This window comes from Panicum virgatum, chromosome 7N (genome assembly GCF_016808335.1).
Source record: "Panicum virgatum strain AP13 chromosome 7N, P.virgatum_v5, whole genome shotgun sequence".
Lineage (NCBI taxonomy): Eukaryota > Viridiplantae > Streptophyta > Magnoliopsida > Poales > Poaceae > Panicum > Panicum virgatum.
The window spans coordinates 24,170,864-24,231,811 of record NC_053151.1 but is presented as its reverse complement, the minus strand read 5'-3'; the positions used below and the strand labels follow the sequence as shown (position 1 = coordinate 24,231,811).

The 60,948-nt window shown below is 44.1% G+C and overlaps 3 protein-coding genes and 1 long non-coding RNA gene across 8 annotated transcripts; 2 read left to right on the top strand and 2 right to left on the bottom strand.

The window, feature by feature from the left end:
- The first annotated feature begins 617 nt into the window (after positions 1 to 617).
- Positions 618 to 4,471, top strand: LOC120682731. The gene is made up of 5 exons (XM_039964730.1): positions 618 to 1,002; positions 1,545 to 1,724; positions 2,157 to 2,240; positions 2,982 to 3,111; positions 3,713 to 4,471. Exons 1-5 carry the CDS (start codon positions 710 to 712, stop codon positions 4,079 to 4,081), a joined length of 1,056 nt encoding a protein of 351 aa, XP_039820664.1. The 5' UTR covers positions 618 to 709; the 3' UTR covers positions 4,082 to 4,471.
- Positions 4,472 to 4,802: 331 nt separating this feature from the next.
- Positions 4,803 to 7,749, bottom strand: LOC120684052. 2 transcript variants are annotated; one of them, XR_005679051.1, is made up of 3 exons: positions 7,279 to 7,749; positions 5,277 to 6,124; positions 4,803 to 5,194 (listed from the first exon to the last, which is right to left on the bottom strand). It is a non-coding gene; the product is annotated as an uncharacterized LOC120684052 (long non-coding RNA). The 2 variants fall into 2 exon arrangements; XR_005679050.1 differs by lacking the exon at positions 7,279 to 7,749 and having other exon boundaries at positions 5,277 to 7,052.
- An 11,762-nt stretch (positions 7,750 to 19,511) lies between these two features.
- Positions 19,512 to 21,543, top strand: LOC120682792 (60S ribosomal protein L37a-1). Of its 2 annotated transcripts, XM_039964805.1 has the most exons (5): positions 19,512 to 19,641; positions 20,606 to 20,645; positions 20,728 to 20,816; positions 21,096 to 21,178; positions 21,263 to 21,543. In XM_039964805.1, the coding sequence occupies exons 1-5, from the start codon at positions 19,639 to 19,641 to the stop codon at positions 21,324 to 21,326; spliced, it is 279 nt and encodes a 92-aa protein (XP_039820739.1). In that variant the 5' UTR covers positions 19,512 to 19,638; the 3' UTR covers positions 21,327 to 21,543. The 2 variants fall into 2 exon arrangements, with proteins under 2 accessions (XP_039820739.1, XP_039820738.1); XM_039964804.1 differs by lacking the exon at positions 19,512 to 19,641 and having other exon boundaries at positions 20,579 to 20,645.
- Positions 21,544 to 22,283: 740 nt separating this feature from the next.
- On the bottom strand, positions 22,284 to 27,976 carry LOC120682533. Of its 3 annotated transcripts, XM_039964491.1 has the most exons (9): positions 27,398 to 27,976; positions 27,089 to 27,133; positions 26,725 to 26,839; positions 24,884 to 24,950; positions 24,745 to 24,796; positions 24,112 to 24,209; positions 23,205 to 23,236; positions 23,098 to 23,162; positions 22,284 to 22,595 (listed from the first exon to the last, which is right to left on the bottom strand). In XM_039964491.1, exons 1-9 carry the CDS (start codon positions 27,725 to 27,727, stop codon positions 22,449 to 22,451), a joined length of 951 nt encoding a protein of 316 aa, XP_039820425.1. In that variant the 5' UTR covers positions 27,728 to 27,976; the 3' UTR covers positions 22,284 to 22,448. The 3 variants fall into 3 exon arrangements, with proteins under 3 accessions (XP_039820425.1, XP_039820422.1, XP_039820423.1); XM_039964488.1 differs by having other exon boundaries at positions 23,098 to 23,236; positions 27,398 to 27,966; XM_039964489.1 differs by having other exon boundaries at positions 23,098 to 23,236; positions 24,745 to 24,793; positions 27,398 to 27,963.
- Positions 27,977 to 60,948: the final 32,972 nt, after the last annotated feature.

Here is a 60,948-nt window from a genome sequence, read left to right as displayed (position 1 = left end):
TGTCATTTTCTCAAATATTCTTTACCCCTTTTATCACTAGTGGTATCCGAGAGCTTAACTCTAGCTAGATTCTGGCGGTGCACCACTGTCCTCTATGGCAGATTCAAGAAATATATGTGACGGCACTCACCCGATGTATATCGCTATGTTGTCGCCCTCAAAACGAAATCTGTACTGTGTTGTCATACTATGTTGTCATGTTGCGGCAAGTGAGTTTTGTAACCAAGTCTTTGTTAATTGCAGTTACACTGATTGTTAAACACCATGATTAGACACACGATGTATGTATATGAAGAAGAACAAAATCAATATATTGTCTCTTGCACATGATTTATTTATTTAAGATGAGTAGTTTAGTCTTTGAATTCTATAATTCGCTTTGGATTGTGCTCGTCATTCGTTAAATCCTGATTATGCAGAGACGAGTATTGAAAATTTAATATCGTTTTGAATAAAATGAACATATTTTCAAAAAGTCGCCGCGTAGAAAATAGCACAAACCGAGTAGAGGGAAAATAGTAATGACATATTTTTAATTAGATGAATAGAGCAGAACTTTGAGCTTGCCAATTAACCGTTACGAGGGCTCTCCTCCCTCCAGTCTACACTTGCTATTGGGCGCCCCCTTCCTCCCTCCCTCCCAATCTTCTTCCATCTCCCCCAAATCCCGCCGCCGCCGCCGCCGCCGACGCCAAGCGCTTCCCTGACGATGGCGACCCCGGCGCGGCGCGGGCGCGGCCGGCCGCCGAAGAACCCCGTTGCCGCGGCGGCGGCGGCGGCGGGGGCCGTTGCGGAGACGCCGGCGGTGGCGGAGGCGGGAGTGGGGGAGTACGAGCGGGAGCGGGAGGCGAGGATCCGGGAGAACATGGAGCGGATGCAGAAGCTGGGGATCATCGACCTCGCGCAGACCCTCAACCAGTGCGCCGGCTCGCTGGCCCCGGCGCGGCGCGGGCGCGTCCGGCACAAGCCCGCGTTGCCGGCGCCCTCGAGGAGGTCGCTCAGGTAGGGCCGATGTCTGTTCCGACTGGTTTCTTTCTTGCTGATGCTGCGGGTTTCTTGAGCCAGCGGGCAGTTCGGGTTGTGGGGGCCTACAATGTGCGGGATCGAGGCTGCAAGATCTACTCATCCGCTCGGAACAGCTACCTCGTGCGCGTGCGTCTGTGGCTCTCAGGCTCTGTCTAGTCTTTTTCCAGATCGGTTCCAAACTTCCAATGCTAGCTCATTTCTTGTCCATGCCATGTTTACATGTCGAATGCGTGGGTTCATCTTGTGCTCGTCGTTTACATGTCGAATGCGTGGGTGCGACGCTCGAATAATCTTCAATTGTAGAATGAATAATCTCCGTGGGGCTAACTGCTATTGCCTTTCCATGACTATGTTCAGGGGTTATTGTTCTCTTCCTGTTAACCAATCCTCGCATGCCAGCAATTTTAAAGATTCACTGTCGATGCCCATTCGTTTTGGCCATGAACCCGTACCTGGCCTGTATTGTGATAATCCACAACAATAATTGTAGTTTTCTTGGATCCCTTGTTTTCTTTCAGGTTGAAGTGCCTGGAACCGGTTAGCTATTGTGAGCTTCGTCCGAAAGAAATATACACTGAAGAGCATGAGAAGCTTCTGGGAACATGCAACACTCATTGGACTCTCTTTGTCGATGGCTGTGACAAAGACGGCAAGCGCATCTATGATCTAGTGAGGGGCCAAGATTGTCATCAGTGCCGGTAAGTTCTACTTGATTTACTACTCTGGAATGCTGTATTTTTTAGATGTAATGTTGAAATTTTTTGCCTGAAGTGTAAAACAGCCGTCAGATATTTATTGGAGTATAGAGAAGATAACAACTAAAATCTTATGCCTTTTGAACCCATTAATCATGCCAAGTGTCAAACATCAGCAATTCCGCTCCTGTTTGTGATACAGAGTCGGCATATTTTGATATGGGGGGATTAAGGACATCTTAAATATAACTGTGGAACTTCTATTCCAAGTAAAAACATTTGCTTGTTTCTTTCATTGGCCTAGTTATATACAATTTTGTTTGGAGTTTTTCATCATCCATCATGTGGAAGTTATTATTAGTCATGACTCATGTTGCATTACCGTTTATCATTTTTTGCATAGTATAATAAGTCAATAACTCTTCCATGTTGCAGAAGGAAAACTCTTGGTCATCATACAAGCTGCTGTAAATGCCAGATTGTCCAAGGGCAGTTCTGTGGAGATTGTTTGTACACGAGGTGAGCTTTTTATGTGAAGAAATTTCCCAATTGAATGTTGGCTGGTTTTGTTGCTAAGGGAAAAAATAAAAGAAATTATCAGCTGTGGACATGTGTTGTTTTGTGCCATCTTTTGTTACCCCCCCCCAATACATGTCTACTTTACTAGACTTGAGACATATTTCCTTCTTTCTTTGTCATTGTTATTGTGGATATTTAAGGATGTCACTGTTTAGTATAATTTATGATTGCAAGAATTCACATTTATCTAATGCAATTCCACATGTGCACTTTAACACAAGTGTTTATTTGAGTTCTGAAAGTTAAACAGTATTTTATTTACAGAAACAACAGAAAATTTCCAATTTACAGTTGTGACAAGATGAAATAATTCTTATTTGATCTTTTGAAAGCCTCTGAAATGTGTGGAGGACTGGGATTTTGATAATAAATTCTATGACTTAAAATTGCCTACCTATTGAGAAAGTTTGATGTATAGATCCAGGGATTTTGTTCGAAAAGTTTTGTTGAAGCTGTGTGAAATTTGGTATTTGATCATGAGTGGCAATATGTTTGGCAGTTGTTTTTTTAGTTTTTAAATATATATAACTTACTAAGAATTATAACTTCCTACTTTTTGGTTGAAATGTTGAAATGGATTACATGCATCTAAGTTAACCTCTGCTTTGTTTTCTTCCCACTGCAGTTCTGTACTCAACATTTAATTATCATTTTTGGAATGATATCTCATAATCAATTCAGGTATGGTGAGAATGTGATGGAAGCTAAGAGCAATCCTAATTGGATATGTCCAGTCTGCCGTGGCATTTGTAACTGCAGTAAATGCAGAACCAGAAAAGGATGGTTCCCTACTGGTCGTATCTATAGGAAGGTATACATGCTAAAATCATACTCCCTCCTTCCTCGTTTATAAGGCATGGTGGAACATGACACGGTCTTCTAAACGATACTTTGACCATTTATTTGTCATATATTATATCACTTATGATTATAAATTTATAATCATTGTAAACTATATTTGATGACGAATCCAATCATATAAAATTTACATTATAAAAATAAAAAATTAATAGTTAAATTATTGGTCAAAGATATAAATGTTTGAATCTTGATATGCGTGTGTGCCTTATAAACGGGGAAGGAAGGAGTACTGTTTACTATTGGAAAGCACAAAACTGCTATTTGAAACAGACATTAATTGAAATTAATTTATTTATTGCAGTTAACTTATACTAATATCAATTTGTTCCTAAATGGCAGTTTTCGGTTTATGTAGCTATTGTTTGGTTTTATCTCTAGCCTACCCAACTTGCTTGAACTGAATTCTAAAGGCTTTGCTGTTGTTAGCATATTGTGTTAGGCAAAATAGGAAGAGAGCTAAATAGTAGACTGAATCTCACGCAGTTAGTATGTGTATGACAATTTTTTATTGATCCGCCACTGAGCAAGCAGGTGTGTGCTCCTTCATGCAGGTTATCAGCCTTGGGTACAAATCTGTGGCGCATTATCTAATCACAACACAGCGAGGATCAGCAAACTCAGAGGATTCAAGCTCAGCTGATTCCTCGAGTAAGCTGCCTTCGGCCAAATCAGAAACCTCATGCATCTCGGAACATGATTCTACAGTTGCCAAGGAGGGTCTGGATGATGGAGAAACGAGGAGCAAAGCCAAGACGAACAAAGTAACATGCTGCGCAGCCAAAAACTATGATGGCTACAAGGATGACTGCAGGAGCGAGTCCGTGGTGACACCTGATTCTCAGGATGATCAGGCCAGCATGGATCCTGGGTGTGTCACTCTATCTGAGCCAACTCCAAGGAAAAGGAAGTATGTCGAATGAAACACTGACTGTGTTGCGAGCAGGCTGTGGTCACAGACCAACAAGCCATGAGCAGTTCATGGTCTGAGCATGAGCTTCTATTGCTTCCCAGTTCCTTTTGCGATGAAGGATGCCGGTTCATGGTGCATTTTGCGATCGGCTGTCGATCTATAGTGATAGATGATTGTGGTGATAGATGTTAGCATAGTGCCAGCAGGTGAATGCTTTACTAATTCTAAGTAGCCTATCAGCTTAATGGTCCATGGCTTCATTTTGTGGCACGGTGTGTGTAAATTTTTGTTGCTATGCTTGTCACTTAGGAGTATCAGGTGGAAACTATGACTCTTGAACTGTGTCCGTGCAGGAAAGTTGCGTGCCTAGTGCTCTTAAATTCTTTGGCTTTCTAGTGTACATTTACTGATTACGCTCATCCCATGCCCCATTTCCACATTTCTATTATATATTCACAAATCACCATGCCCCAAACGTAATTAGCACTATTTCAGTATTTCTCATGGCTTCGGGCGCCCCATCCGTAACAACAGCGGAGGCGGGTAGTCTTAGAGTTTCTGAGGTACACTGGTCATATTCAAAACCAATAATGTTATACTAGTTGAATGCCCGTGCGTTGCTACGGGAGCGGAAAAAATCAAGCGCTTAACGATATAAATTGTCAACAAATAATTGTAGTAGTAATCAATTAGTTTACTCACACAAAGGTCTATGATACGCACACAACACGAAAATAGAGATAAGTAATCAATTAGTTTACTCACAAACAAGAAGGGTAGTAGTAATCTGTAGTGCAATGCAGGAAGGAGTAAGACTGAATTACCTGAAGAGTGAGTGGGCTGGTTCACAAAGCAATGCATACAATGATTGTTTTTAAACTTCATAAGTAATGTCACCAACATGGCAGTCTAAAGTAAGAATGTTGCCCTGGGATCCTACCAAGAAGCTCCTGCAACAAGACCTGAACGATCAACACGGCAATGCACCTGCGTCTTCGGTGAAGAATTCTTGTAGGCACCACCGATGGTGAGAAAGTATATGTAGAGCCACACGATAGGGACAGTGAAGAACACCAAACCTTCCAAAGACATCCTTCCCGAAATGCAGAACTTGAGGCAAATACTATTGAAAAAATTCAAATTATTAGTACATGACATCCTCCACAAATAGACATATTGGTGCAGGAACTAATATATTTATGCACCTGAGAAAATACAACCAACAGGAGGAGTTCTGGAAGGCCAGCTTCGACACATTTAGCTACCTACATGCAGAATATGTCATCAATCCTGATGTTAAAACATGGAGACAAAGAGAAATAGATAGAGCAAACAAACGTCTGGAAAGCCAAGCTCATAAATTCCAAATCCAACAAGTGATACCAAAGGAACAGATGATAACGGACTTAATAATCTGTACAAAGGAGAAAATATGATGAAATTCAATTTAACATACTACAAAAAGAAATGATACATAGTAATCCAAAAATACTGCCAGGGAAAATAATACACCAACTTGAGAACAATGCGCCAGAGCCCACTGAAACCAAGTATGATCTGAATTGTCGATGCAATGATGGGAGCACCCTGCGTTCCCCTCATTGTCCACAAGAATTTCTTCACGTGAGCAATAAAAGCTTGTCACTGAAACTTATGTCCAAAGATGGAATATTTATACCCGATTAAACTAATCGCAATTAGATTAATTAATCTGGATCCATTTTTAACACTTCAACCCAACTGAAAGGTCAGTACCATAACTGAAATCGGAATGTAAGATGCGTTTGAAGCTAAGAGATCATTAGTGCCATTTGCAAACGTATAAAGCTAAAGTTGCTCATTAAAATACTTGACCTCATGTTTTTCATAAAACAATATATTAACCAACGGGCAAGTTAGTTCCAATCAAACATGATGGAGACACATTTTCGGAGAATTGATTTCTAATGGTGCAGTGGTAGAAGCAGAGAAGCAAGGGCATCACATACCTTTTAGCAGACCGCTCGGCGCTCGCAAGCATGGCCAGGGATCTCTTATCCTCAAAGTCCTCAGCCTGGTCGTGCAAGCAATACATGGATTTCAAATATAAGAGATGCAAGCAATATTCTCAGAACCAGACTGATAGTGTGGTTTGCCTAGCAGTGTTGAGTATTCCTAGAACTGACTGAGGCATTCAGTGTTGAGTATATATTGTCGAGGCAATTACATTTTCATGTAACATCTAAGCAGCTGTATAGCATAGTCTAAATTCGTAAGCCTTAAGTTGTATCTATATGATTATTATTGCAGCTTTATCTCTTTACAATGAAGGTATTGCCGCCACTCAATCATATCTGAGCTTAATCTTGTAGCCACCATTCATTACCATGGGCCTCTGAGTAATGTTATGTTCTGCAGATTCAGGTACATCTTTACCTGAAGGTGCCAATCCTATTGATATAGGTGCGCTGATGAAGTGCTACCTTACCAGCATCGCTGAACTGCTCACTACATTTGCGCTTTATGATGAGCTTAGAGATGTGAGGGTTAGCATTCCTGACTTGGGAACATATTGAAGAAGCTTCCGAATGTTAACTACATGATGCTAGAATTTGTTACAGCGTTGCTACTTCGAGAAAGTCGGAAATCATCACTTAACAAGTTAGATCTGATCCCTAATTTTGGTTGTTGCCACTATTATAAATGGACTAAAAGTAATTAATCTAAACTGAATATACAATTCAAATCAATTAACATGGTCACTGCTTCATTTTTTTCAAGAACAGAACAATCAGATTCAGCACATGCCTAGAGCCACTGAATGTGGAATTGTATGTATCTAACATTGTAATTGTTTTGTATTTTTCTCTTTAGCTTTGGAATTGTCACTAATGCTAGGAAATCACACTTCACACTGCTTGGCTGACTGTTTGGGTTTCTGAAAGACTTTATGTATGCATTTAATTTGCTTCATTGGGAAGCACGATCTTGAAAAAGCACTGGCGACAAAGTTTGGATAGCGTGTAGTTTGTAGTCACCGTGTTCGGCTCCATCCTTCAGCTCCAGCCCTACAGTATTTCTCTCTCATATCGCTCTAGCACTATTCTCCAGCCACCAGCTAGGTAACCGTATTTTTCTCTCGTACTATTACAGCTCCAGCCTCCAGCTCCAGCCTGCCGAACGCAGTGAGTATTATATCTGATAAATGCAACATCACCCGCAGTTTACCTGTCGGCGTCGATATAGTACCCTCATGTCGGGGAGTTCCCCGTACAATGGAGTCATTAGTATGCAACCAATCACCATTCTCATCAAGATCAAGTCCAGCTGGTTGTCCACTCATGTCACACATGTTCTGAGACCTATAAAATAATGATCAACCTAATGGACTGGGAGTAAAAAAAGAATTCTGCAAATTATAGCAATGAAGTTAACTGCTAACTTATTAAGTTACTGATTCTTGTAGTGTCTCCATGTTATAGGTGGGATAAAAATATGAGCCTCTTGGAACATGCTGTAGATAAATGCATACATAGAATGCTGTAACATATGTTGCATATGTGGAACTGAATTTGTATGCACTTTAACATTCAGCCAAAGTATTACTGAACTGAGCATAAAAATTAATGAAGCATTCCAACAGTGTGTGTCATCAGGTGTGTTACGTGGATTCTGGAATTGCTACTTCAGAAAAAATGGAGCAAGTCAAGAATATTAACAGTATACTGGTCTGAGGGACCGAAACCGGCGACTAGAGGGGGGGTGAATGGGAGCCGATCAAAATTTCTTTCGAAATCAATCCGCCGGCCTATATCCCAAAATCACCACAAGCCCTCAAGAGTTCTAGGTGAAGTTTGGAATAGCTATGGAAGAGCTAAACCAACACAAAACACCCCTAGAACGAGCGAGAGAAAAACACGGAAGCAAGCGAGAAAATCTGCAGACTGGCAGACTCGGACCGGTCAGACCGCTCTCTCCGACCGGTCAGACCGGTCGGGCTAGAGTTCAAAAACCCAGACCGGTCAGACCGGTTTCAGAGACCGGTCAGACCGGTTTCACCCAGACAGATCGCAAACAAAGCTTCAAACGGCAAATCTCGAGCAAACGACGTCCAAATCCAACGAAACTTGGAGGATAGCTTCACATCTACCCCGTGAACATATCCCCAAAAGATCTTTCCCAAAAGATTAACAGATCATGAGAAATCAAGGGAAGATCAAAGAGAATTGGGGTTTTCTCAAGAACCCAAAAACTCCAATTCGTGAGAACTCTCGATTCCAGTAGATTTAGCACTTGGCTAGAAGGATTAGAATCGTCACAAAGAGTCCATCAAACCACGAATTCAAGGGTTTGTCTCCTCCGAACACAAAACACACCAAAAGAGGAGAATCGAAACCCAAAACACAAGAGAGGAAAGGGGGACGAAAAGCTTAGCACACACGGGTGAATCTCAAATCAATTTCATCCATAAATCACGGAGGAATTCACCTATACAAAGGCTAGAGCTGACCACACCATCATCCACCCTCTAGATTGAAAAGATTAGCTATAATCTAACCCTCTTTTGCATTGGAGTCCTTGGCCCTAACCTAGAGCAGGGGCAGGGAGAAGGAAAAACGAAGAGAAAACAAAAGACTCAAGAAACTCAACCAGCCACGGGCTGGTGGGGGTATTTATACCCAGCTGTTGTGGCCAGACCGGTCGGGTCTGCAGCAGCCCGCTGCACAGCCTCTATCGACGGCGGAACTTCTTTCTTCGACTCGAAGTCTTTGCTACGATGCCGCCACGTCGACGAAGTTCCGGTCCGCGGTTTTGGAGGGTCCGCGAAACCCGGGTAGGTGGCCGGTTTTGAGAAAACCGCCAAAACTTCACGCGCGGGAAGATTCCCGCCTCCACGCTGTGGCCCTAGACGCCGTTCCCGCCTCGGCCTTCTGACGGCCCTAGACGCCGCCCGACGCCCGTCACCTCCTAGCCCGCAGCGAGGCCCTAGACGCCGTCGACGCCCGTCGCCTCCGTCAGTCCCGAGACCGACGCCCGTGCCTCCACGACTTGGCGTCTTCAACCGCCGTCCGCCTCCTTGGTTTTGTGGCGTAAACCAAGAAACTCGCCTTCCGTCGCCGCTTGCGCCCTCGATCCAGGAGTGGACGCCACAGCTGCCGCCCGGCCCGAGCTCCTCCGCGGCAACTCTCCGTCGACACTCGACGCCCGTGTACCTGCAATCCAAAGACCAAGCGCACGATCACACCGCACGGTTGATAATTCACTCATCACAGGCAGGATAGAGTACTCTCGTTCCTCATGGTCAGGTCATAAATTCTTTCTTTGAGATGTTAATAGTAAAATATACACCAAATAATTTGAATCATTAGTCCTTTGATTCATTACTCTGATGAATCATTACCCATACTTGGACTTTCTTCTCTGAAATTTATTTATGGTGGCTAGATTCATTGCTGAAACTGAAAACAGTGATAAGCATTATGACCCAATTTATTGGTCACTACTTTTAATATGATAATGGCAATCTGGAAGAAAAGCACCAAGCATGACAGATGCAAAGATTACAGTAGCAGCTTTGAATGAGACTTCCAACCTTACAGCTATAGAAATAAGTGCAAACCTAACAGTTCAGTATCATCCACTTGTTTCAGTTGATAAGTGCAAATGAAAAGGCACGCCTAACAGTTCGATTTTTTTTTGTATTTTGGCCATCTATAAAAAATAGAACTTCAAAGTGAACTTGCATAGCATCATGGCATGAAATCAGGAACTTTTTGCTTTATGTGAATGCCACAGTCATTAGCTCAATTAGAACCTCAGTAAGTACAAGGGGGATTATTTTAGAAACATGTTGGTACCTCCTAATCACTGAGATACTACAGAATTTTTTTGGAGAACTCCACACCAGTGTAAACAAATCCTGAATGCACAATAAGCTGCATTATGAAAAATATGTTAAGAACTTGCAACGATGGTTAGACAAGGCACAAAACCAGATAACATCACAATATGTCTGAAAGCTTGCTAAAGTCAAACAAGCATCGATTCATCTAGCAACTGCAAATTACTTTGCTCTGATCCATGGGTGTATGGCAGCCCAGTGTTGTGGAAGAACAATAAGCTATCACACTTTGTAACGTCAATAGGAGGTTCATAGGAAGAAATTAGCAAACTAACATTCTAGCAGAAGTGAATCCGTAAGTTCAGAGAAAAAATTAGCATGAAAAATGGTGGGAGACAAACAATGATTTCAGTTACATGTCTTCACAGGTGCAGGTGGGATATTTGACTCACCGGCGGTGGCAGCGGAGGGGGTCGGTCCCGTGTCCGCGCCTCCAAGCAGGTTGACGTCCTGGAGGGCAGAGTCCGTTCCTCGCCACATTCTACATAAACAACTCAGTAAGCTCAGGCTACAGGTTACAGGTTTATGGTGCCCCTAAATCAAGTGGGCTGCAGATGCAGATAATGACAGTGCCAGATGCAAGAGAGTCTCAAAGCTGCAGATAATAACCCCTTTAAGATAATGAAGAGACAAAGGCATAAGTAGCCAATGACTTGGTCCCAAAGCTCCAAAATGTGAAATCATTATGGAGATGTCATGATCGTGATAAGCAAAGCTAACTGCTAATGCAGATGCAGGTGAGACAATGATAAACAATTCAATTGCAGGAAGAGTGGAATTTGGCATTTCTCTTTGAGGCAAAACTGACTACTTCTTTTAACATCCTGATCTAGTCAATCCATAACAATCCTTGTCGCATATTTAGTCCTGTTGTGTTTAAATATTTGTTTAAGCAGCAAATCCATTTTTTTGTACGCAGCAATCCAGTGGTCAGTTTCCGGCTATAATTGTGTCAAAATTCATTTATAATTGCCTAAGCACAAACATATAATTGCCTTTCTTGTTTTTACATAAGCATACCAGACATGGCCTTTTTTAGCTGCATGAATCTATTTCTTTCCAAGTAGATCAGAGTTATTTTTTTGTCTTCTACTTAGCACTAAATCCTGCTAGTAGTTGCTGTTAGTAGTTTTTTATACATAGCTCCAACAAAGTGGATCACGGTTCCTCTATGCTAGATTGGATTTGTGTGTTGTAGTCTCCTAGAATAACAAGCAAGCCTCATCTTAAGTAGCAATCCATTTGTATGCAACAATTCAGTGGTCAGCTTTCAGCTATAATTGCGTCAAAATTCATTTATAATTGACGAAGCACAAACAATATAATTGCCTTGTTTTTACATAAGCAGACCAGATATGGGTTCATACATACATGCATGTTGTCATTTCTTTTTTTAAGCACTCTATTTATGCTTTTTTAAAGCCTCTTTTTTGTCTTCCACTTTTAGCACTAAATCCTGCTTGGGGTGGGGGGGGGGGGGGAGGTAATGACAGCATCAGTTAATATTTGTTCATAATGTGCAGGTTTTCTGGTAACTTGTCACAATGGCAAGAGGACAGAAGCGGCAACATGGGCGACCACAATCATCAAACATGGAGGTGTGCTATCTCTCTCTATATAACCCATCTTTTTATATGTTATAATATAGGCAATAACATGGTTTCATATTGGCAAGTTTCTACATTCCATTAGGCATATTTTAAGGTAACGTTAGGCAAAGTAACCAGCTATAAGTGTGGACGACTTCTTTTTTTTCACTGATCTGTTTGTTTATTTATCATGTGCGGCCCCTCATTTTTTGTGTTACAGTATGCCAAACATCAGTATATATCAGCCACACAGTTAACCTTATTGAATTTGTCCATTGATGCGCCTGGCATGGTTTAAAGTTGAACTTCTGCTAGGAAACTATCATCGACAGTTTACACACTCCGTAATTATTTCAGCAGCTCATCAAACTTATTAGCAAATGATACTGAGTTTCTTTGTCTTGTTTTGTCCTTACATTTGCTTATTTGGAATTTTTCAGGATCATCAATAAGGTAGTGTAGTCGATTAAGCACAACAATTCAGGGGTCTTGCCGATTTGGTAAGTGGAGTTTTCTTGTTTGAAATTGTGAAAGAAGTATCATATATTAGATATTATTAGGATTGGGATCACATATTAGACCAGATCACTCCTTGCTGATTGTTCGTGTTCATATATATCATTTCTAGCATTTTAAGTTGAAACTAAGCAGTTTATTGATTATTCAATACCAATTTAGTGATCAGGTGTAGGCAATAATATTGTATTTATTCGGCAATATCACAGTTTATTTATTAACCATTTGGTTTACTGGAATTCATTTGTAGGTTGCTTATGTTAATCAACAAGCAGGTTGTGCATTTTAGGCTAGCATTGTTTTGTATGGAAAATATCATCACTAAAGAAATGTAGCAAATATTTGTAGAAAACACTAACTCTGCATAATGTACACTTGAACCTAATCATAGTAGTGCATAGTGTGTGTTGATCTTGGTGAAATTATTTTGGTGCTGGTAACAACCCCATTGTTTTGCTATGTCTTTGTCTTAGAGCTATGCTGGTGTAACTAGCCCAATTTTCCAAATCAATATAGTTCATTAGGCAATGATATGGTTCTGATTATACAATTTTATAGTTATGACTAGGAAAGACAATATACTTTGGTACCCAAAATTATGGTTTCCTGCTAGGCAATAATATGGGAAGGAATTGGAAATATTATGATTCTGGATTATAGAGATCAATATACTTCATTAGACAATAAATTATTTGGAATGGACATCCGAAATGCTTAACTCGTAAGCATTTTAGTTGAGTTCGTTATGTCTGTTTTTCAATATGATATGGGCAATTTATATCTGCACTGAAATATGACTTCAAAATATAGATAAATGGATCTTACTTTGTTGGTATGTATTGTAAATGTGGATACACCATTTAGGAAATGTAAGCTTTTCAAGATTGCCAAATTATACCTTTTGTGTTCATAGCACTTTTTGTGGTCTGATGATCTGGTTTTTTTTTCCTACTAATTTAGTTCCTGCTTAGAGCTTGGTTTTTGGAGTAGGCTGATACAAATCAATGATGAAACCAAACAATTTATGCTCTTTTGAGTTAAATACCTTTTTTGTGTCAGAGAGGTACTCAGTTTTGGCAAAACAAAATTGTATTTTTTAAGTTAGGTAATGACTTTATTACGGCCGGCCGTACATTTACGGTATTGTACGACATCATAAATTGACTCTCCACCACCGCGAGAACAGTGGCACATGCAAGTAATTTCAACACTAAAAAAGTTGTAGTTTTAAACCATCCATTAAATTTAAATTTTGATTGCACAATTATATCTCGAAATCTTTCGAAGAGACCTTCAAAACAAGACCCACTTGAATGTATTTCGACAATATTTTTCAGAAAAAATAAATTGCTTTATGTATAATGAAAAAATGCCAAAATTAGTTAGTTAAAATGCTCAACCGATCTGCTAAAATTGCCTATTATTATTATGTAATCACACATTCACCTACCTAACAAAGTTGTTTACCCTTATCCACTAATGACACTAAACAATCTATCTCCATAATATGAACACCAATATCCACTTAATTGAACGCAGGCATGCAAAGCAACATTATGTAAACCCATAAGCAATTTTTGCAAAAATCAGAAGCAAATTAGAATACGCGAAAAAGTACTTTATCTCAAAAAATTATATCATTAAAATGTAGTGGTGTGAGATCTTATTTTGAAGCTTTTATTGAACCAAACACAACTGTGCAATCGGATTTTAATTTCGATACTCTGTTTTGAAACTATGATTTTTTTTTATTTTGAAATCATGCACATGGAAGTGCTTTTTCTTTATCTGGTTGCCCCTCACGTGCATGCACACACCACTGATGGGCGGCCGTACGATGGCTCTAATTTACGTCCAGCCGTATGTTAGCCGTGTCCACTTTTCTTAATTAAGAAAATTATCCAATCTTAACATTTACACACGAATGTCTACAATTATAAAGAAAAAAATCTGGCCACATCACCGTACGATTGCTCTAATTTACATCCTTGGTTCGAGTCACGACTTGTGTTTTAGAATTTTGAAATGTCCGGCAAGTATGCTGTGTGCTATAGTTGGTGGGTTGTCCACTAGCGCTAGAACTCGGATCATTTATAAAAAATCAGCCAATCCCTTAGAATTAATTACATGTATATTTCTAAAATAGATGTCTTTTCCTAAATTTGCTTTACAGACCACAACGCTTGCATGTGTGGAAAAAATACTTTAATGCAAAACTAAACTTGTCCTTCGATGTTTCTTATGCATACGTATTTACATCCTCTCTGTAGGATAGGTTGGATTCTTTGAGTGCTTGGTACTTAGCACCCTGTCCTTGTTGTTGGTGATATAGAGGAGCTAGGAGGGGTGAATTTGGCGGTGCTGGGCGAAAGCCTCGGCTAACATCTGTTGGAGCCGATGACGGCGACACCCTCTTGTGCTGTAATCTTTGTTGGAAGTGCCGTCGAAGGTGCCACCTCCTCACCCTATGGATTTTCTCAGGAGGAAACTCTGCCTAGATAATCTAGACGGGTGATGACGGCGTGAAGCGTCGTATTCTCCCAGGTGGTATCGCCTTGGAGTTTGCACATCATACCGGTAGGGATTGGCTCAAGAGGAATGTTTTGGCACTAATGGGCAAGCATATGGATTGAAAAAGGCAAGCAACAGACCATTCGGACATCAAGCTTCTAGGCCACGTGAAAACATTGCGAGATTGAAGCGAGAACGAAGAAGAAGATTAAAACTTAGTTTTCTAGGTTTCTTTCTTTGTTTTATTGCTTTTTTTCTTGCATTTGTGAAATTTCTCATTTGAGGTATGGAGTTTAAGAACTCTTGTAACTCTTTCGGTGCAAGTGAATGATCAAGGCCGGAACTCTTTCCATAATCTAAAAAAACATAGCTGAAGAAGCTTTTGAGTAGATCATCGCATCTGCGTGGTGCATTGGATCACCGATGTGTAGTGTTGTTGAGTGATCTTCTTGGGCATTGGATCACTGAAGAGGCTTACAGTAGGTGGATTATATATAGCATCATGAGTGTTTTGGTCTCGTGGTAGACCGATGGTTACAAATCTTTCTCTCTAACTGACCGAATTTCAGAGTTTGTGGCTCGTTAGACTGATATAGACTGATAGACAGATAGAACAACCATCACCGGTACTGTATTATTTAATTCTGTGATCACATAACACTAGAACAGTAGTGTCCGTTTTAATTTGTTCTTCCTCTTGGCATAGGGAGAATCTGCCTGATGAAGAGGAATCCAGCTGGAGCGGCCAGCTAGCTAGAATCGAAGCACGCGAAGCAGTAGCAGCTCCCCCGGAAAAATGAACCCTGGCAGTGTCCACCATGGTGCCATTGCATCATGCAAGCCGCCACACAGATCATCTCTACGCACGGCCCTGTGTACAGTCTGCTCTCGCGGCAGTCACTCTTGGGAGACACCCTGTTGCCGCCGCCGTCGTCATCGCCACTGCCGCTGTCCACGAGCTCCTGGCCTTCGCTTCCACCCAGCTGCTGGCCTTTGACGACGACATCTGTCCTTGAAACATGGTCCGATTTGAATCATCAACAAATTGGCTGAAGGGGAGAGAAACAAGATTGTAACTCGAGAACAAAAAGATTTGAAAGGGTTTGAATTTTGGTGTGTTTTCTACCCATAATCTATAAGCAGGTTCAAGGCTAGTCGTTTCTTGTGATGTTTACGGACTACGGAGGGAGCTGCTTTTGTATATGCATGGATGACCCGACTGTCCATTTGTCATGCACTAACCTGCAAAGACGAGCGAAAACACCAGAAGGATCGCAAGGATGACGGTCTGTAGAGACATTTTCGATATGATGTTATGAAGAGAGAAGCACTTGGGGATATGGCAAGGGACGAGGCGCAGCACCTTAATTTATAGGCGCTTGTTGGACAAGGCTGTAGGCTACAAGATCCCCGGTTCTTAAGTGGCAGTTACTAATATATAGGAACTGGATACCACAAGCCCACAACTCCCTTGATCACTTATGATACTGCTATATCTGTGTCCATTTAAGACGATTGTGCTTGCATTGATACAACTGCGTCCAGTATTTTCCATTCAGAAAACCAAGAGCGATCCTCAAGCAAGGAGAGCAAGGGAAAAATAAATTATATAAACAAAGAACAAACAATGGCGGCACACAGGCACAGATTTGATAAATTCTTTTACCCAGATAAAACATTGGCGTTTTATCTTTCTCAATAAAGCGTCAGTCCGATCTGGATCAAACTACAGCCCTTGTAGAACTTGGCCATGGACTCACCGCATCCTCTGACTCCATAACCCTTTGGGTCTTGCTAGTTCGCCACCCCTCAACACCGCCTCAATCACCTACATAGGCTTTCGGCACGATGGTTTTTTTTTTCATGGTGTTTATTATGAAACGCCTAGGAATATTCTTGCTTTATCTAAAAACAACATAGAGTGTGTGTTTTTTGCGAGGAACAACCTAGAGTACGTGTTGATCAATAAAGAGATAGTACTCTGGAATAGAAACAATTTTATAGTCATGGAAGTGGGGTAATCCCTGAGAAGTTAATGCTTGTTCGGTAAATTTCAATTGTGTGGATTTAAATAAGAAACTATATGTAGAAGTAAAACTATTTACCTTCTTTCCGAACATACATCATGGTCAAGCTGCTATATGTCATTCTTGGGGTGCCCTAAACCCTAAATACAGCACTAGAACCAAAATCCAATCAAGTTTAAAAGGCTTTCTATTTTGGTCGGCACCACTACTTGTCAAGTATTGGTCACCAATAGGAAAATATTTTTACTTCAGTTCTAAGATGTTGGACCACTCAAAAAGTTGACAAAATATATATAGAAACAAGATGAGTTAAGAAGAAAGTGTTGTTTCAATAAATCTCCACAAAAAAGTTGAAGTCGTTAAATATTGTGTTCACAAATATGTAAAAAAAAATTCAGTCAACAAGAAAATAATATTCAATATTCAAGAAAATAGATGTGGAAAGGAACATCCAAAAAAATGTGGAACGTGTAGTAGCCAGAAATTAAATAAAGTGAGGAAATTGTCATTATTATTATCGCTGGTGTTTATGATGAATTCATTAGTCTTAAAATCCATCGGTCTAGTCTATATATCTATATCTACATAGACTTTTTAAAAGCTATATCTATATATGTTGGAGGTGATTGCGCGTACGTGCAACCATATGCATTTTTCATAAGAGAAATTTATATATCTATATCCATATCTATCTACCTATCTATATCTATGACTATCTATCTATGCCACATTTATCTATCAATATCAGCATGTAAGGGTAATCCCAACCCATGGTGTCTACAAATTAAATGATGTCGCCTATGCTACCACATAATAAGCAATACACCTTATAAGAAACTACACTCTACAACCTATAATTTTTTTTAATGTGGGTCTGTAATGAATGTATTCACTCCACTCCATGTACCCTATTTGTTCTCCATCTATCATGAATACACTACATTCTCCCAATGCAAACTTAAAGTGTCTAGTGTATTGGATATGGTGTTGAAACCGTGTCTTGCCCGGTTTCTTCTCCTCTCCTCTCTTTCATTTATTATAGTGCCACATAAGCTAGGGTTGGCAATTCTCTAAGGTTGTCCGCACTCGCCATACTCTATTTCATCCTCTAAAAAAATATTCTATCATGGTCATCGAGATTCTCTCCACTATATCATTTTCTTTGCACCCGTCATACTCTATACCAACTACCAGCCGTGGAACCCACGCGTTAGATTTTTTCTCTTTTTACCCCCCCTCGTGCCCTCCCTCCTTCCCCATTCTCTCTCTCTCTCTCTCCACAGAGCCTCCTCTGCCTCGGCGCCTCCTCGCCACTGCACCTCCTCCGCGCCTCTCTCCGCTGGTGCGCCTCCTTCGGCCTCCGCGCCTCCCTCCCACTCCCTCGCCGGCGCCCCTCCCTCCTTGGGCCCACAATGCATCCTCCCTCCTCCACCACAAGCTCCGCCGCACCGAGCTCGAGCGGTCCGCCCTCCACTGATGCGCCTCCTTTGGCCTCCCCTCCGCTGGTGCGCCTCATCAGGCCTCTCTCTCTCTCTCTCTCTCTCTCTCTCTCTCTCTCTCCCTCCTCCATCGAGCAGGGGCGCGCCGCCGTGCTGCCTCCTATAGAGGGATGGCAGGGGCTACAGTCGTAGAGGGAGCCACATATAGGAGGTAGACAACCACAAGATCTTAACTAGGTTGTGTTTTGTTTAGGAGTCGGATGGGATGGAGTGGCTCCATCCTAAATTGTGTAGTGTTTGGTTGCTAAACTTGTGGGATGGAGCCATCCGAAACAAGAGAATATTCCAAAAGATTCGGAACGAGCTCGTCCCAAAAAAAAGGCTGAACGAGCTTGTCCCAACTCACGGCGTCTTGCGTGCATCACGCACACGCAGCGAGCGGGCAGAGGGCTGGCCACCGAGGCTAGGGGCAGTGGGTCTCGGCGACAGCGGCATGGTGGACTTGGGGTGATGGCTGAGAGAGATGACGACGTGGTGGACTGGGGCGATGGGTAGGAGAGACGGCGGCACAGGGGGCTAGGGCGGTGGGTCCGAACGATGGTGGCGGCGTAGTGGAACCAGGTCCGAGGGCGACAGCAACATGGCGGACCTGCGTGAAGAGTGACGGCAGCGTGGCAGGCTGAGACAAAGGGCTTGGGTGATAGTGGCACGGTGGCGCGGCGGACCGAGGCCGCCTTCGCCAGCAAAGATGCACAATGAGATGGCAGATCCTCGAGTAAAAACTCAGGGAGGAAGATGACCTGATAATGGGACCCACAAAAGGAGAATGACATACTGGAAAATTCTATCATCCCATCCCTCAACCAAACAAGAAACAGAATTGTTCGGTCCCTCCAACTAAATAGCTCTACAAGAACCATTCCATTTAAAAAAAATGTGGATGAAGTCATTCCATTCTACTCTCAAACCAAACGCTACCCTGGTCGTCAACCAGCATAGAAATCCCTAAATTCCTGTGTAATATGCTGTTTTGTCATCGTTTCAACTGTTTTCCTACCTTTTTTTTCTTTGCCTTGCTCGAAGCCTTGTTTGGTTTGCCTGTTATAGGCTATTCAGACTAGGAGAGAATCTCTCCTGCATGGCAGGCTAAATGAAATCTATTTGCAAAACATTTTCACGGATGGGTGTAATTTTTCGCGACGAATCTAATAACAGTAATTAATCGACGATTAACTACAGTGATGCTATAGTAACCATTCTCAAATCACACAGTCAAAGACCTCGTTAGAATCTTCAGTGTTCCTAGCATAGCACGGGAGTTCTTTCTATAAGCACGACTGGGTATGAATGGATCGGAACTCGGAAGAGAGTCAGGAGTGGATGGCCCAAACGCAGCCCAATTAAATTTGATTGACCAAAGCCTAACTCCATTTTTGGCCCGGCCCATGAACAAGCAAGTAACAGCAGAGGGGCCCGATCCACACTTCCGCGAAACCCTAGCACCGCTATATAAGTTCCCTATCGTGCTTCCTCCGCGCACCCTCCCGCAACCGCTCCGCGCCGCCGCTACAGCCGCGCGCCTCGCTTCCTCTCCCGTCGCCGAGATGGTACGCCGCTTTTCCTCTTGCTCACACTCTCCCTGCGCCAAAGAATTGTACCTCCTGTGGATTTTGTTTGCGCTCGGATGATGCGTAGCTATGGGAGCTTGTCGTGATGTGTTGTCGCGCGAGATCCTAGTGTTAAACTTGGCAGTTCAGCTCCAATTCGGTATGCGCTCGGCGAGACTCCATAGTTTGGTTTGCGGTATAGGAGTTTAGCTTGATTTTCGCGACCAGCAATCGTCTTGTTTTTCGATTCCAATAGGAACTTGCCGGTCTTAGTGCATCCAGATAGGCCTGGAGTCCTTCGGAGTATATGAAATGTTTGTGATTAGCGTGGCATAATCTCGAAGTCTGCAGTTTTCATCCTGAGTGCTCGTGCAAGATGCAGCTGATTGTAAAAATGCATTAGTCTAAAACTCTAAATGCATTCTACATGTCTCATTCAATGCTCAGATGAAAATTAGATCTTATTTTAGACTATCAAATGACTGTTAATTTATGTTGTCCTCGTGTCAAGCTTGAGCCACTGTACTGCACCTGCAACATGAAAGTAGCATCCAGTTCTATGTTTAGCTGATGCATTCCATGTGTTCATTTGAGTTATTATCCTTTTACTATTCTGTTAGTCCATGTGACCTGAAAAAGCAGCTTGTGTTTTCTGCTTATTTCTGAAACTAGTTTGAACTTTAGAGACAAGGGCAATTTTTTCTCTTGAGCGGAATGTTAAAAATAATCACTAGCTTGATTTTATCATATTTTAGCATTTAAGGATTTAATCAGTAGAACCTGGAATAATGTTTTGTTCTTGTTGCGTATTTGAGTGTGTGCTATCTGTTGTATTGGTAATACCCTTCCTATATGCTAGTCTTGAAGCTGCATTAGTACTTGGCCGTTATATATTTACCAGTTACATTGCATTGAACAATTTTAGTAAGCATCTTAGTGATTTGTTCTTATAATGCCTATGCAGACGAAGCGCACCAAGAAGGCCGGAATTGTTGGCAAATATGGTACCTGGTTAAAAAATATGGCTTATTTCTCAATTAGTTTATCTTGGATATGAAGTTAATCTTGCAAATTACAATGTTGTAGGAACTCGGTATGGTGCTAGTTTGCGTAAGCAAATCAAGAAGATGGAGGTATCTCAGCACTCCAAGTACTTCTGTGAGTTCTGTGGGAAGGTAGGTCTTGTATTAGTTGATCTGATCATGCATTTGAGTTTGCTGTTTTTGATCTGTGTTTACTGCATGCTGTCTTTATGTACTCTTCACCACTGTTTGACTGTTATGAACTATAGACTGATTCTGCGTACTTGAAAGCATGCAGTAGGTCTTCTGAAAATATATTCCTTTGTTTGTTTTGTCATATTTGAATGAAGGTTGGGCTGTTTTTTTTTTTTTAAGACATGGATGTGAATAGAATGATATTTTTCCCTAATACCACCTGTATTGTCTTTCCAGTTTGCTGTGAAGAGGAAAGCAGTTGGAATTTGGGGGTGCAAGGACTGTGGGAAGGTCAAGGCTGGTGGTGCTTATACCATGAAGTAATTCTTTGCTCTCTTGCTTGTTGACATCCAAAACCATGCATTGATAAAGTATACCTATAATTCTGTTAATGTGTTTTGCAGCACTGCTAGTGCCGTCACTGTCAGGAGCACAATCCGTCGCTTGAGGGAGCAGACTGAAGCGTAATTGTAGTTCTTCTCATCCAGAATCCTGGGGTTCTCTATTTGAACTATAGGCTGTTTGGCCGAGAACATGCTCCAGTATTTTTGGTTTATGCTTTAGGATTATCTAAAAGTGGGGTGCTAAGATTTGTACTTGGTTGCCATTAATTATGACTTTGACAAGTGATATGATGTCAAATTTTCGTTCTGGTTTTATACATCAGCAGCGATTTTTGATGCCATTTGCCTCTGCTCTGCGTGTTGAAATGATACTGGTGCTTCGTGTTCCATCGTAATCACAGAGAACTAATTTGAATGCCGGGCTGGTTCTTTTGCTTATATCCTGTTACAGCCTTACAGGTAACACGTCTACGCATCTGTAACAGGCTGCGCGTAAAGCACCAGGGCTGAATTCTGAATGTTGCTGGATCTTCTGCTCAAAGCTGAGAAGTCTACGCATCTGTAACAGGCTGCGCGTAAAGCACCAGGGCTGAATCCTGAATGTTGCTGTGTCTTCTGCTCAAAGCTGAGAAGTGATCTGTTTAGGCCAGTGCATAATTGCAACTCTGGCCTAGCTCTAGGCCAGTCGTAGACTCGGGTAGTCCTCAGGCAGTCAGGCGCCCGTTGGCAGTCTGGCGGATCTATCGATAAATTCTATCAATAGGCCAGAGCGCATCATGGTGAGGGGGTGGTGGTGGTGCGTTTGAGCGGCATGCGGACGATCACGCTGCAAGCTAGACAAAGCGTGGGCGTTTGCCTTCAAGCAAACCCGTTACTATAAACATAGCGTGGCATAAAAATGTTTGTAAAGTTTAGTTCCAAACTGTTACAACATGGTGGGAGCCTGACTTCGTGGTTTAGATTTGCATATTATTCAGAGCATAACAGAATTTGGCTCACGCAAGAGTGACAGCATCATACGCCCTAGGATTTTGAGCTGGGTTCGTCACGGGCAAAGTCGATCTTGGAGAACGCTTAGGCATCAGGATTTAGAAGAACTAGATAACAATGAAATGATAAAGTTTACTTTATTCCAATTGAACAAGCGATTTCCGAGCACTAACTAGAAACTACCTACCAACATATGTCCGACCAAAAAAAGACTAAGAATCGCTACAAAATGTAGAACCTGGCTGTTGGACTGAAATCATGGTTTCAGTTTTTCTAACCACGTCAAGATTATTTCAGCTCCTTTCTCCCATGAACAATCTAACATCATATCGTGAGCTACACCTTCCACACATACTGGTTGCACTCCATAAAATCTTGATGTTTCTGAGAGCCCTTCAGAATCCTAATTTAAGGAAACAAAGCAGTTAATGAAAGAAGGAACCAAGTTCCTTCACATGTAATCAAGTCACTGATAACTGTATGAGGAATAGGTGTATGATCTTGTGCATTTTAAGTTGGAGCAAGTCAGTAGAAGGGTTAATTACATGGTAAAAGTTGTTGCTATAGTACTTTAAAGTTCTGTCTTATCGAATTTGCAACGTGGATTCTCTGTACCACAACTCTTTAAACAGCGCTCGTTCAAACAGTACTACTGTTATTTTTCTATAGCAAGCATAACTGTGGAAAAATGTAAATGATCAATATCACAGACCACAATAATATGTATGGTTGTTGATATTGCAAAGTCCTAGGCATTTGTCAGTGTAACACTGAACTTAAGCAGCAGTTATGTGCATAAAATAGGATTAAAAAAAGATCTGTCAAAATGCAATAGAAATCAAGATTTCGGAAGCAAGATATTGCATCATACTATGCGCTTGAGAGGTGGAGGGAGGTTCACTCACAACAGTAAAATCATTGATTGCACCCACGACAAGAACTTCTGTTGTATTATTTGGTACAGAAGGTACAGGCAGTGCTGCATTTAGCTTCCTTAAGTCAAACAGTGGTAATTTTGAGCTCTCCTTCATTAGTGCTTGGTACCTTCAAGATATTGAGGCAGAGGTTATGTTGTGACTGAAAAACAAACAGTAACAATGCAGTCTATAAATGTGTCATGACTTGTCCATGTCCAATTCCTCAAAATGACGACCTCATATGAAAAGCTTTGATTTGGGGAAGCTTAGATGAAAGAGAATGATAGAAGGTTAAGCACAAGCTAATTCCAACCAGAATGAAGAGAATAAATTATGAGAATATGTATAAAAATATAATTACAAGGACTACTACAGGATTGTTTGGTTCCAGAGACTAAACTTTAGACCATGTCACATGAAAAAGAATCTTAGTATTTAGAAGTATATAAATAAGGTCTAATTACAAAACTAATTGCGAGACAAATCTAATGAGGTATATTAATCCATAATTAGCAGATGATTATTGTAGCACCACTGTAGCAAATCATAGATTAATTAGGCTCATTAGATTTGTCTCTCAGATTAGCACCCATCTGTCAAAAAGTTTTATAAATAGATTTTATTTAATACTCCTAAATGGTAAGATTCCTTTTGATGTAATAGGGGCTAAAAAACGTCCGTAGAACCAAACAGCCCCTACTACTATTGCAACTATCACTACTACTACAATTACCATTATTACTATGACCGCCACTCTGAAATAGCATGAGATATCAACAAAAACAGCTACAGGTTACAAAGTTGGCTCATCCCTATGAGATAGTGGGTCAAAGAAGCATCTATAGCGGAGGCATTGTGGAATAAATCACTATCTCATAGATTCAGAAACAGAAGGTACCATTGCCGCTAAGGCACCGTAGGTGTCAAGTTCATGATGCTGAACACTATAACATTCAAAAGATAATATTTGAATGCAAAAGGAACTGTCATACATCTCATTACCTTAACATAAGTTCATCATCCATTTGTGGTGAGAAAAATGTTTCCTTACAGAGGGACAATGAATTTGCATATGCTTTTGCAGCCAAGCTGAGAGTCACCTGATAGGAAAATTATAGAAATTTTGATGGTCACCAATTACATAACTAGGTTGATATAAAAAAAAATTAATAGAAACCTCTGAAGATACATAGGAAGAGAAATGTGGTAATTTCTAGTATGGTACATGTGCATTATTGTACGCAATTCATTTTATGATGATCTTGATGATGTCAGTAGCTATCAGTTGTCTATGAACACAACAATGATTAACAAGGACACACAAAATAGTGAGGCAATAAGGAAAAAACATCACCAAATATAGCTGGATAATTCAGAAAAATTAAATAATAATTTAAAAATAAATGGAGAAATCTAAGGAATATGATTTTCTTCTACAATTGTAAACAAATGAGCATATCTCATTTGTAATGGAGATTGACGGTGTATTTAGATCTAAAACACAGATATATGTTTGAACATTTTATTGATACTAGACAAAAAATTGCAAAACTAGGTTAGCTCAACAGATTCCAACAGATCCAATTGAATAGTGATGACCCCAAAAGAAAAGTTTAATAATGCAGATCCATTTACCTTGACCGCAGCAACTGGTTTAGTCAAAAGGTAATGCCATACCAACCCACTGCTGATAAATGATACAAAGGAGTTGCAGAATGATAAGTAAAATAACGATCGTAAATATGCAATAGTCAATAGATGACTTGAGAACTACCTATTTCCTGAGGGAGGCACAGAACATACAAGGACAGCACCAGCAAGCTTTGGATGAGATTCTGAACCTAGAATCAAGAAAGTTACATCAGACATACTTTGAAATAAGACTAAGGGATCATCATTACACACTTTGGTTGCAAACATTCTGAATCTAAGTGATATGTCAATTCTACACTTCTATCTAACTAAATCAACAAACAATTTGAAACAGGGCAATTAATCAATACGTATTATGTTTTGTAGTTACCTAGCCTAGCACTTGAAGAGATATCAAGACAAGAAATGATATCAAGATATCGTGAAAGAGGCATGGTTTTTAAGGCGGTAAGGCGAGTTGCGACGACCCACCTCCTTCAGGACGCCTAGGCGACTAGGCGCGCGGCAAGGTGACGCCATACACATATCCTAATTGACAATGTAGCAGCAAAAAAACAAACCTAATACTAACTAATCAAACACAAATTTACACAAAGCTGCCATGATATGATATATAATAGAGCAGAGCAGAGAAGCTATTGTCACACAACAGTGTGTTCGCATCCTACCTCAGGCAGCACAGAAGAGCAAGAGCAGAGCATATCCAAAGTCCAAGCATGCCTAAGAGAGCAGAGCAGAGGACGGGAGAGGAAGAGGTACCAGTGTGCTACGAGCAGGCCAGCAGATGGGAAGGCTACGAGCAGAGGAAGGCCAGCGTGAATAGGGCAGGAGCCGCTAGATTGGAGCAAGGGACGGACGCAGCTGGATGAGCAGAGCGCCGCCGCCGAGGATTCCAGGTGCCGGCGGCCTACGCCCTCTCTTTCCATCTCTGTTTCCTCTCTCGATCTGAATCGGGCCCTGGACGTCCTGCGCCCTCTCTCTATTTCTCTCTCTGTTTCCTCTCTCGATCTGAATCGGCCCCTGACGACATGCGCCCTCTCTCTTTCCCTCTCTGTTTCCTCTCTCGTTCTGAATCGGTCCCTGGAGACGACCTGCACGCGCGGCGGGAAGTCTTGGCGCGCGGATTCCTCCCGCGCGCAGCCACCGCCAATTCCCACGCACACGCAGCCCTCCCACGCGCCCGTTTTCAGCCACGCATCTCGCTGCGCAGCACCCACCTTGACGAAAATCGACGACTTGCCCGCCTAGGCGACGACTCCAGACGCCATACGAGGGAGCTTCCTGGCGCCCCGGACGCCACGTTTTTTTTTTCCGCCTGGACGACTAGGCGACGCCTAGGCGAGGACTAGGCGACGCCTTAAAAACCTTGGAAAGAGGACTAAAAAGGATTTCTAGAAATGCTCAGGGAAGTATCTGATTTTATCCTGTTTAACTTCTCTCTGTTATCTAGGGAGAATTGACAGATGCAAAATTAGTGTAGAATTGTAGATGTGTTACGGTTTTTTTATAAAATTGCATAACCTCTGAGTAATAAGTTTTCATACCTAATTGGTATCTAGAGTCTATGTAGCGGATAAAAAATCAATATTTAGGAGTACCTGTCAATAACTATGATTCCTGTTCAACTTACAACAAATGACCATGTAGGCAAAACAACTGAGGCACATAATAAAAAAAAAGTGAAAATAAGCAAACAGAGACTTGAGATCCTCTAGGAAATCAACTATCTATTTAACTGATTTATAATGTCAAGATAAAATTTGCTAGATATGCTAAAGTGGCTCCAATTAGCTTGCTGTTTTTGCTCCAAATGTAAGTACGCAAGAAAACCATTAGACAAAAGATTTGGATGTAGCATTAGCATGTATATGTAGCTGAAACTTTTGATCCTCTGAATGATGCAAAATCAGTTAAGATGGAACAGAAACATGTTGAATCTGGGAAATCTTTTAAGGAGCATACCTTGCAAGCATGATATGTATTGCTGCACAATCAAGCCTCCAAATGAATGTCCAATTAGTACAGGTGGAGAGGGGATCTCTTTCTGGATGAAATCAGCAATATCGCAAGTATGTGTCTACTGCAAGTCAATCATATGTTGTCTTAACTCTAGTGAGACAATGAAATGGGCAGCTCTACGGCACAAAGTAAAGTATTATAGTGAAATTTCGGCTTAAACATATTAATTTCTCGTATGATGGCGCTTTGTTAATAATATATGTTTTATATCTCCCAGTGTGTTACTTCAAATGATAGATTTACAATGTTTAATAAACAAACACATAGGCACTAGATTGAATTCTCCACTGCTGCTTAGACAAATTACCTCGAGTGTGCCAGCCACTGCCTCCTGTGGAACACTACTTTCGCCCTGCAAAGGTCCAGAACTAAGTTACCGAAGCTGTTAATGGTGAATGCTCTACAAACAGATACTAGCAATGGGGCAAGCAACAACCATCTGGTCAGTTGGAGTGTACTGAATCATATATCTAGCTAAGATAAAATGCAACACATAATGGCCCATCCACACGCTGGAATTTGTAGCCATTATTGCATTGTACTGAATCGTCATCAGCGTTCAGCGACAGTGACGCCACCTACTGAAGCATTTCGACAGACACAGCGCGCGACTTGCCTGCGCGCGGAGGCTGAGGGCGTAGCAGGGGAACCCGGCCCGCGAGAAGAAGGGCAGCCAGTGCTCGGCCCAGCACCAGGCCGCGTGGAAGCTCCCGTGCACGAACACCAGCGGCGGGCGGCGCTCCCCCGGCGCCGGCCGGGGCTGCGCGATGACCTCGAGGTCGAGGCCGCACGGCAGGCGGTGGAAGCGGCGGGACTGGCCCTCCTGCAGCGCGTAGGCGCACGCGGCGCGGAGGAAGGGCTTCGCCGCCCTCCTCCTCATCCTCGCCGCCCGCGCCGGCGGCGAGGACAGGAGGAAAGGAGGAGCGGCGAGGGTGGCGGTGGCCATGGGTGGCCGTTGGAGATGGGGATGGATGCGAAAGCGAGCGTGACCAGCGTGGATATTCCAGTCAGTCTAGCGATAAGATCACGGGCGGGGGGGTCAACCGGTTTCCGGCGGCGAGGATGAGGAGGAAAGGAGGAGCGGCGAGGGTGGCGGTGGCCATGGGTGGCCGTTGGAGATGGGGATGGATGCGAAAGCGAGCGTGACCAGCGTGGATATTCCAGTCAGTCTAGCGATAAGATCACGGGCGGGGGGGTCAACCGGTTTCTCAAAAAAAAAAAAAAACGCCGTCGCTGCGTGCTTTGCATCTCAACGGGGTGTCTATTTATCGCTAAATCCGCACGGTTGTAGCCGTCCCCTACAATAGTCTTCTCCACCACGCACCGCCTCCTCGTCCTGTGACCCGGCCGGCGGCTCTGGCCCCGTTTGGATGACACTAGCACAACTAGCATAAAAAAGAAATTTTACCAGCATAAAGTATTAAATGAAGTTTATTTGCAAATTTTTTTTACGGATGAGTGTAATTTTTCGCGACGAATCTAATAACGGTAATTAACCGATGATTGGTTACAGTGATGCTACAATAACCAACCTCTAATCGTGCGGTCAAACGCCTCATTAGATTCGTCTCGCGAAGTAGCGTAGGGGTTGTGGAGTTAGTTTTGCAAACTGCATTTATTTAGTACATCTAATTATTGGTCAAATTTTGTGCTACTCGTGCTACTGGAGTAACCAAACAGACCTCTCCCCACTGCGGCACCCACCCACCATTTATCGCCGCACCGTCCCGCCCTCCCAACACACCCATTTTGTGCCTGGCGGCGGTCATTGCCCACCAGGGTTCTAGCCCTGCTCAGCCGGCTACGCTCTCACGTCTTCTCACCTCCGCCACCGACCGAACCGCCATGACCGTCGGGCCGCCGCCGCCGCCGATCCATCCTCTACATTCGGTGGTCATAGAGCCACCCCCAGCAATTTCAGGACAATAAGGTCCGCCGCCGCCGTCCACCACCATGGCCACCGGCAACCTCGCCGGGGCCGCTCCCCACACCAACCACCTCTCATCGGCCACCCCCTCCCACTCCTCTAGCTCACCCGCAGAGCTCCACCCACCTCCCTTTCTCCTCCTTCGGTTCCGGCGCCGGCGACCCCCTTCTGCGACGCGATGGATCCCAGTAGCGTGTGCAATAAATAGCTTTTGCGGTCCAAACTGACCCTGTTCTGCTCCAGCAGCCTCCAGCCAGCCAGCAGTGTTTTTCTCTCACACCACTTCAGCAGCAGCCACCAGCCACCAGCCAGCCAACAGTGTTTTTCTCTCACACCACTCCAGCAGCAGCCTCCAGCACCAGCACAGCGAACAGGGCCACTGTCTTGAGTCGAGGTACCTCCGTGAGGTGTTTGGGGGAAATCTTGATCTATACTAATAACTTAGCTTATCCAACTTAGCAAAAATAATGACACAATTAAAACCACTCACAGCTATAGCGGGGGTTCTCATATAGCTTCGAGAGAATTTTTTTTATTTTTTATATTATTTTTTTTCGATTTGTCAAAAATATATGTCGAAATTTATTTTTTTGCAAAAATATCATCCTGCCGCCAGTTTATCCGGCGGAACATTGTTACCGCCGGATGAACCGGCGGTAAGTTAGATGGGCCGTGGGCGAAAGGCTACCTTCCGCCGGATGAACTGGCGAAAGGCGCTACCGCCGAGCTACAGCCGGCTATAGCCGTGCTGTAGTCGTGCTGTAGCTGCACTGTAGTGTACAGTAACTTATCGCCGTTTCAAACGGTGAAAGGTCGTCCCGCCATTTTTTAAAGCTAAATCGAACTTATAAAAGTTTCCAAACGCATTTTTTGCCAGCTCTAATTATTTTTTTGCCAGCTTATGAAAATACTTTTTGAAAACTACTAAAAATTAGATTTAACTCTAGGAGAATGTGAAAATATATTTTCATGAGATATTTTAGTAAGCTCCAATTACGATTTCGATGTCCGAACATCTTAACAGGCGGATTGTCAAATTCTATGGGACGGATGGTCCGTCGGTGTAACTAAAAATTGTCTAGAAACTGGTGACCGATTGTGCAGGTAGTTGACCGAATTTATTGTATTTTTCAGAGTACTAGTATGATAATTTCTTATTGCCGGATGATATACGGTTTTATTACAAACGAAAAACAACCTCCAGAACATAAGGAGTACATATATAAAGGACGCAATAAAAAGCAATACAAAGAAAATCAGAAGAGACTTCCGAAACAAACACGCAACATATTGATCGGAAAGGAACATAACTTATTCGGATAGCAGGCTTGATCCGAATTAAACGGACCAGTACAACATCCCTCATTCACGGCCAGCATCGTTTCCACGTCCCGCTTGTTCTGCTTTTTCGCGCTCGCACTTGCGTACATCATCATCCACCTTCTTCAACCATGCCATATATTGCTGATCACGACGAGTGATCCACGTGTCAATTCACTCATGGAAATGACAATAATGAGTATGCGTGTTATCGACATCGCTCTTTCATAAACAAGAAATGAAACAAATTAATTAGAAAAAATAGAAACAAATACTTGACAAACATGTTCAAGAAAAAATATCTATACCTGTGCTTTTTGGACTTTCTCGATATTCTTACAAGACCAATACCTCTGGCCAAAAGTCTCGTAGTCACGAGATATGTTGGGAACACAACGCATCTGGCAATAGCAATAGGGTGGCTCTACACCTTTCGGCCACACCTTACAATCTGTAATACATCTATTTGGATCCTTAGGAGTGCCTCCTAACGACGCCTCCATTTCCCGACGCAAAGCTGCCCTAGATGATGAGCCCATAACGGTTTGTTCGGGCTAACCGAAAATATGTGCAAGTTAAATTGCCTGAACTCTCGACGACCACATCATCGGCTTTTATAGACGCCGGAGTGCCTGCATCGTCCTTTGAAACAGCGACAGAGTCACGTCCTCCTGAATATTATTGTGTTGAAGCACGGCGGATTCAATAATTTAAGATGGTGAGTGACATTTCACGTCAACAGTTTCGCGTCCACATTATTCTGTTCAAGCACGCCAGAGTCTATCATTTAGATTCTTTGGACCGTTCACGACAGGGTGAAAAATATCAGTGCGCTCCACACTGCTGCCCTCGCACTTTAAGCACAGACATGACCACTCACTGCTGCACTCGCACGCCAGACAAAGCATGACCATAGTCTTAGAATGCAGGACTGTCTCCACTAAATAGTCACGAGATGATAAGACTATTTCCGTGTCGTTTGAAACAGCGCAGGACAGACAGGGCCAGCAATTAGTGTCCTTTCAACGTCATGTTATATCACTTCACTTCATAGTCGAATCCAATGCACAATTCAATGAGGCCGACCGAACCACGTGAACCTCCACTGGCTTACCATAGTCACAGTTACAGAAAGGAATAGGTGCAGGTACCACGTGAGCCTCCACTACCTTAACATACCATATTTCTTTTGTATTATAAACTGTGTAGGCGTAATTTGAACTATGAATGTACTGCAATTAGTACGGCAAATTAGGCACGAGCCATAAATTCCTAGATTTCATTAAGATAACAATTACAAAGCAACGGGTCATTGCGTCTGTACTACTACGGCAAATAACGCATGAGACCTTTGCTCTGAATATGGAACTTAAAGAACGAACTGCAGTGGCACGTGCAATACGGTAACCGTGTTTTCATCTAAACCTAACGTGCCTTAGGGAATTTAAATTGCTAGGATTACATGGTCGTGCTTTACTGAGTGCACCGGGGATATTTCCCCTTCCTAATAGCTTTGAGCCCTGCTTTCTTTGCACGGCGGACCCTCTCTCGCTTCTTCTCCCTGTCAGCTTCAAGTTCCTCCGCCTCCTGACATTCCACTTCTGCAATCCTCTTCCGGATATCCTCCTGGTCTTTTTTGCGCTTCTCCTCCATCTGTTCCTCATGCAGCATTCGTTGCCACCTTTCTGCAGCCCACCTTGCTTTGCGCTCAACATGATCCTTTGCCTCCTGAGATTGCTCGGTGTCTAACCACTGCATGAAATCACATAGAGGCGGTGGAGTATTTCCCCAAATCATATTAGTACTCAGTAACTGGTCGAGAATTGCGATGCTCTGGTAGTATATTTTAGTACCTTAGCTCGTTCCTTGCCGTGACGCTTGGGTGGATCATACTCATAGTTGTCACACATGAAGAACTTCATCCCGAAGTCGTCCCCCAAAACTGTGGACTTCATGAGCTTGCACAACGAACCGCAAAAGCACATAGGCACCTAGACTCCTTGGGGTATAGTTGCTATCAGCTTACTCCATGGAATATAGGTGGATCCTGAGGACGACATTTTGTTGAGCTGTGTAGTGATTCTGGTGTGTAGTTCTATGGTTTCATGGTCTGCCTGGTGGGCTTATTTATGGAGCTCCTTGCAAGGTCCATGGGCTATGTCCATGGACGTCCAGAAAATAATGCAGCGAGTTATCATGACACTGGTGGCCGTGCGAGTTCCACACTGCAGTGCACACTATACCTGCAGCGTGCTACTCGTCCTAATGGGGCCGCAATGTCCTATCTCATGTGTCGTAGCCTTTCACGGACTTAATAGGTGTACTGGCAGTGCACTGTCCTATACATATCATTGCACCGGTCTATTCGTGATGAATGCACTGCACAGTTGAAAGTTGTGACCTTTGGCCTGGACGTGTCCCATCAGTCGGAAATGGTTGGGTTGAAACATTGAATGAATAAGTCGTACACTAAAAGATTCCCCGACATTCAAACAATATTACTCATATAAAAACAATAGAGACACGTACATAAATCTACCATGAGCTCTGTGCTATGCCGCATGTCTACCTCTACGATACTTCAAGCGGTATAAACACACCACAGCACCTCTACGAATATAATAAAAGTTACATCTAATAGTGCGGCCACCTAGCATATTGTTTGGCGCCTTCGCCATAGTAACCTCCTATTTTTTCTGGCAGTGGCGGTGGCGAATCCCCCTCCTTCTTGTGACAAGGACAGTTGTAGTATGGATCACTGCAGATTGTCGCCTGTGCAACGGTAACATTGTTGTTGTCATCATCTTCTGTGCCATTGTCACTGATATTCATTTCTAGATCGAAGATAAGATTCTGCAGGTACTCAATATATTCCTGATGTGGATGAATAGGAGCTGGATCGACCCATCTAATGAACCCGCACCCGTCCGAATCTACAGAAGACTGAAACATGTACCTGGGGTAAAGAATAGGAACGAAGTGCGATACATGTAACAAATGAAGATTATTTAGACGTACCCATGCCCGCGGACATTTGAAGAAACGACGGCCTCCATCCTCTCCCTCGGTCATCATCTGTACTACACAGTCCTCACCATGCATACATTTTGGCCAATCCTCTTTGCGGTTATTGTATCCTCTCAGAGGTTTTGTGGTATTGAAGTCACTTTTGCTCTGTACTGGAAACTCATACACTGGTTCTGGATAAATTTCGGGACCAACAGAACCCTCCCACACAATCGATGGTCCCTTTCGTACCCCCTTTCCTCTCCCAGCACCGAAACCCTTTCTACTTGACGACCCCCCAGACATTACTACTCAAACGAGGCGGTCCTACAGAAGCGAATATCAAAGCATCCGCCACTGGGATATATATAGGCGGTCATGACACCGCTGCCTCGGCTTAACGGGTAACCACCATAGTGCTAGTGCACACAGCATACTAGTCCTAGTGCCAGTGCACCGACACATCCCATCGCGCAAAATACTGCACTGTCCTACTCGTGCTAATGGCACGTCACCGACAGCCCGCATCGCCGAAAGCATTGCACTTGCCTAGTCGTGATAATGGCACGTCACCGACACATCCCATCGCCCAACGCACCGATTATAGGGTTTTCGTAATACAAACATGTCACATGGCATCTACATAGCATGCATATCATAGTCTGCACCGACGTACATAACATAGTCTGACATAATAAAGTAAATCACAAGCTACAACCTGTACACTAGATGCGTCCGCGCTTGCCCCCTCTCCTGGGCCGCCCTAGTGTGGTGCTGCGAGTACGTCAGTGGCTCCGGCGGGATAGTCTCGCGAGTGGACCGACGACCCTGCTCAGGAACAGGCGTCTACTCCCCCTGAGTGTAGTCCTGCGTCGCGAGTGGAGTGCCCCCTAGCTGTGAAGGGCCGACAACCTCCTGCGTCGGTGCAGCAGAGAAGAACGTATTCACCCACTCCGTCTGTGCGAGGTCATCCATGTCTTGAACCTCCACATCGTCGTCTGTCCCTCCAACCTGCCAGTACTCTGATTCACAAGCCTCCATCCATCAATGTTCAATTAAGTATGTACTTGTTATCGCAAATTAACAACTCGTCTTAGACGTACCTAAATCGTGTATTGGACGACGATGGGAGGAAGATCTGGCGCCGTACGGATCTATTGGCGGAAACGACGACGAGCCGCGCACTGCATGAATAAGGAGTACAAGTTGATGAATAAAGTTTTACATGCTGCGGTATTGTAAGGACACGAGGATAGAGTATGGTTTACCTACCGAGTACAAATGTGCTGGCCGAGGCACATACGTGGGCGGAGCTGCAGAAGCCGACGGTGTCGCCATCGTGACGGGTGGCCATGGCGGTGCACCTGACTGTGCCGCGGGTGCAGACCGTCGTGATGATGGACCGGCCCTAGGCACCGGCCCCGAAGTGTGAGGTGGGAGTAAGGTGTCGTCCTCACGACAAGTCACGGCTCGCCGAAACCGCCCGCACATGTCGACGATCTTCTGCAGCATGCTCTGGTGCTGCGTGGGCGCCATGTCATGGTAGTGGCCCATGCTCGACGAAGCCTCGGACTCAATCGCTTGTATGACATCGTACTGCACCGAGAAAGTAATAACATCATATGCAATCAGTTTTGTAGAATACAAAATCAATTAGAGAAACGTACCGCTATGACGAAGTTCTAGTCTCGAACTACGGGGTACATCTCGGTCACCGCTGCGGCCTCGATCGGAGCCTCTGGTGGAACGTGCACGACACGTGTGCGCGTCCTCGGCAGGTACCACCGTAGGTAGTCCGCGAACGCCTCGTCGATGTGCGGCCGATCCTTGAAAATGACGTCGTCGAGGGCCGCGGCCCAGGAGTCGACGTAAGGACGGACCTTGTCGGCCCACAGCGACCCTGGTGGCTGCCCCTGACATGTCCACCTACAATACAAAGATTGAGCGAATCAACGTTACATGGTACCTTGTAAAAATAAGAAGAATTGTTAACAGAACTATATATTACATACCTGTGGACATAGGGCTCCACTGAGTGCACAATCGGGACCGGGGTCCGCTGGTAGACACCGAACTATCTCATGACCCGGTTGACGTGGTACTCCTCAACGTGGATGTCGTAAAGGATCGGCTTCCTCGTCATTCAGTACTCATGGTCTCGCATGCATAAGGAAGAAAGACCGCTCGGTGCCCGGGCGTAAATGTCGGCTGCAGTGTATGGAGTCCACCTCACGTCCGCGTCCACAAGAGCGTCGAACTGTCCCACGAAGTCAGGGTATGACTTCCTCGTCTGCACACCGACCCAAAAAGGCTGCATAACAAAAAAAAATTAACCGCTAAATCGTAGAGTTCTGAAGACATGTGACAATAAGTAAAACAAACGATATAACATACCCTCCTGAGACACCACAACGAACCCATCGTCGGTCTGTCGACGTCATTGTGGTCTGGGGACAGCTGAGCACACGGCTCGAAGTCCATCTCTGGCCTACCGACGGGGAAGCGCTCGTATGACCACAGCTGTAACAGTAGAGGACACCCAACAAAGATGGGCTCCTCTGCTGAGACCTTCGTCACGCCCGTACAAAGCCCCTATAAGTCGCAGCCAAACGGCAGAAGCCCAGCTGAACTGTGGGACCTCGTGAAGTGAAGCATCAGCTATCGATCTCGCCAAAGGAATGAGCTGTTTGGGGCACGAGTCACCCTGAGAGCTGCAGAACATGACCCAGCCGAACAGCCACAGTAAGTAGGCCTCCAAGTGCCTGGCAACCGTAGCTTCGTCTGCGTCAGCCCTCATGTAGTCCGCCTGCAAAATGGCACAAGTCGTCAATGCAAATACGTATGAACATAAGTACAGAAGGATTCAACATTTAGGTACTCACACTGAACTGTAGGAGCCACCTCTTTGTCGCTCCGTGGTTCGAAGAGAAGGGCCGGTACGGCAACGCTCGATCGTTGCACTGAACCGCAGCGAACCGAGCCAAAAGGTCGTCGCGCCACGAGAGTGCCACGTCCTCTGCACCTACAGCTCGTCCAGCACATGGCAACCCCAGAAGCATCGCCACGTCCTGAAGAGTAGGGGTCATCTCATCGACCGGGAGGTGAAACGTGTGCGTCTCCGGACGCCAACGGTCGAGAAGTGCCGCGAGGAGGGACATGTCGAACTGAAAGCGTGGAGCCCTATCCCTAGGTTGACGTGCAGGGTCTACCATATCTCCCTCCACAAGTCACGCAATCGGGAGAAGACCCGAAGCGCGTAGCCTGCAGCGCGAAAATGAAATATCAAGTTAGAACAAACGGTTATCGAAACAATGAAAATTTGTGACAAATATAACCCGTACCTAGGAACCCAGCGACGATGTATCGGCATTGTCGACATGGGCACACGTACCCGAAGCGTCCCCAAACTTATCCCACGGACCGCAGACATGTACGACCGGTGACGCTTGTCGACGAGAGCATCCAGCAACTCAGGGTGGCTCCTTCCTCATGCGCCATACCTTCATAATAGGATTTATTAGATAAAATTTCAGAACATAAGTAATAATATTAAATATAATAATATTAAATAAAACAATAAATATTAAATGAAATACTAAATGTGCGGAACGTAATAACCTAATAAATGATGCACAACAAATTACATAACATATAACTTCAAATTTCAATTACATCAACAAAGTTGAACATAAGATTGCGCCACACATTAAACAAATATTTGTAGGCCAAGACGAAATCAGTTCATCACGTAGTAGTTCTTAACATTACATAATTTAACATAGGACATGATTCGACAGCAAATGACACACATGACAATCGTCATCCATCACACAAGGCTATCGTTGTTCACACGACGACCCGTTGGCTGCGTTGCCGGATTTGGGGCAGCTTGTGATGGGCCCGCTCCATCTGTGCCGCCACCATAAGTCAATGCCGTGTAATCCTTGTACGTATGACCCGTCTCATGGCACTTTGAGCAGAGGCGCACGTCTCGACCAGCCCCACCCCTTGAAATATTTCTGGATCTGGGTCTGGAATGTAACTTGCATTGCGTCCAAGATCAGTTATGAAGTCTCCCAGGATACAGAACCCATAAATCTCGTGCCTCCAAGTCATCCAAATGGTTTCCTTCATGAAGTAATTTGAGACATACATACGAGGCTATAGTCCCCCAGCTTCAAAACATGCAGCAATGACATATGTGCACGGCAGGTGTACCAGCTTTGGCTTATGACATAAGCAAATACAAGCATCGGTACGGAGAACACACTCCTGCACATGCTTCTCACGCCGGCCCCCCATGCGGGCTTTGTCTCTACACATCACCTCGTACCGACATTCCATACTGCCAATTGGAGTGACACGGTGTAAATGGGCCTTTTTAAAAGCCGCCTCCATGTACTCGGTAATCTTGTATCCGTAAACCTTCCGATTATCAGCCATATCCTTCTGTGACACAGCGTACCGGTCTCTAAAGTACTCGCAAGTGCGATACAAGAAGAACTCGACGATTCCAACAAGTTGCAGCGATCTAACACCACGCAGCACCCAATTGTACACCTCGGCTAGGTTCATAGTCATTATACTGTACCTAGCGCCTCCTTCATCAAATAGTAAAGCTCATTTCTCCTTGGGCTCATGCTCAATCCACTCCAAGAATGTCTTAATTGCCCTTCTCCTTTTGCGCCTGACATTCGGACCGTCCAAGCCCACGTCTTCAAGTGAGACCTTGTCGTCCTCCTCTGTATTTACAGGTCTCTTCGAAAGCTCCGTTGTTTGCTTCTTTGTCAGCTCATCCAACTTTTTCCACAGCAAGTTGAATTTTCTTTTCTGATTCTGGCTGCATAACCGCTTGAACAGCTTCATAAGGGTTTTGTTCTTGAATTGGCTATGAAAGTTTGCCCTCATATGCCTCATGCACCACCTACTCTTTAGGTCCGGCCATAGTACTGGCCTACGACGCTCAGTACTACAATTCTGTATGTCATCGATTGCTTGTAAGATACCTTTGTGCCGGTCATGAATCAAACACACGTTCTCTACACCTTTCACAATCATCTGCTTCACCCTCTGCAGAAACCAATTCCAACTATCCCTTAATTCTTTCTCCACGAAGACAATCGCCAAATGCAACAATTGCCTGTTACCATCAGCTGCAATAGCTGTCAGGATTATACCTTTATACATTCCTGTCAAAAATGTCCCATCTATGCAAATGACATGCCGGCAGTGTAGAAACGCCTCAATGCAAGCCCCCAAGGCCAAGAACGACCGTTGCAGTACCTGCTTTCCAGGCTTCTGGGCACATGGATACGTTTTCAAGTCATAGTAGCTTCCAGGATTTCTAAGAAATATGGTCTGCAGCGGTGCCGGCATATTATGATACAAAGCTTCATACGTCTCCCACCTCATCTCCAGTGCTTTCTGCTTCGCTTTGTAAGCTTTGTGGTAGCTAATTTTATATTTAAACTCCTCCTCAACAGCACAAATAATTGATTTCGGTTCATAACTAGGATTGGGATCAAAGGGTACATGTAGTTAGCTATGAAACCGGCACTGAGGCTGCGGTGTTGTGGTTCTAATTGCTCAAGCAGGCATGTGTGCTCCACAACTTTTCTGACCTCCCAGAAATCCTGCCACTTTCCCTTAGAAGCGTACACCCTGAAAGAGAATTCGCTTCGCACACAACGCACGTCATATGCTCTCGGACTGCTCTTGACCACTTTGAACTGTCTTTGCCAAGATAGGGTGGACCACCATTTCATGGTTTCCTTCATATTGTTACTGTTGGCATAGACCGAACCGATGCATACCTCATTTTTCTTGTACTCCCAAGGGACCGCTTCACCTTCATTTACACTTAATTTTGAAAAATCATACCCGGACCAGTTCTGTGGCACATGATCATCATCATCATCATCATCATCCGAGGAGTCATCATCCATTGTATGGTTCTGTTGTTCACCCTCTCTCTGAAACTCTTCAACTTACTCGGGAATGTGTTCCCCCTTATCAGCCTCACCAGTTGCTTGACGAGGTTCGTGTGAAGCATTTGTACCATCTTCAACAATCTCGAGTTCAGCACCTTCTTCATGAGGTTCATGCATCGTCTCCGGATCTTCCGATACTATATTTCTCTGGCCTCTATGTTCTCCACCCGCTTCAGTACTAAATCTAACCTTCTCGAAAGCTTGAACAAACAATGCAAGCGGTAACCCTCGGCTAGTACTTATATTAACATAGTTCCTCCAGTTTTGCGTCCCTTCAAACGGCAATAGCTCCCAAAACACTGGTTCCCTTCGACTGACCACTGTCATGACAGATATCTCATGTTCATCTCGATTAAGCCCGAAACCTTTAAATAGCCAATTGGTTATTGAAATCCAAGTCATTTCTCTTGCTCTGGGTAATTTTTTGGTGATCGAGCTAAACTCTGTCAAATCTACCCTTCAAGACCATATCTAACTTCTCCTGACCCATAGAACACTTGAAAATACAAATCATCTGACATGCCTACCAACATTTGCGACAGTAAATCTTTCTATTATTTTGTGAAGTCAAATTCAGACCACAGTCTAAATATTAACAATATTTTCTACCCACATTTCAATTAAATAAGTAATGTATGTGAGCCGCTGATATTACCGTGCTGACCATTCAAATCTAAAACCAATATAATTTTAAAATATGTAGTGCTGTGTAATTAATTTTTAATATGTATCTTAAGTTTTTCCCTAGAATTTCTGTAACGGACTAATAGTCCTATTAGTCCTAGGATTTGTACCTAAAATAATATAACTGACTAATAGTTCTAGCAAACTAATATTCCAAATTCAACTCATTAATATTTAAACTAATAATCGTATTTAAACGAATAATATCTAAACTAATAATTCAACTAACTAATATTTAAACTAATAATCGTATTTGAACTAATAGTCGTATTTAAACTACTAATATCTAAACTAATAATCGTATTTAAACTAATAATATCTAAACTAATCATTCAACTCACTAATATTTAAACTAATAATTGTATTTAAACTAATAGTCGTATTTAAACTAGTAATATCTAAACTAATAATTGTATTTAAACTAATAATATCTAAACTAATCATTCAACTCACTAATATTCAAACTAATAATCATATTTAAACTACTAATATCTAAACTAATAATCGTATTTAAACTAATAATATCTAAACTAATAATTCAACTCACTAATATTCAAACTAATAATTGTATTTAAACTAATAATTGTATTTAACCTAAAATTATCTAAACTAATAATCATATTTAAACTATTATTTCTAATTTGACTAATATTTCTATCTGGGAGCTAATTTTCCGAATGAACTTCTACACATTTCGAATGGTACCTAAAAATAAAGCGGCGCAGTGGCCCTTCTCGCAGTGCCGGGCAGCTAACCACCGGCGACCGGTGGTGCGCAGCGGCTGGTGGGGCCGCCTCCCGGTGCCGCGCAGCGGCCGGGAGGGGGGTGGCGAGCGTCGGCGTGCGGGCAGCGGCTGGCGGGCGGGGGCGGGGACGAGCGGCGGCGCGCGGGGGGCGTGCGAGGCGGCTGAGCGCGCGGGGGAGGGGGTTCAGGCCGGAGCAGGGCCGGTTTTTAAGGGGGGGGGGGCTTATCGCCGGATTGTCCGGCGGTAAGGGACCTGCTATCGCCGTTTGAACCGGCGGGGTGCTTACCGCCGGACCATTCGGCGGTAGGTCTCAGCTACCGCCGGTTCATCCGGCAGTAAGTCGCAGGCCCACGTCGGCCCATTTACCACCGGCGATACCTTGTCAAGCCGTGGGCCCGCTCACCTACCGCCGGTTCATCCGGCGGTAAGCTCATTCCGCCAGATGAACCGGCGGCAGGATGACAAATTTGCAAAAAAAAATCAGCATGTATTTTTGAAAAATTAAAAAATAATATAAAAATTAAAAAAATTCGCTTCGAGAGAATGGATAAGCAATTCCAACCCATTAGGCCCACGACGCCATCTTCTTCCCCACCCCCACCGCCCCCACTTCCCCGGCTGACAGCACTAATGCCGCCGCCCACGCCACCCTCCATCTAGCCGCCGCCGGCACAAACCCTACCCTCCTCTAAGCTCTCCGACACCACGCCCCTGCTCGGGACCTAGCCCGGCTGCCGGCAACCACCACCTTGGCCGGCGGTGCTCAACCGTCTCACTGCCGGATCAAACACCACCGCCCAATGCCTGTCGATCCCCCCAGCACACACACATTGTCTTGTAACACCAACGACCATTGGAGCTCCATGCCCCAGCTGCCGGCAACCCGGGAACCCTAACCTCGCCGCCGGCCTCGACCACCACCTCGGCCGACGACGGTGAGTACTCCCACCACTCGCCCGCGAAGGCATGGCGAGGGCATAGGGGCCACGCGCGGGCAACCGGCGGCGTGGCAAGGTCGCATGGGCGCCGCCAGACGGATGAGGAAGTAGGAGATCGTGTGGTTCATATGGGCCGCACGAATCTGAAACATGGGGAAGGTGGGGGAGTTTCTCATCTTCCGGAAGATATATAGGATTGACAGGTATAGTGGGGGCTCTTATACATATTGTACAGCCCAACAACGGCCCAAAAAGCTAGCCAAATAGTGCTAGAGGCTTGGCCCAACAGACCAGGGTCAGACCTGATCCATGCGCATGCACGGAACGAGATAGTGTCCTTTCCAAAAAAAAATTCTCTTTTTCCCATTAACCATTGAGGTTAATTTGTTATCTTTTACTTTGCATTCAAAACTTTAAAATGGTACATTCAACATTTTTAGAAACCTACTGCAACATTTTCTAAATTGTAAATTCATAATTTAACATTTTACTAAAAATGTTGAAATGGTTCATTAAGAATGTTGGAATAGAATATTTGGATTATTGAATTTTAAAAGTAAAAATATTTATATTGGATCTTATTTGATTGCATTAATTGTAATGAACATCATGGAGCAATCAGTTTCTCAAATGGATTAAAGATTTGTGAGAAAACTACCCTAAAAAAAGATTTGTGAGAAAATATATTTTAAAGTGGGAGTGAATCTGAAAACCCCCACCAACCCATCCCCACAGCCCAATAGGAAAGCACACGGCCGGCAGCTATAGGGAGATCGGGGCGGCGAGGCTCCCATTATGTGGCAATAGAATTATTTAAACGTTGCAATGGTTGATTTGAGATGTTGTAGTAGTCTTGTTTTGATGTTGCATGAATTTGAATAGATGTTGCATAAAACAATGTTATGATGTTGCGGCGGGAATTTTACTCTTCATATATCCAGTGTGTTTGATGCGTTTCAATACGTGCTTTTGCTGTTGCAAATATTAATTTTTTATATTGCACAAGTGTATTCTCAATATTGCAACGGAACACCGATGGAAAATTTCTCATCGGACGTCCGGACGCTAGCAATGCCGTATACTTATATATATAAAAAGTGAAACAAAGTTAATTTTGAAATTCAATATTGAAGCTTTATTAGCAAAAAAAAAAGAATATACACCCATCCACATTATCAAAAAAATCATGCACAACAATATATGTCAAATCATGTGCCACACAGCCCCACAACAACATCCAGAAGGTACAATTAGTTAGATTTAAAGCATTTGAAAATAAGCTGGTTCCAAACGCTAGTAGAACTGTACACAATCATAGAACCTTTTTTTCTCAATAATCACGTTGATGTGTCACCCGTCTCTATCAGCTCACGTTCATGGTGAACTTTGAATCTACTTTATGTCATTTTCTTTATCAGAATTTATCGGGCTATTCCTCAAAGAATCTTAAGGGATTAAGATAACACGGAAAGGTATGCATATATAGATCATTCCTGATACCTTGTTTCTGGTTCAAATTTGAAATAACGTAATAAATGTCTCGAACACACTATTGTGTTCCTCTCCCACCAATATACTCTCCTCGTGTCACACACCGTAACCCTTCTAAAATGAAGCCAAATTTCTAAAGGACATGGAACCTAATCAACAAGACAAAGCAAACTGAATGCCCAAACATATACATATAAATAGTGAACAAATAAACATAGACTCATGAACTATATATGTCAGTGTTTGGCGATGTCAGGACAATGATTCCATCCCTCATGACATTGACACCTTCGTCGATATAGAAGCTGACATAAATCAGCCCTACTTGATTATTTTAATTTCTTTTCTCTCCCCCTCGGCTCAAAAGAAAAAACCATAGATCAGGGACTTGCTTTCCTTTTTTTTCTTTTTGAAAGGAGGGCCTTGCTTACATCGTCAAATAAATCTATTGTTGTGTTGCCCGTTTCATCAACGGAATGCGTTGCATCATCCGGTTGTTTCTATCCCTTTCCGTCCAAGGATAAGCTCGTGAAAAGACCCTACAGAAAGCGGCTAGCTAGTCGTAATCAAGGTTTAACTTACCGACCGGTCCGGCCAGACCGGCGGAGTCCGGTTCCGGTATACCGGTCCGGTTTGGCCGGAAACCGGTCGGAATCGGTCAAATTCAAATTTGAATTCAAAAGCCGCCGTGCAATCGGCTCGGACCGGCTTACCGGTCGGTTTGACCGGTTTACCGGTCGGTTTGACCATTTTACCGGTCGGTTTGACTGGTAACCGGTCGGTTTGACTGGTAACCGGCCAAATTCAATTTTTTTCTTTTTGGTTTAAATTCAAATGCCCGCAAAGTATACTAAATAAATGTTTGTATAACATATTTTAGCCTAAATGAACCCTCCAACCCTATTTTGTACTACTTTTACATTGTACTTGTATACTTTTATATGCACTTTTTTTGTTTAACTTCAAATCCCCGCAAACTATATTAAATGAACGAATTTTTGAGAAAATTTAACACTATTAGATTCGTCGCACCTTAAAGTATTTTTAGAAATTTTTCATTTTTTTGAATTAAAATTTGAATTTTGAATTTGGGCCGGTTTGGTACCGGCCCAAATCGGAACCGGACCGGACCGGTTTGACCGGTAACGGATCGGTTCCCACCGATTTGGTGAACCCTGGTCGTAGTAATACGGCCGGCCGTTTCTAGGCGGTGTACACACCGTCGGTTCCTGCGGGTCTTCGTTCTCGATGCGGCCGGCCGGCCGGCCGGCGGTTAGCTAGCTAGGAAAGGATCTGTGGACGACACTGTACGTAGATTCGAGGCGATGTCTACCCGTTGCAGACGACATGACCGATGGAATCGAGCTGTGCATCTGGAGCCATGTGTGCCAAAAGGAATTAAGGAAAGGGATTCAGATATACATGCGTGTGAGGACGTTGGGAGGAAACAAGAAGCTAGTGTAGCTACGCAAGTGATTTATTTTAATTAAGTTATTCATATTTTATTGTAATTGTAAGAATTTATAATGTTGTAAAAAATAAAAGTGTTTTCCAGTAAAATATGACTTCAGCAGCTGGAGGGAGTGGCACCGGTGGGGGTAATCGTTGTGGAATGTATGTGTCGTGGAATAAAATGTGTATGTGTTGTGTAATGCATCGTTTGGTATTTGTTATGCATTTAGTTGCATTATTTTGGCACTCTTATGATGTATTTATTGGGGCTCTTATGGAAACCATCGAGAAGTTTAAAAAATGTATGTTTTGGATCATGAATATGTCGTTAACCTTGATCCTTCGGTGAAAACTCTGATATTTGGGGCTAGAATCGATATCCACGATGCGGTGCGGTATATATGAGGACGCGATGAAGGAGTACAGTCATGGTCCCAATAATGAAATCCTCGATGGCTTTAGAGGAAGTGACCCTGAAACAAAGCCTTTGCAACATGTATTTATTAATTTGGACTTCTATTAATTTTGTATTTCAATGTTAAATTTGCAGAAATGGCTTTTGTATTTCATTATGTTATGTGCCAATTTAAATGATATGAATACAAGTAAAATAATATTGTTACTTAATTCAAAATTGTAGATCGATGGACCGACAATGGATGTACGGCGACCGGTGCACCATGGCGTGGATTAATGGTCTAAAGTCTTTTCTCGATGCGGCGGAGGCCCACAAGTCATCGAAAGGTTTTATTTGCTGTCCGTGCCGCGTTTGCCAAAATAAAAAGAAATACTCTAAGAGGAGCACTCTACACGCCCACATTTATGAAAAGGGTTTCATGGATAACTATACTCTTTGGACCAAGCACGGTGAACCTGGAGTTGTGATGCAAGATGGTGAAGAAGATGATGATCATAATATTACAGACTGGGCTCATCTATATGAAGCGGGAGCCTTTGAAGATGAACCCATGGACGATGCTGAAGAAATGGACGAGGCTGGAGAAAATGTAGCAGAAGACCAACCACCTCATGAATTAGGTCAGGTTGTAGTGGATTCACAAAGAGACTGTGAAACTTTAAAGGAGTCAAAGAAGTTTGAGAAGATGTTGGAGGATCACAAAAAATTATTGTATTCAGAATGCAAGCAGGGGCTTAAAAAGTTGGGTACCACACTTGAAATGCTGCAGTGGAAGGCAGCTAATGGTCTCACCGATAAGGGATTTGAGGAGCTACTTGGAATCGTAACGAACATGCTTCCAGAGGGAAATGAACTGCTCTCTGCAACATACGAAGCAAAGAAGGTTGTTTGCCCTCTTGGATTGGAGGTACAGAAAATTCACGCATGTCCTAACGATTGTATTCTCTATCGAGAAGAAGAATATGAGAAACTGGATGCTTGTCCTGTCTGTGATGCAAAACGGTACAAGATCAGGCAAAATGATCCTGGTGAGGTCGACGGGGAGCCCGTCAAGAAAAAAGTTCCCGCTAAGGTGATGTGGTATTTCCCAGTAATACCACGTTTGAAGCGCTTTTTCAGAAATAAATCCAATGCTAAATTGATGCGGTGGCACAAAGAAGAGCGTAAGCAAGATCAGATACTGAGACACCCTGCGGATGGGTCCCAGTGGAGAAACGTGGATAGTGATTTCCCAGATTTTGATAACGACCCAAGGAACATAAGGTTCGGTTTAAGTACGGACGAAATGAATCCATTCAGCGAGTGGGGCAGCAGTCATAGTACATGGCCTGTGACCCTCTGTATGTTCAATCTTCCTTCTTGGCTATGCATGAAGCGGAAGTATATGATGATGCCGGTGCTTATCCAAGACCCAAAACAACCGGACAATGATATTGACGTGTACCTAAGACCGTTGGTTGATGAACTTTTGCTGTTGTGGAAGGAGGAAGGTGTATGTGTTTGGGACGAGTACAAACATGAGAATTTTGACCTGCGAGCATTGCTTTTTGTTACCATCAACGATTGGCCTGCACTTAGCAATCTGTCCGGACAGTCGAATAAGGGATACCAGGCATGCACTCATTGTCTAGAAGAAACCGACAGCTTGTATCTAAAAAATTGTAGGAAGGTCGTGTACATGGGTCATCGTCGATTCCTTCCCCTCAACCACCCCTTAAGAAGAAAAGGAAAACATTTCAAAGGGGAACCAAAAACTCGTGCTAAGCCTATATTCCGAAACGGGAAGCGTGTTTTCTCGATGGTGAAGGATGTCCATGTCGTGTTTGGAAAGGGCCGTGGAAGTAAACAAGTTCCGAATGATGAAAACGGCCATGCTCCAATGTGGAAGAAGAAGTCCATACTATGGGAGCTCCCATATTGGGATGTCCTGGAGGTCCGCAACGCAATCGATGTGATGCACTTGACAAAGAATCTTTGTGTGAACCTGATAGGATTCCTTGGTATGTATGGGCAGTCAAAAGATACACTAGAAGCAAGACGTGATTTGAATGAAACAAAACAACGAGAAGACCTACGTCCTGAGAAGAGAGAAAATGGACAGCACTACTTACGTCCTGCTAGCTACACTCTCAGTAAAGAGGAGAAGGAAAGCATGTTTGATTGCTTGAACAGTATGAAGGTACCGTCCGGTTACTCCTCGAATGTGCAGGGAAGAATTAATATGAAAGAGAAAAAGTTCACAAACCTAAAGTCTCATGATTGCCACGTTTTGATTATCCAATTGCTTCCAGTCGCGTTGAGGGGTATTCTACCAGAAAATATAAGATTAGCAGTGGTGAAGCTATGTGCCTTTCTTAATGAAATTTCGCAGAAGGCAATCGATCCAAATAAGCTCACAAGACTACAGAATGATGTGGTCCAATGTCTTGTCAGTTTTGAGATGGTATTTCCACCTTCGTTCTTTAATATTATGACCCACCTCTTGGTTCATATTGTGAAAGAGATAAACATTTTAGGCCCTGTATTCCTACACAATATGTTCCCTTTCGAGAGATACATGGCAGTCTTAAAGAAGTACGTTCGGAATCGTTCTCGGCCAGAAGGATGTATCGCCAAGGGCTATGGAACAGAGGAGGTCATTGAGTTTTGTGTTGATTTCATTGATGAACTTAGTCCGATTGGGGTCCCCATGTCACGCTATGATGGGCGATTGGAAGGAAAGGGCACACTAGGTAAGAAATCTAATATGCACATCCCTGAAAGTGAAATCCGCAAAGCAAATTTCACCGTTCTACAGAATTCATCCCTTGTGGCCCCATATATGGATGAGCACATCAATATTGTCCGATATGAAAACATAGGGAAGTCTGAGGCATGGATTACACGTCATCACATAGATAGCTTTGCGGTTTGGCTGAGAAGAAAACTCATAGGTGACAGCACGATTGATGTACAACTACAATGGCTTGCTAGGGACCATCGGCCACAATCATGCAATACCAAGGATACGAGATCAATGGATATACGTTTTACACAAGAGCCCAAGATGAAAAGAGCACGAACCAAAATAGTGGTGTGCGTATTGATGCAATAGGCCATGATAGAAATAAGGACAGCTACTTTGGTGTCATAGAGGAAATATGGGAGCTTGACTATGGCCCCTTGAAGATTCCTTTGTTTCGATGCTAATGGGTGAACCGAGCAGGTGGCGGTGTAACGATAGACCGGTATGGAATGACAATAGTGGACTTCAAAAAGATTGGATATAAAGACGAACCATTCGTCCTCGCCAAGGATGTGACGCAGGTTTTCTATGTGAAGGACATGGCAAGCAAACCTAAGAAAAATCAAGGCAAGTCCGACGACGAGCCAAAATGCCACATAGTTCTTCCAAGAAAAAGAAAAATCGTTGGAGTTGAAGACACTTCGAACAAGTCAGAAGACTTTGATCAGTTTTACGACCGTCCTCCATTCTCTGTCGATGTTGACCCTAGCATCCTGTTGTCCAAAGAGGACTCTCCTTACTTACGCCTCGATCATGATCAAGGGACATTCGTAAAAAGAAAGGTTGTCAACGTTCCATTAAACAATGATGTGTAATCATTATGTTATACTTTCATGTTCATGTAACCAAGTGATTGATGTAATATATGGTGTATGAAATAACTTATATTTTAATTTTTATGCATTTATATAATAGTTTGAATAGAAAACACAATTGAAACAGATATAAAACAATTTAGACTCAATATGATAAATTAATTAAGTGCATACTCAATGTGATAAACATAATTAAAACAGAAAATCTATTTAATTAAGTGCATGCACATATATGATAAAACACCCAAAAAAACAGAAAAACTATTTAATTAACTGTTTAATTAACATGTATGAAATAACTGAGATTTAAATTTTTTATGCATTTGTATAATAGTTTGCACAGAAAACACAATTGAAACAGATATAAAAAAATTTGGACTCAATATGATAAATTAAGTGCATACACATTAAATATATCCAACATAGTGACCTATAATACAGAAATATAATTTTGCATGGTGAAAACAACATATATTTGTATTTACAATTAATTTATTATGAATAAACAACATGTAAAACACTCAAAAAGAAAACAGAAGAGCTATCTAATTAGCTGTTTAGTACCGGGCTGAATCTTAACCCGGTACTAAAGAGCAACGTGAAAATTTTCCCGCCAGATGGGGCAGGTTAGTACCGGACGATGCCCTTGACCGGTACTAAATGTGGCATTTAGTACCGGGCCGTGGCTATGCCCAGTACTAATCTGCGCTGGCGCCAGTTTAGTACCGGGCGATGCCTTGGCCCGGTACTAAAGTGGCACCCCTATATATATAACACAGCCCCGGCCGTTCCCCTCACCTTCAATTCTCGCCTCCGCCCAGATCGATTTCGCTGCCGCTGCTGCCGCCGGTCGCCACTCCGCCTCCGCCCCACCGCCGCGCCGTGCCTCCGTCTCCGCGCTGACGCCCCGTCGCGCCTCTGCCTCCTCCACCGCGACTGCGGGCCCTCTCCTCCTCTGAAGCGGGCGCCCCTGATCTCCACGCCGGCCGCCGGCGCCTCGTCGCGCGCACGCCGCCGTTCGCCGCCGCGCGGCTCCCGGCCCCCTCCACCTCCGGCTCCTGCGCTGCCCCGGGCCGTCCGCAGCGCCACCTCCGCGCCGCCGCCTCCAGCGCCACCGCCTCGAACGCTGCCGCCGCTACTGACGCCGTCGCCATTTGTGAGAACTGGGGCTGACGTCAGCACGAGTACGTGCTGACGTCAGCAAAGCTATTTAATTGTTAGAAATTTGCAGAAAATTGATGAAATTGTTAGAAATTTGTTCAAATCGATGGAATGTCTATAGATATTTATGAACTTTGTGAACATTTGTTAAAATCGACGAAATTTGTAAACTTTTGTACAAATTTGTGAACATTTATAGAAAATGATGAATTGCATCGAACATTTGTGAAAATTTGTGAACATTAGTAAAAACTTATAGAAAATAGTACGAACGGTTACAATATTTTTCATATAAAAAATTATAGTAAATTTGTCGAACATTTGTAGATATTTATACAAATGAAGTAAATAGTGGAAATTATAGATATTTTTTCAAGTTATAGTAAATTTTTATAAAATTTGTAGATATTTGTAAAAATTTGGTAAATATATACGTAGAAATAATAAAAATAGTAGGAAAATGTTAGGAATTGATACGCAATAGTGAAAATTGTAGAAATTTTAGAAAATTCGTAGAAAATTATAGATATTTGTGCAAATTGTACTAAATTTGTTGAAATTTGTAGAAAATGTATGGAAAATTATAGAAAATGTAGAGGAATTATGGAAAATTATGGAAAATGTGGAGAAATTATGGAAAATTTTGGAAAATGTATGGAAAATTACGGAAAATGTTTGGAAAATTATGAAAAATGTAGAGAAATTACGAGAAATTACGGAAAATTATGGAAAATATATGGAAAATTATTGCTTAGGTATATTGTACAAAAATCTTCATGTCTTTACAGCTTTATTGAAGTTATATTGCTTAGGTTGAATTGTGTATTAGTAGAAAATCTTAGAAAATTCAGGGCACATTTTATAAAATTCCAGGGCACATTTTATACAAGATGTATATGATGTAAATTTTAGAAATTTTGATCTTGTATGCGTTGTACGGCTTTATTGAAGGTGCACTTGTAAATTTTTTATACATTGTCAATTAGTACAAAATTGCATATCAAACATATGTTGATTCACATAGGAAACAAAATGGAACCCTTTCACCGTGATGACGACGAGGCCTTTCTTGCGGACATAATTGGTACGGGCACGCTCCACAACGAAGAGGATGCTGCCGAGGACGATGGTAGCCAATACCTTAACGATACTGGCGATGGCGATGATAACCAGACAGAACAAACGACTGTGTAAGATGATAACGCAGAGGTATATAAACATACGCATTAATTCTGTATGTAAGTACAATGCGTACTAAATACACATTTTTTAGGCATCCGGATCGACTAGGAAACCAAAACGGAAACGAGGGTCGAAGAAAATCATGGAGGGGCACACTATTATCACTTCATTGAATCCTGACGGTGAACCAAAGTCTCCGAAGGGTGTGAAGACGATGGTGGTGGATAAATATGGATGTTATGTCAGGGACCACATTCCCATTAGCTTCAAGCTATGGAAGAAAAGTAAAGCCACAGATATCGATGCTGACGTCGTTCCCGAGACCGAGAAAGAAATGTTATGGGCAGATGTCAAACGGCACTTCACCTTTCCAGAGGACAAAGAACAACTGTTTAAGGATTGGGTCATGAAGAAGATGGCTATTGCTTTTTAGACATTCAATAAAAAATTGAACAAAGATTATGTTAAAAAGGGACTCACGCCGGACTTCGAGAAAAACTTCAAGAATCAGCGTCCTTATTGGGAGGCATTCGTGCAATACAAGTCATCCGAGGATAGCGAGAAGAAGACAGCCCAAGCCAAGGAGAATGTGAGCAAAAAGAAGCACTTCCATCATCTTGGGCAAGGAGGATATGCATCGGCGATGCCGAAATGGCAGAAGATGGAAGATGATCTCGTTGCCAGAGGAATCGTACCGATGACTTTCAACTGGCCGTTGCGAGCAAAACATTACTTCTACGCTCATGGAGGCTCATTGAATATGGAAGATGGGTCGTTCGTCACTAGCGATGCCATAAGGGAAGCGGCCGACAGGCACGATGTGGCACTAAAGGCCGTGTCCGAAGGAAGCTTCAAGTCAGACAGATTGAAAGACGAGCTGACGTACGCTCTTGGCACACCGGAACACACAGGACGTGTGCGAGGCATGGGCGTAGTTCCATGGAAGCATGGCTTCAGTGGCGACATAGAGACGTATCGAAGCCGACAGAGAAGAAAGGCTGAAGTAGCAGAGAAGGTGCGTTCCCTAGAAGAACGGGTTGCTTCGATCGAAGGTGCACTTACAGCTAGCCAACAGCAGCCACAAGAAGCTAGATCAACGGCTCAGCTGGAGACTAGCCCCGTCGGCTCGCAGCGTCATAGCAGCGTCGCTTCAACGGAACACCCAGCCGCAGATCGAGAGGAAATGGTTGCGGAACATTACCCCGTGGACGACATCGCCGTGAGGACCCCCTGTGAGCTTCTATTTCCGCTAAGGAAAAAACTGAAAGTAGTCGCTCACGGGGTTGCTGAAGTCCCTATTCAAGGCGGGACAATCCATGGCATGACGATTCCAGAAGGATATGCTAGAGTCATGGTTGACCGTGTCGAGAAAGGATGGGAAGACCTCGACCTCGAGATCCCTGGAGGCGATGGAGAAGAGGAACTAGGACAGGCCCTCCACACTTGGATCTGTTGGAAAAAACAGTATATAAAAATTGCAGGAAGGGATCCTAGCCCGTCTCCGAGGTCACCGCCAGCTGCTCAAGGGTCTCCGAGGCCCAGTGTGGATCCACCATCACCGCCCGCAGCCCAGGACCCCAACGTTAGTCAATCAACGTCACCGGCCGCTTCTGGGGAGCCTAGTGTTAGTCCGCCTCCGCCATCTCCTCGCCCCGCAAAGAAGAAGAAATCTGCTTGGGTGCCGCCACCGCCACCTCCAAGATATAAGAAGACCCAAGAATAAAAGAAGAAAGAGAAGCCCGCGCCAGAGAAGTCAGGTTATGAAATGACTCCAGAGGAATTGGATGCTTGGGTCCAAGAAGACGTGCGCAAGCAGTTGAAGCCAAAGAAGCCTCCGCCAAAGGAACCAGTGGATTCGGCAGCGAAGAAATTCTATCTATCCATGATGTGCCAACCAAAGCCTCCACTGATGTTGGACTACGACCGCTCGATTACAAAATCATGGGAGAAGAAGAGTAATCGGAGGTACAACCAAGTCCCCCAGCTCGGCGAACAACCCAAACAAAGTGTACCCCCTCTAGTAGTGCTTTCAAAAGAGGATGAAGCTACTGCTGAGTTTGTCAAGGAAACAAACCTCACAAAAGCTCAGCTCCTACGTCAGGAAAAAAATCCCGGTTCACCAAGGGGCAGGAAGAAAGCCATTTGTACTGGGGGAACCTCTGATGTGGCCAGAGTTGATTGACACCCTACCAACAAGAATGCGTGAGTTACATCAGTGGTACTTGAAAGCATGTGCAGAGGGGTATATAATGCTAGCCGCTCGAATTAAACATACCCATTTCTATCGGGGAATGGATGACATTTGGATTGATTTTGACCATTTTTTGTTTCTATTCCATCAAGACGCCCTAGACAAGTCCCTCGTCAGTGTATGGTCTATGTAAGTGTTTTCTGTCAATTGTATACTCTAGCTCTACTAAGTCGTTTAGATTTCTCATTCCCTCCTTTTATTTGTAATCGTGCAGGATGAAAATGCAAGAATGCCGGAAGAGAGGGATTTACAACATTGGCTTCATAGATCCGAATGTTATACATGAGGAGTGTGTACGCAAATATCCTAATCGGGCCGAGAATAATTTAGTCATGTCCTTGGAAGGGCAGCACGATCGCACATTCATTCTATTGCCGTACAACTTCAAGTGAGTCCTTTCACTTTTTGAGTCACTTCAACTAGCCAATAAGTGTATATCTAACATTTCTTGTATCCATATATATGTATCAACAGTTTCCACTGGATCCTATTTGTGATAGAAATCGATCGGCCCCGAGTTACTGTGTGGGACTCCTTGAATAAGCCACCAGAATTATATCAAAATCTCGTAGACATCGTGCAAAGGGCATGGTCTCGTGTCCTCAAAACACAATTAGGAGTCGCGTCAACACCGACTGAGCTTGAATTCAACCATAACAAGCCGGTACGAATATCGCACATCTACTTTTATTTATTCAAACAGCATGAATATTTCATAACATGTATATATGTATATAGTGTTTGAGACAGAAATAAGGAAACTTCAAAGTACGTATGACATTAGTAATAATTTCTTGTATCTAATTCATACTTGTAAATATTATTGTCTTTTATCCATGTATGTATATAATTTCTAACATTTGTTTTATCCATGTATGTATATAATTTTTTTATTTGCTTTGCTCCATATATAAATACGAATTCTAGATACGAGTACGAGTACGAATACACAAACCGCTGCGAGTACGACTACTAATACTAATTAATTGAAATTGAAAGGAAAAGAGAATAAATATAAAGCATCAAAAATAAAAAAAATCGTTTAGTACCGGTTGGTATTACCAACCGGTACTAAACTGCTCGGCCTAACTGCTGGCGTGGCCAGCAGTTTAATACCGGTTGGTGTTTCCAACCTGTACTAAACATGCTGTTTAGTACCGGGCCAGCTGACCGGTACTAAGTGCGCATGCACTTAGTACCAGAGGAGCGGTACCGGTCGGAAAACCAGTATAAACCGGGGGTTCCCGACCGGTACTAATGAGAGATTTTCTAGCAGTGGACCTTTGCTTCAATGCTGCCAAACGCCACGGGAGCAGCCCAGATCATTAAGCAACTCCCATAGTTAATCATATGACTCGTACTCATTTCCTTTTCCTATACAATTATTGTCCGATCGTTCTAGCTATCTGCAATGGTAGTCCTCCACCCATAAATCGACAAAAAGAAAAAAGTACTAATAAACCAAATCCAATCTCGAACCGACGACTCATCAGTTTAATTTGTCACATATAGGGTATGACACAGTACAAAATGATTATTTTTTTTTGCAAGTACAGTGCAAAATGATTATATATCAAGGTGAATTAGTTGTGTATAACCCTCCCTTTTTGAGCATGGGAATTTTTATTAATTTCATTTCCTTCCATGAAATTAAATAAACTGTTCTTGATAACTTATTTTTCCGAACTGTGCCTTATTGGCTTCTCCTTTTTTTCAAATCCTAGTATTAGGGATTTCAAATAAGACAAAAGAATTCAGGCTGACGACCAGAAATTAAGCTATGTCATTGTCTGCAAAAGTGCCCCAGGCGGCTACGACACCCCTCACCAAAAAATAAAATAAAATGCACCAAGAAGTGATATATACCATTGCTTTATCTGCTCCTTTTAAGCAAGCATACATGTATAATCCGTCCAGATAATTAACAAGTTGCTTTGACTTGGGTCATCACTTCGGGAGAGACTGGCCGGTCCAATTCAGCCATTGGTACCGGCCAGTACTGTTGAAGCTTGTTAGGATTGTCCTTGCCTTTGCTTCAAGAGGGGACAAGTGTGTGCACATCCAACCCCTACGAACTTATCTTCTTTTAATAAAGGTTCCTCGATCCCCAGTGGAGTGCATTGTTGGCTGCTAGCTTACCCAGGGATGCGACCTATATCCGACCTTCATCAGCTGGTAGTTTCGAGTCAAAGGGCATGCATCTTCTGGCAACTTGGCCATCTATCTTATTCTCCTCTCCCCATGGATGCATCCAGTAGAATAACATCTTGCCAAGATCATGTTCTTCCCCCCAAATATACTGCCCCCACTTTGCGTAGCTTTACCAAGACTACAAATGTGCTTTAGGTGGCTAGCTTAGGCTGAGCCTCCTCTTGAATAGTAGTGGTAACATGCATGCATATCCAGTTGTTTGTCTGGTCCTGAAAGATCTCACTTGCACAACACTTTGTATATATATAAATATAAATATAATATAGTGAAAAGGACAGTTGCAATATGGATCGCTGCAGATTGTCGCCTGTGCAACGGCAACATTGTTGTTGTCATCATCTTATGTGCCGTTGTCACTGATATTCATTTCTAGATCGAAGATACGATTCTGCAGGTACTCAATATATTCCTGATGCCGATGAATAGGAGCTGGATTGACCCACCTAACGAACCCGCACCCGTCCGAATCTACAGAAGACTGAAACATGTACCTGGGGTAAAGAATAGGAATGAATTGCGATACATGTAACAAATGAAGATTATTTAGATGTACCCATGTTCGCGGACATTTGAAGAAACGACGGCCTCCATCCTCTCCCTTGGTCATCATCTATACTACACAGTCCTCACCATGCATACATTTTGGCTAATCCTCTTTGCGGTTATCGTATCCTGTCAGAGGTTTTGTGGTACTGAAGTCACTTTTGCTCTGTACTGGAAACTCATGCACTGGTTCTGGATAAATTTCGGGACCAACAGAACCCTCCCACACAATCGATGGTCCCTTTCGTACCCCCTTCCTCTCCCAGCACCGAAACCCTTTCTACTTGACGACCCCCAGACATTACTACTCAAACGAGGCGGTCCTACGGAAGCAAATATCAAAGCATCCGCCACTGGGATATATATAGGTGGTCATGACCCCGCGGCCTCGGCTTAACGGGTAACCGCCATAGTGCTAGTGCACGCAGCATACTAGTCCTAGTGCCAGTGCACCGACACATCCCATCGCGTAAAATATTGCACTGGCCTACTCGTGCTAAGGCACGTCACCGACAGCCCGCATCGCCGAAAGCATTGCACTTGCCTAGTCGTGATAATGGCACGTCACCGACACATCCCATCGCCCAACGCATCGAATATAGGGTTTTCGTAATACAAACAGGTCACATGGCATCTACATAGCACGCATATCATAGTCTGCACCGACGTACATAACATAGTCTGACATAATAAAGTAAATCACAAGCTACAACCTGTACACTAGATGCGTCCGCGCTTGCCCCCTCTCCTGGGCCGCCCTAGTGTGGTGCTGCGAGTACGTCAGTGGCTCCAGCAGGATGGTCTCGCGAGTGGACCGACGACCCTGCTCAGGAACATGCGTCTGCTCCCCCTGAGTGTAGTCCTACGTCGAGGGTGGGGCGCCCCCCAGCTGTGAAGGGCCGACAACCTCCTGCATCGGTGCAGCAGAGAAGAACGTGTTCACCCACTCCATCTGCGCGAGGTCGTCCATGTCTTGAACCTCCACATCGTCGTCTGTCCCTCCAACCTGCCGGTACTCTGATTCACAAGCCTCCATCCATCATTGTTCAATTAAGTATGTACTTGTTATCGCAAATTAACAACTCGTCTTAGACGTACCTAAATTGTGTATTGGACGACGATGGGAGGAAGATCCGGCGCCATACGGATCTATCGGCGGAAACGACGACGAGCCGGGCACTGCACGAATAAGGAGTACAAGTTGATGAATAAAGTTTTACATGCTTTGGTATTGTAAGGACACGAGGTTAGAGTATGGTTTACCTGCCGAGTACAAATGTGCTGGCCGAGGCACATACGTGGGCGGAGCTGCAGAAGCCGACGGTGTCGCCATCGTGACGGGTGGCCGTGGCGGTGCACCTGACTGTGCCGCGGGTGCAGACTGTCGTGATGATGGACCGGCCCTAGGCACCGGCCCCGAAGTGTGAGGTGGGAGTAAGGTGTCGTCCTCACGACAAGTCACGGCTCGCCGAAACCGCCCGCACATGTTGACGATCTTCTGCAGCGCGCTCTAGTGCTGCGCGGGCGTCATGTCATGGTAGTGGCCCATGCTCGACGAAGCCTCGGACTCAATCTCTTGTATGACATCGTACTGCACCAAGAAAGTAATAACATCATATGCAATCAGTTTTGTAGAATACAAAATCAATTAGAGAAACGTACCGCTATGGCGAAGTTCTGGTCTCAAACTACGGGGTACATCTCGGTCACCGCTACAGCCTCGATCGGAGCCTCTGGTGGAACGTGCACGACACGTGTGCGCGTCCTCGGCAGGTACCACCGTAGGTAGTCCGCGAACGCCTCGTCGCTGAGCGGCCGATCCTTGAAAACGACGTCGTCGAGGGCCGCGGCCCAGGAGTCGACGTAAGGACGGACCTTGTCGGCCCACAGCGACCCTGGTGGCTGCCCCTGACATGTCCACCTACAATACAAAGATTGAGCGAATCAACGTTACATGGTACCTTGTAAAAATAAGAAGAATTGTTAACAGAACTATATATTACATACCCATGGACATAGGGCTCCACTGAGTGCACAATCGGGACCGGGGTCCGCTGGTAGACACCGAACTATCTCATGACCCGGTTGACGTGGTACTCCTCGAAGTGGATGTCGTAAAGGATCGGCTTCCTCGTCATCCAGTACTCATGGTGAAGCGTCCCCTCATAAGAGAGAACTTAAATGTGATACAAACATCAGTCCCAGGGGCTGATGCCACATTTATTACATCAGATGGTTCATTACCATACAAACCTCCGAGGAGGACACTCGATACAGATGATAATAAAAAGTAACCAAGCTACGACATAACACCAGAACGCAACCCACATGGGATCTAGCTCGGGCTTAGAGTAATGCGTCAGCGAAATCATCTCGAACAGGGCCGGTTCCACAGGCAAGGTTGGGTGTAGAACGATAACCCTACTCGGCGTCATCTGGTACGAAGTCTGGATCTTCTTCTGTAAAAAGTAAGAATGGGGTGAGTACAAACGTACTCAGCAAGTCCAACCACACCCACGGAGGGGGTTATATCAGAATAACATGCTCAGGTAAAACAAGGATAAGGTTACGGTTTAATTTGCGGAAAGCTAAATTTTAGGCAGGGGTTTGTTTAACCGAAAACATTTCAGAAACCAGTTTTCGTAATAACACGGAGTTCAAGTTTTAAACTGCTACTAGACTCCCCGTCCATCGTAGCACACGGCACAACTGCTGGACACAATTCCAAAACAACTCACGCTAGCCCAACCCGAGGAAACACTAGTTATGTTACCACACCGTAACTCGCCCAGTATTGTGGGCACGGCTATTCGAATAGCTTTTAACTCTGCAGAGGTGTGCAACTTTACCCACAAGCGGGTACCACAACACGAGCACCGAAGTGTCGGTGTAGATCCCGACATAGCCATTACCCACCTTAGCTAGACCTGATTCGCCATCACGGGATTCACCAAGGGGTCATCGACCTATCTCTGAGGTACGACCGGGGTATAAGTCACACTGAACATATCCCTTCTCCTTGGTCACCCGTTGCTCTCAGCCCTCCTGATGGCTATCACATCAACTAGTGGGGTTTATGCTAAGCCGTTGCCCATTCAATGGTCAAGTGGTTTGCATGATAGTGGAGTCAGGTGAGATGACACACCAACTCGGTCCTTAGACACGACAAGATGGATATCTCCCTTCTTTGCCCTGCCACATTGGCGCGAGCACACCAAATGGCAAATCCGTAGATATGCCATCCATCCCGTCTAAACTTTCTTTATAAAAACACCACATTTATCCCATCCCACATACGCACACATTTTCTTTATAAAATAAATCGTATTATGAGTAAAGTCCTAAGCGTTCTAATATCGATTAACGTCCAAGCAAAATCAGACATTAATCTAGGTGGTCAAAAAATGGTCATCACAAATCAAGGGGTGGCTATCCAACCGTGTTTTCATGCAAGCAAAACTTATGCAATTTTATAAAGCAGGCCATTGGGTTGTGTTTATAAAAACTAGGACAGAAACATGCATCAAAGGATGGGATTGAACTTGCCGTATTCGTAGCCTTCGGGGAGGTCCTGTCCTTCAGGCTCGGGGTCGCGAAACTGATCCTCGTTCACCGGCTCACAGTACTGCTCGTCAACGGGCTCTCCTTCGCTCACACTGTGATCTACGACGCAAACAAACAAACACACAATCAAGAAAAAGGAACAAGAGTTTTATCGTTGAGCTCGAATAGGAAATAATTAGGATATGGAGTTCGGAGTAATATTTTTGGGTGGATTCCTAATGGCATGGTCAAAACTATGTTATGAGAGGCGTGGTAAAGTTTTAGGTTGATCCGAGGTCGTTTGGCGCATGAAATGATAGGTTAAACAAAGGTTTAGGGGTTAAATAATGGTCCAGGGACCTGTTTGTAATTATATTTGAGAAAGCAGGGGCTTGGTTTGTATTTTAGAAACTTCTTGGGTCATTCTAAAAGGGTCAGGGGCTTATTTATAAATGTTTTCATTAGGTGGGAGGGTCTGTTTTGAAATATAATAAAAGAAGAGGTTTCTTTTGCAAAATGGTCAAAGGAGGAGGGACTCTTTATTGAATCGAGGAAAGGGGAGGGGGTTATGGGCAAAATGCCCTGTCTTCTTCCTCTCCCGCACTGGGAAATAGGGGACGGGGAGGCGGCTCGCCGGCGTTACCGAATCCGGCGGCCAGGGGCTCGGAGCGGCTCCGGGGTAAGGGGAAAAGGGTCAGGGAGGCCCGCGGGGCCGATTCCCGGCTGCAGCTCGGGCGGGGTGGTCTCAGGGCGGTCTGGCCACGACGGCGGGCGGCGGCGGGCGGCGGTAGCTTCGGGCCGGCGTCCCAGAGGCGCGGCAGTGAGCAAGCGGAGGGGGAAAAGCATCACGGGGCCCCGGGAACCTGATCACCTTGAGTAGTGGCGTCCTGTGGATGGCTCTCCATGGCGGCGGGCGGCGTTTGGTGGCTACGGTGGCGGTGGCGGTGCTGGGGCTCGGGAGGAAGCTGTGCGGCGGTGGCTGCAGAGCTCGGGGGGCTCTTTATAGGCGAGCAAGGCGGTGACGGTCTGGCGGGATGCGGGCGGAGGCCGGCGGCCGAGTTAATGGCGGTGGGGGGCCGGCTCGGCGTTGTGCGGGCGTCAATGGCGGGCGGGGTGCGTACGGCGAGATGACGTGACACCACGGGCAGGCGGCGCTGTGCCGAGGTCGCCGGCGCTGTGCGCCCAGGGCGACGGCACGTGCATATGGGTCCGTGATGCGGTCGGCGACGTGACGCGTCGAGCGGCGGGGCGGTGCACGAGGGGTGCTGGGCGAGCGAGACCGGACGGCGTGGTGCTGCGCGCGCGAGCGCAGCCAGGCGGCCGTGGCGTGGCGTGGGCGCGCACGTGGTTCGGGGCGCCGCGGTGTGGCATGCGCGTGCGTGCGCATGCGTGGGCGTGTGTGCGGGGTGGGGAGCGCGCGCGGCGGCGAGCTGCCCAGCAGCGCGCGCGGGGAGGAGGGAGGGGCGGCGCTGGAGCGGGCCGAGCGGGGAGCGAGAGAGAGGAGGGGGGGCCAGGCCAAACGGAGCAGAGCGGGCCGGGAGCGGGGAGGGGTAGCGCGGTCGGGCCGTGCGGCAGAGGAGGAGGGAAGAAGAGAGGAAAAGAAAGGAAGAAAAGGAAAAAGGAAAATCTGAGAGAGAAAAAGAAAAGGAGGGGAGAGGGAGAGAGAAAGAAGAGAGAGGGAGAGAGATTCGCGCCGGATCCGCGG

Bases quoted from the DNA above. Each gene is read 5' to 3' on its own strand.
- LOC120682731 (XM_039964730.1), top strand. From the start codon at position 710: ATGGCGACCCCGGCGCGGCGCGGGCGCGGCCGGCCGCCGAAGAACCCC. The intron at 1,003-1,544 runs GTAGGGCCGATG...GTTTTCTTTCAG, and splicing joins CCCTCGAGGAGGTCGCTCAG to GTTGAAGTGCCTGGAACCGG. The intron at 1,725-2,156 runs GTAAGTTCTACT...TCCATGTTGCAG, and splicing joins CAAGATTGTCATCAGTGCCG to AAGGAAAACTCTTGGTCATC.
- LOC120682792 (XM_039964804.1), top strand. From the start codon at position 20,594: ATGCCTATGCAGACGAAGCGCACCAAGAAGGCCGGAATTGTTGGCAAA. The intron at 20,646-20,727 runs GTACCTGGTTAA...ACAATGTTGTAG, and splicing joins CGGAATTGTTGGCAAATATG to GAACTCGGTATGGTGCTAGT. The intron at 20,817-21,095 runs GTAGGTCTTGTA...TTGTCTTTCCAG, and splicing joins TCTGTGAGTTCTGTGGGAAG to TTTGCTGTGAAGAGGAAAGC.
- LOC120682533 (XM_039964488.1), bottom strand. From the start codon at position 27,727: ATGGCCACCGCCACCCTCGCCGCTCCTCCTTTCCTCCTGTCCTCGCCG. The intron at 23,237-24,111 runs GTAATGAGATGT...AATATCTTGAAG, and splicing joins GATGATGAACTTATGTTAAG to GTACCAAGCACTAATGAAGG. The intron at 22,596-23,097 runs GTGAGTGAACCT...TCCTTAAATTAG, and splicing joins CAATCAATGATTTTACTGTT to GATTCTGAAGGGCTCTCAGA.